Source organism: Lepus europaeus, chromosome 22 (genome assembly GCF_033115175.1).
Source record: "Lepus europaeus isolate LE1 chromosome 22, mLepTim1.pri, whole genome shotgun sequence".
In the NCBI taxonomy this organism is placed as follows: Eukaryota; Metazoa; Chordata; class Mammalia; order Lagomorpha; family Leporidae; genus Lepus; species Lepus europaeus.
Genome location: NC_084848.1, coordinates 55,812 through 127,105, shown reverse-complemented (window position 1 = coordinate 127,105; position 71,294 = coordinate 55,812). Strand labels below are relative to the sequence as shown.

General features: G+C 47.6%; 4 pseudogenes and 7 gene segments (V, D, J or C); all 11 read right to left on the bottom strand.

Moving 5' to 3' along the window:
* Positions 1-10,978: 10,978 nt before the first annotated feature.
* Positions 10,979-11,516, bottom strand: LOC133751700 (Ig heavy chain V-A2 region P-MU-3-like). The segment is given in 2 exon segments: positions 10,979-11,367; positions 11,471-11,516. Coding segments are annotated over 2 exon segments (435 nt in total).
* A 3,578-nt stretch (positions 11,517-15,094) lies between these two features.
* LOC133751699 (immunoglobulin heavy variable 3-21-like) lies at positions 15,095-16,145 on the bottom strand (annotated as a pseudogene).
* Positions 16,146-21,035: 4,890 nt separating this feature from the next.
* On the bottom strand, positions 21,036-21,575 carry LOC133751698 (Ig heavy chain V-A2 region P-MU-3-like; annotated as a pseudogene).
* A 4,481-nt stretch (positions 21,576-26,056) lies between these two features.
* LOC133751696 (immunoglobulin heavy variable 3-23-like) lies at positions 26,057-26,595 on the bottom strand (annotated as a pseudogene).
* Positions 26,596-33,265: 6,670 nt separating this feature from the next.
* Positions 33,266-34,504, bottom strand: LOC133751695 (immunoglobulin heavy variable 3-23-like). The segment is given in 4 exon segments: positions 33,266-33,342; positions 33,897-33,926; positions 34,053-34,355; positions 34,459-34,504. Coding segments are annotated over 4 exon segments (456 nt in total).
* Positions 34,505-39,799: 5,295 nt separating this feature from the next.
* On the bottom strand, positions 39,800-40,329 carry LOC133751694 (immunoglobulin heavy variable 3-11-like; annotated as a pseudogene).
* A 13,823-nt stretch (positions 40,330-54,152) lies between these two features.
* Positions 54,153-54,782, bottom strand: LOC133751693 (immunoglobulin heavy variable 3-23-like). The segment is given in 2 exon segments: positions 54,153-54,583; positions 54,686-54,782. Coding segments are annotated over 2 exon segments (477 nt in total).
* Positions 54,783-59,061: 4,279 nt separating this feature from the next.
* On the bottom strand, positions 59,062-59,636 carry LOC133751692 (immunoglobulin heavy variable 3-23-like). The segment is given in 2 exon segments: positions 59,062-59,453; positions 59,557-59,636. Coding segments are annotated over 2 exon segments (438 nt in total).
* A 3,777-nt stretch (positions 59,637-63,413) lies between these two features.
* LOC133751691 (immunoglobulin heavy variable 3-66-like) lies at positions 63,414-63,955 on the bottom strand. The segment is given in 2 exon segments: positions 63,414-63,805; positions 63,910-63,955. Coding segments are annotated over 2 exon segments (438 nt in total).
* A 4,309-nt stretch (positions 63,956-68,264) lies between these two features.
* On the bottom strand, positions 68,265-68,805 carry LOC133751690 (Ig heavy chain V-A2 region P-MU-3-like). The segment is given in 2 exon segments: positions 68,265-68,656; positions 68,760-68,805. Coding segments are annotated over 2 exon segments (438 nt in total).
* Positions 68,806-69,338: 533 nt separating this feature from the next.
* LOC133751689 (Ig heavy chain V-A2 region P-MU-3-like) lies at positions 69,339-70,561 on the bottom strand. The segment is given in 3 exon segments: positions 69,339-69,342; positions 70,154-70,412; positions 70,516-70,561. Coding segments are annotated over 3 exon segments (309 nt in total).
* Between the last annotated feature and the right edge of the window lie 733 nt (positions 70,562-71,294).

The window sequence follows — 71,294 nt, the reverse complement described above, 5'->3', positions numbered from 1 at the left end:
TGCTGTGTCCTAGCTTGGTTCCAGTTTCAGTTTCCTGTCTAAGCCCCTCTGGGAGGCTGTAGGTGAAGTTCCTAGTACTCCCACGTGGAGACCTGGACGGAATTCCAAGCACCTGGCTGTTGCTTCACCAGCTGAAGCTTTTGTAGCCATCGGGGAAGTGACCAGGAGTTAGAAGATCACTGTCAGTCTCTCTGTGATTTTGGGCAAATACATAAAGACAATATTTTAAATAAAATGATAAATTTTAAAATTTATGTTACATCTATAAATTTTAAAAGAAGATAAAGGCAAGCATATAAAATGCTACAAATCGGGGGCCATCATGTTTGTCCATGTTAGAAGCACAATGAGACATCCCCTCCCTCCCGTTAGAATGAGTATTATCAGACATACCAGAGCTGACAGGTTTTATGGAGGTAGAGAGAGATGATAACCCTGGTACAAGGCTGTGTCAGGTTAATTAGTAAAACTGAATGGAAAAGCATCAAAAACTGAGAAATAGAATTATTACATGATCTTCAAACACCGTTGCATGGTACAATGAATATGAATTTCCAGGGAGGTGTGCACAGGATCCGCAGTCACTGTGGCAAACACCTCTGCAGTTCCTTGATCATTTAAAGCACCGTCATTCAAAAGAGTTCACACGTATGATCCAGTGACATCTTCATGGAAGCAAGAATGGAAAATGAAGAAATGGACAAAGTTACATTTTAAATGGAAGTTTATAAGCAGTATAGAGTAAGAACTTCTGTAATTTTGGACAACTTGGATGATCCTGGAGAATAATGTCCAAGGATAATGTGTCAGTAAAAGTACACTCTGCTAACCATCCAGGCCAGGAAGACACATAATGTGTGATGCTACCTACGTGGGCTAAAAGGATGAAGGCACAGAGGCAGGAAGTACGATGGTGAAGACCAACGTCTGAGCGAGGGAGGAACAGAGGAGACGCTGGAGCAAGGTCAGAGTTCCAGTCCCACAGGATCCACACACTGAGGGGTCTACTAGTGCACAGCATGGGGACAGCAGTTAAGAGAATATTGTGCGTGGAAACTCCTAAGAGCAGGAGACAGCTGAACTCCACCAAAAACATGTGTTGTGGTATGAACGTGTCAGCAAGTCTGACTTCATAATTCCACTCAATATGCATTCATTCTGTCCACACATATCATTGTACTTCATAGAGCTATACTCAATTCTTACTTATCAAACATTTATGAATATGAAAAGGCACAAATGACCAATCATGAAGATGCAGATCTCTGAATACTGGTGTTGTGTTTGCAATGTTTTATGGCGATGATAAATAAAGGCAGTGTACTCAGGCTTGGCAGCTGGAACCCAGGAGCGTGGAACTGCATCAGTGTTCCCACCTTGGTGACGGGGCCTCATAACGCATCCATCATCTACTGTCTTCCAGGGTGCATTGTCAGTTACAAGTATGCGAAATTGTTGTAAATATACTCAGTCTAGCACTCTGATATGCAGCTTGGGTGTCTCTCCTCTATAATACTGATGAAAGACTCCAAATGCATTCATGATGCCGGTCAGCATAGCCACCAGGTGAAGAGCAAAGGACTTGGACAAATGGTCTCTGGGACTGGCTCTTCCTGCAGCTGTGATTCAGCCTCAGGACACTGGTCATCATGCTGGAGCCACAGACACAGCTCCCCGTGATGTGGACTCCAGCCCCAGAGTGCACAGCCACTGTGTGTCCCACTGTCTGCTCTCCCTGATCCACAGCAGGTGCAGGGGTCCCACGACACTGGAGCAGAACCAGATCAGCTGGAAGTGCACACCCAACACTTTCCACTCAGTTATGACCTTGACTGCTCCTGTCCAGAGCATTTCCCTCCTGAGTTCAGGCAGGAGCCCCACAGGAGGGTCCCAGGACCTAGAGGATGAGGAAGTCCCTGTAGGCTTCCCAGGGGCCTGCAGAAGCTCAGCCTGAGACACAGCTGAGCTGCAGTACATTCCTGAGAGCTGTGACGCTCACACAGGGACCACAGACTGTTCCAGGATTAAAGGAAAAAGGAGATTGGGTATAAAGTATATAGAAAGTGAGTGTGGTCAAACACATTTAAAATAAAATGTTGGTTTAGTTCCACACACTCTCTCATTTTGACAGGAGAGAGAAAGATGACTTAAGTAGTAGAGGTTCAAAGGATCAATGATCCTATCTCAACTTTCCCTGGTTTTAAAGGCAAAACTAAATTTAATCTAAAGTCAGAAGTGCCCTAGGCCAGCGCCGTGGCTCAACAGGTTAATCCTCCGCCTTGCGGTGCCGCACACTGGGTTCTAGTCCTGGTCGAGGTGCCAGATTCTGTCCCGGTTGCCCCTCTTCCCGTCCAGCTCCCTGCTGTGGCCCGGGAGTGCAGTGGAGGATGGCCCAAGTGCTTGGGCCCTGCACCCCATGGGAGACCAGGAGAAGCACCTGGCTCCTGCCTTTGGATCAGCTCGGTGCGCCGGCTGCGGCAGCCATTGGAGGGTGAACCAACGGCAAAGGAAGACCTTTCTCCCTATCTCTCTCTCTCACTGTCCGCTCTGCCTGTCAAAAAAAATAAAAATAAAAAATAAAAAAAAATAAAAGAGGTGCCCTGAGGATGGTTTCCTGAGTCAGGTTGGAAAAGACTCAACAGGGTTCTCAGAGATGCCCACTTCTCTGATCCTGGCGACCACAGTCGTTGTTCATGTACCGAATTTGCTCATTTAGGACTCCTTCTTTCACATCACTTTATCCTGGTCAGTGAAGTTGGCAGGGACAGAAAATTATAATTCTTCCTTCAAAACTGTTAGAGGAGAGGAAACCTCAATTCCCAGCAGGAAACCAGGGCTTAATCTCCCTCTGCACTTGTGCATGACCAGAATCTGCGCTCGGTGAATCTGGTGCGCCCCCTGGTGGAGCTGCATTGCCCTGCAGCTGTCAGATGGTTCATTTCCAGATAGACCGTGTTCTAGATGTTGTGTCTGGAGATGGTGAATCGGCCATGGACATGGAATATTATTCAGTATTAAGAAGGAGGTCGTTTTGTCACTAGGAAATCATGGTTCAGGCTGCACCATAATATACTAAAGTAATATGCTAAAATAATCCCGGTCCATGTGGACACATAGTATGTGACACTAGTTATATATGCAGTACATAAGCTTGAACTCACAGAGGTAGGCAGTGCAATGGTGATCACTGTCTACCATGACCCAAGTGTTTGTCCCCTTCCAGCCCTGTGGGAAACTGGAGGAAGTTCCAGGCTCCTGGTTTCTGGCTGAGCCATCCCCAGCCTTTGCAGCCATTCAGGAAGTTAACCAGTGGGTGGAAGATTCTCTCTCCATCTGTTGGTCTCTTCCTCTCTTGCTATAACACTGACTTTAAAATAAAACAAATAGATACTTAAAATAATTTGAAGATTAATTATACATATGCTTAGGAGCCTATTTCCTAATGTTGAATGAACACAGACAACTGAACCCCGAGGGAAGAAATCCATTGTTTAAATGCAGTGACTGACAAGGTGGTGACAGGAGCAGCACTGGAGTTCGCCTGTGGGATTCCTGCTCCCGCATCAGGATGCTTAGTGCTGTGTCCTAGTTTGGTTCCAGTTTCAGTTCCTGCCTAAGCCCCTCTGGGAGGCTGTAGGGGAAGTTCCAAGTACTCCCGTGTGGAGCCCTGGACAGAATTCCAAGCACCTGGCTAATGCCTGACCTAGCCGAAGCGTTTTTACCCATCTGGGAAGTGACCCAGGAATTAGAAGATCACTGTGAGGGTCAGTCTCTTTGTATTTATGGGAAAATATGTAAATACAAATTTTAAAATAAATGAAATAATATCTTTAAATTTTCAAAGTACATATATAAGGCAAACATCATGCATGTCCATGTTAAAAGCACAATGAGATATGCCATTCCTCCTGTTAGGTGAGTATTATCAGAGATATCAGACCTACAAGCCTTGTGAAGGAAGAGTGAGAGATGACAACCCTGGTCCAAGGCTGGAGCCAGGTAAATAGGAAAAAACATTATGGAAAATCATCAAAAACTGGGAAATAGAATTATCACAAGATCTTCATACAGCATTGCCTATTAGAAGGAATATGAAATCCCAGGGAGGGGTCCACTGATCCGCAGTCACTGTGGCAAACACCTCTGCAGTTCCATGTTGAGTTAATGCAGGGTCATTCACAAGAGTTCACACAATAATCCAGTGAAATTTTCGTTGAATAAGGAATCAATAATTGAGGAAATGGACAAAGTTACATTTTAACAAGAAGTTTATGTGGTAGTAAAGTGGAGGGAATTCTGTATTTTGGACAACTTGGATGATCCTGGAGAATAATGTGCAAGGATAATAGGTCAGGATAAGTATACTCTGCTGACCATCCTTACAAGAAGACATATAATACGTGATGCTAGTTACGTGGGATAAAAAGGATGAACTCACACAGGCAGAAGTACAATGGTGAAGACCAAAGTCTGAGCGTGGGAGGAACAGAGGAGACGCTGGAGCAAGGTCAGAGTTTCAGTCCGACAGATCCACACTTTGAGTGATCTGTATAGCATGGAGGCAGCAGTTAAGAGAATATTGTGTCCACAGAATTCCAAGCAGGAGACAAGCGATACTCTGCCATGGAAACAAGTGGGACTTGTGATGAGCATGTCAATAAGTCTGACTTCATAATTCCATTAATACACATTCATTTTTTCAACACATGTCATTGTACCTCTTATGTCCATATTCAAATATTATTTATCAAACATTTAAAAAATCAAAAGAGAAAAATGTCCAAATGTGAAGTTTAAGATCTCTGAGGATTGGTATTGTTCTTGCAATTGTTTTAGTGGAGATGATAAATGAAGGCAGTGTACTCAGGCTTGGCAGCTGGAATCCAGGAGCATGGAACTGCATCAGTGTTCCCACCTTGGTGATGGGGCCTCATAACAGATCCATTATCTACTGTCTTCCAGGGTGCATTATCAGTTAAAAGTATGGGAAATATTGTAAATAGATTCAGTGCAGAAATTTAATATGAAGCCTGGGTGTCTCCACACTCTAAAATTTATGAAAAACTGCAATGGGTTATTGATGACATCAGCATAGCCACCTGGAGAAGAGCAGGGACTCTGGACACATGGTCTCTGGGACTGGCTCTTCCTGCAGCTGTGATCCAGCCACAGGACACTGGTCATCATGCTGGAGCCACAGACACAGCTCCCTGTGATGTGGACTCCAGCCCCAGAGTGCACAGCCACTGTGTGTCCCACTGTCTGCTCTCCCTGAACCACAGCAGGTGCAGGGGGTCCCACGACACTGGAGCAGAACCAGATCAGCAGGAAGTGCACACCCAACACTTTCCACTCAGTTATGACCTTGACTGCTACTGTCCAGCGCATTTCCCTCCTGAGTTCAGGCAGGAGCCCCACAGGAGGGTCCCAGGACCTAGCGGATGAGGAAGTCCCTGTAGGCTTCCCAGGGGCCTGCAGAAGCTCAGCCTGAGACACAGCTGAGCTGCAGTACATTCCTGAGAGCTGTGACGCTCACACAGGGACCACAGACTGTTCCAGGATCAAAGGGGAAATGGAGATGTGGGCACATTCTGTGGAAAGTGGATCTGTATCACCCACAGTTTAATATAAAAGGTGATTTAGTTTCACACACTCTCTCGTTTTGACAGGTGAGATACTTAAATAGTTGATTTTTAAAGACCAAGGACATGGCTCAGCTGTCCCTGGTTGAAAGGGAAAAGTAAAATTGTCCTAAAGTTGGCACTGCCCTGAGAGCATTGTCCTGAGTCAGACTGGACAACACTCACGAGATCCTCAGACAGTCCCACATCACTGATCCTGGAGACCACTGAACCTGAATTCATTCATACAGGACTTCTCCTGTCACATCAAATTCTCTACGTCAGAGAGTCAGTAGCAGTGTCAGAATCATAAAAGTAGAATTCTTCCCTCAAAACTGTTACAGGAGAGGAAACCCCAAATCCCTGACCGGAAACCAGGGCTTCATCTCCCTCTGCGCCTCTGCATGACCAGAATCTGGGCTCAGTGTGTCCTGTGCGCCCCCTGGTGGAGCCGCGCGCCCCTGCAGGGAGGTTTGTGTCTGGGCTCAGCCTGAGGGCCCCTCACTGTGCCTCTCGCACAGAAATAGGTGGCCGTGTCCGCGGCTGTCAGACCGGTCATTTTCAGAGACACCGTGTTCTGGTTGGTGTCTCTGGAGATGGTGCATCGGCTTTTCGCCCAGCTCGCGTACCATGTGCTACCACCAGTATTAATGTATCCGATCCACTCCAGCCCCTTCCCTGGAGCCTGGTGGATCCAGCTCATGTAGTAGCTACTGGTGGTGAATCCAGAGGCTTTGCAGGAGAGTGTCAGGGATCTCTAAGGCTTGACCAGGCCTCCCCTGGACTCCTCCACCGACTGACACTGGACACCTGCAAACATAGACGACCTGGTCAGGACACTGTCACTCACACTCTCTGTGTCGCTCACTCACATCCTCTCCCAGACTCAGTGCCCGCGTTCTCCATCATTACCTTTGAGCACAGCGACCAGGAGAACCCAGCACAGCCAAATCTCCATGGTGAGCGTCTGTGTTCAGTGCGATCACTGAGTGGACACTTGGGAGTCCTGGGGCTGGAGCTCCTGTGCCAGAGCTGCAGGGTGAGGGCTGGGCTGGTTTTCATGGGCAGAGGGAGGCCCTATTTGCATGTGCTGCTCCTTATATCCAGCCCTGGGGTCAGACTCCTCAGACAGGACAGTGTCCAGCGCAGATGTGGGTGTCCTGTGGCTGTACCATGATGACTATGATAGGATTCTGATCAAGTCAAATTTTACGTTATCATTATTTTTAAACAGTTGAAGGTGAATACCTCATTTCACTTTAATATATGCGTACTCTTAATATCCAGTGTTAGCAGTATCATGTCCTTCGTTTTTAAAGTAACCATTGGTTCATTATTAACTATTCTATTGACATTGAAACAGTGACGGAGAGAGAAAGTGTAAGAGAAACATAAATGTTGAGACATCTAGGAGTTAGGCTTTCTAAAACCTGGAGCAGAAAACTGTCTGTGTGTCCCACGTTGGTGGTAGGGTCTCATTCACTTGAGCATCATCTACAGTTTCCCATGATCTTTATCAGGAAAAAGTATCGGAATCTGTTAGGCTGGGCTCAAGCAGCACTCTGATGAGAACACGGGTGTCCCTATGGGGCTTAGCCAATTTTCTACTAGTGCCTGCCGCGCACTTTTAAAGAGATGAAAGACTGCAAGTGGATCCGTTTAAGGATAACTATGATTTGTTTCTTTATTCATCCATTGCCTTAGTTTACAACTGTTCATGAACACAGAACACTGTACCTGTCAGTGGGGTGTAGTGTAGTATTGGAATCTGTGTATGGTAGAAATGGGCACAGATCAACTCAATATCATTCACCTTTTCACCTCCTTTCCATCACTCTGAGTTGGGAGGCCTGGAGACCTCAGTTCTAGTTATTTGTGGAACATGATCTGGGTTCTAGTGGACTGAGTCGGCCCACTGAGGCAAGAGCATAACTATTCCTCCCTTTGAGTGGTGCTTTGAGCCCTGGTAGCAGCTGTCCCCTGTTCCCCCCTCTTCCTCGTGTCTAGTAATCCTGACTCTGATTGAGGTCAAGCACTGGGTATGAAGTCACTGTGTCACAATTCACCTCAGTCCTGGGTTCAGTTAATGTAGCATTTTTTTTTTTTTACAGGCAGAGTTAGACAGCGAGCAAGAGAGAGACAGAGAGAAAAGTCCTCCTTTTTCCGTTGGTTCACCCCGCAATGGGCACTGCGGCCGGCGCGCTGTCGCCAGCGCACCACTTTGATCTGAAGCCAGGAGCCAGGTGCTTCTCCTGGACTCCCATGTGGGTAGAGGGCCCAAGGACTTGAACCATCCTCCACTGCACTTCCGGGGCAGAGCAGAGAGCTGGACTTGAAGAGGAGCAACCGGGATAGAATCCAGTGCCCCATCCGGGACTAGAACCTAGTGTGCCAGTGCCGCGGGTGGAGGATTAGCCTATTGAGCTGCGGCACCGGCCTCAGGTAATGCAGCTTTGATTACAATAGTACAGTCTGCAAAAATCAAGTGTGCATAAAACAGTGAGTGGATTCTTTCACATTTGGACATGGAACATTATACAGTACTAAGAAGGAAGTCTTTCTGTCAGTAGGAAATATGGGTCAGGCTGGAGCATAATGTGCTAAAAGAAATAATCCAGGTACATGTGGACACACAGTATGTGACATTAGTTGTATATGCAGTCCACAAGCTTGATCTCACAGAGGTAGGCAATGCATTGGTGATTACTGTGTACCATGACCCAAGTGTTTGTTCCCTTCCAGCCCTGTGGGAAACTGGAGGAAGTTCCAGGCTCCTGGCTTCAGGCTCAGCCATCCCAGCCTTTGCAGCCATTCAGGAAGGAAACCTGTGGAAGGAAGCTTCTTTCTCCATCTGTTGGTCTCTTCCTCTCTTGCTATAACACTGCCTTTCAAACAAAATACATAGTTATTAAAATAAATGAAAGATTAATTATCCATATCATTAGGCGCCTATATGCTAATGTTGAATAAACACAGACAAGTGAATCCGAAGGGGAGAAATCCATTGTTTAAATGCAGTGACTGGCCGGCGCCGTGGCTTAACGGGCTAATCCTCCACCTTGCGGCGCCGGCACACCGGGTTCTAGTCCTCGGTTCGGGGCGCCGGATTCTATCCCGGTTGCCCCTCTTCCAGGCCAGCTCTCTTCTATGGCCCGGGAAGGCAGTGGAGGATGGCCCAAGTCCTTGGGCCCAGCGCCCGCATGGGAGACCAGGAGAAGCACCTGGCTCCTGGTTTCGGATCAGCAAGATGCGCCGGCCGCAGTGGCCATTGGAGGGTGAACCAACGGCAAAAAGGAAGACCTTTCTCTCTGTCTCTCTCTCTCACTATCCACTCCCCTGTCAAAAAAAAAATATAAATAAATGCAGTGACTGATAAGGTGGTGACAGGAGCAGCACTGGAGTTAGCCTGAGGGATTCCCGCCTCCCGTTCAGGTTCTTTAGTGTTGTGTCCTACTTTGGATCTAGGTGGCCATAGGTGAAGTTCCAAGTACTCCCATGTGGAGACCTGACAGAATTCCAAGCCCCTGGCTATTACCTGATCCAGCTGAAGCGTTTGTAGCCATCCGGGAAGTGACCAGGAGTTAGAAGATCACTGTCAGTCTCAGTCTTTGTGGTTTTAGACAAATACATGAAGACAAATTTTAAAATAAAATCTATGAATTTTTAAATTTATATTACATCTAAAAAATTTAAGAAATGATATAAAAGCAAACATATAAAATGCCATAAATCTCAGATCATCATGTGTGTACTTTATGGAAGCACAAGGAGACATCCCCTCCTTCATGTTAGAATGGGTATTAACAGACAAGCCAGAGCTGACAATTCTTGTGAAGGAAGAGAGATGACCACTCTGGAACAAGGCTGGAGTCAGGTAAATTAGTAAATCCATTTGGAAAAGCATCAAAAACTGAGACATACAGTTATCACAGGATCTTCCAACAGCATTTTGGGTATACGGAATGTGAAATCCCAGGGAGATGTTACTGGACTCACAGTCACTATGGCAAACACATCTGCAGTTCCTTGTGCAATTAAAGCAGCGTCGTTCACGAGTGTTCACTCATATAATCCAGTGACATTTTCATGGAAGAAGGAATCAATAATGGAAGAAAAGGGCATGGAACAGAGGAGACGTTGGAGCAAGGTCAGAGTTTCATTCCCATAGGCTCCAAACATTGAAGGATCTACTGTACAGCATGGGGACAGCAGTTAAGCGAATATTGTGTCTACAGAATTCCAAAACGGGAGACACCTGACATTCTATCATGGAAACATGTATTTTGTGATGTGCATGTCAAAAAGAATGACTTCATAATGCCATCAATTTGATACATTCATTTTTAAACACATATCCTTGTACCTCATATATCTATATCCAATTATTATTTATCAAACATTTATAAAAATGAAATGGCAAAAACGTCAGATACTGGTGTTGTGTTTGTAATGTTTTATGGAGATGAATAATAAAGACAGTGTACTCAGGCTTGGCAGATGGAAGCCAGGAGCATGGAACTGCATCAGTGTTCCCACTTGATGACAGGGCCTCATAACAGATCTATCATCTCCTGTCTTCCAGGGTGCATTGTCAGTCACAAGTATGGGAAAGCGGGTAAATGGGCTCCGTTAGGCACTCTGATATACAGCCTGGGTGTCTCCCTCTGTAATATTAATGACAGACTCCAAATGGTTTGATGCCGCAGGTCAGCATAGACTTGGAGTGAAGAGCAGGGACTCTGGACAAATGGTCTCTGGGTCTGGCTCTTCCAGCCGCTGTGATTCAGTCTTAGGACACTGGTCATCATGCTGGAGCCACAGACACAGCTCCCCGTGATGTGGACTCCAGCCCCAGAGTGCACAGCCACTGTGTGTCCCACTGTCTGCTCTCCCTGAACCACAGCAGGTGCAGGGGGTCCCATAACACCTGACAGAACCAGATCAGCTGGAAGTGCACACCCAACACTTTCCACTCAGTTATGACCTTGACTGCTCCTGTCCAGCGCATTTCCCTCCTGAGTTCAGGCAGGAGCCCCACAGGAGGGTCCCAGGACCTGGAGGATGAGGAAGTCCCTGTAGGCTTCCCAGGGGCCTGCAGAAACTCAGCCTGAGACACAGCTGAGCTGCAAGTACATTCCTGAGTGTGGTGACCAGAGACGCTCTCCATGAACCAAATTGTTCATTTAGGACTTCTTCATTTTACATCAAACTTTCTCTCCGTCAGTGAAGTAGGGAGGGACAGAATCAAAAAGTAGAATTCTTTCCTCAGAACTGTTACAGGAGAGGAAACCCCAAATCCCTGACCGGAAACCAGGGCTTCATCTCCCTCTGCGCCTCTGCATGACCAGAATCTGGGCTCAGTGCGTCTTGTGCGCCCCCCGGTGGAGCCGCGCGCCCCTGCAGGGAGGTTTGTGTCTGGGCTCAGCCTGAGGGCCCCTCACTGTGTCTCTGGCACAGAAGTAGGTGGCCCTGTCCGCGGCTGTCAGACCGGTCATTTTCAGAGACACCGTGTTCTGGTTGGTGTCTCTGGAGATGGTGCATCGGCTTTTCGCCCAGGGCGCGTAGTATGCGCTACCACCACTGCTAATGTATCCGATATATTCCAGCCCCTTCCCTGGAGCCTGGCGGACCCAGCTCATGCTGTTGCTACTGAGGGAGAATCCAGAGACTGTGCAGGTGAGTGTCAGGGTTTCCCCAGGCTTGATCAGGCCTCCCCCGGACTCCTCCACCGACTGACACTGGACACCTGCAAACACAGACAACATGGTCAGGACACTGTCACTCACACTCTCTGGGTCTCTCACTCACCTCCTCTCCCAGACTCAGTGCCCCACGTTCTCCATCATTACCTTTGAGCACAGCGACCAGGAGAACCCAACGCAGCCCAGTCTCCATGGTGAGAGTGTGTGTTCAGTGTGATCACTGAGTGGACACGTGGGAGTCTGGGGCTGGAGCTCCTGTGCCAGAGCTGCAGGGTGAGGGCTGGGCTGGTTTTCATGGGCAGAGAGAGGCCCTATTTGCATGTACTGCCCCTATATATCCAGCCCTGGGGTCAGACTCCTCAGACAGGACAGTGCCCAGGACAGATGTGGTGACCTGAGTGTGTAGAGTGATGGCTGTGATACTATTCAGTTCGTATGGATTTTTATGTTATTATTTTAAAAAGTTGAAGGCAAATAACTTGTTTCATTTTAATATGTGTACACCCTTAATATCCAGTGTTAGCAATGTCATGTCCCTCATTTATTTAAATAACCATTGTTTCCTTATCATCTGTATGAAAGACATTGGAAGAGTGATAGAGAGAGAAGGGGTGAGAGATACAGAAATGTAGAGATGGACAGAACAGGTGACGATGGGAGATTTCTGCCTTTGGGTTGACAGCCCCAGACATCCCACATGCCTATGACATCGAGGAGTTAGTCTTTCTGAACCCTGGAGCAAGAAACTGTGTCTGTACTTCCAACGTCAGGGGTAGGGGCTCATTCGCTTGCAGCGTCATCTACAGTTTCCCATGATGCATTATGAGGAAAAAGTGTGGGAAGCCATGAGGCTGGACTCAGTCCGTTCTCTGATGGAACACGGGTCTCCCTAGTGTGGACTTAGACAATTTTGTCTTAATGCCTGACACCCACTTTTAAACAGATGAGGAATGCAAGTGGATTTTTAAAGGTTAACTATGTTTTGTTTCCTTATTCATCCTTTTCCTTAGTTTAAAACTGTTCCTGAACACAGAACACTGTACATGGTAGTGGGGTTTGTGTGCTATTGGAATTGGGCATGGTAGAAATGGGCACAGATGAACACGGTGTCATGCACATTTCCACCTCCTTTCCATCACTCTGATGGGAGTCCTGGAGGCCTCAATTCTCATTATTCGTGGAACCTGGTGTGGGTTGTGGTGAACTGAGTCAGCCCACTGTGCTGTGGGCAGAATTATTCCCGCCTTTGGTGGTGCTTTGTGCCCTGGTGTCAGCCACCCTGTGTTCCCCCTCTTCCCTGTTCTGTAGCCATGACTCTGAGTTCAGGTCAAGCGCTGGGTAGACGTCACTGTGTCACAATTCACCCGCAGTCCTGGGTTCATGTAGTGCAGCTTTGTTCACAATAGTTCAGTCTAAAAAGAGCAAGTGTGCATAAAACAGTGAATGGATTCTTTCACATTTGGACACGGAATATTCTTCAGTATTAAGAAGGAGATTGTTCTGTCATTAGGAATCGTGGGTCAGGTGGAGCATAATGTGCTAACAAATAATCCCGCTACATGTGGACACACAGTATGTGACATTAGTTGTATATGTAGTCCACAAGCTTGAACTCACAGAGGTAGGCAGTGCAATGGTGATCACTGTCCACCATGACCCAAGGGTTTGTCCCCTTCCAGCCCTGTGGGAAACTGGAGCAAGTTCCAGGCTCCTGGCTTTAGGCTCAGCCATCCCCAGCCTTTGCAGCCATTCAGGAAGGAAACCTGTGGATGGAAGATTCCCTCTCCATCTGTTGGTCTCTTCCTCTCTTGCTATAACACTGTCTCTAAAATAAAATAGATACTTACAATAAATTGAAGATTAATTATACATATGATTAGGAGCCTATTTCCCAATGTTGAATGAACTCAAGCAACTGAATCAGAAGGGAAAAATCCTTTGTTTAAATGCAGTGACTGACAAGGTGGTGACGGGAGCAGCACTGGAGTTAGCCTGTCGGATTCCCACCTCCCACATCAGGATGCTTAGTGCTGTGTCCTAGCTTGGTTCCAGTTTCAGTTTCCTGTCTAAGCCCCTCTGGGAGGCCGTAGGTGAAGTTCCTAGTACTCCCACGTGGAGCCCTGGACGGAATTCCAAGCACCTGGCTGTTGCTTCACCAGCTGAAGCTTTTGTAGCCATCAGGGAAGTGACCAGGAGTTAGAAGATCACTGCCAGTCTCTCTGTGGTTTTGGGCAAATACATAAAGACAAATTCTTATGTAAAATGCTAAATTTTAAAATTTATATCCTTTCTATTAATTTTAAAAGAAGATAAAGGCAAACATATAAAATGTACAAATCTGGGACCATTATGTTGTCCATGTTAGAAGCACAATGAGACATCCCCTCCCTCCCGTTAGAATGACTATTATCAGACAAACCAGAGCTGACAGGTTTTATGGAGGTAGAGAGAGATGATAACCCTGGTACAAGTCTGTGTCAGGTTAATTAGTAAAACCGTGTGGAAAAGCATCAAGAAGTGAGAAACACAATTATTATGGGATCTACAAACAAAATTTGGGGTAGAAGGAATATGAAATCCGAGGGAGGTGTCCTTGGGACCTGAAGTCACTGTGGCAAATACCTCTGCAGTTCCAAATTCAATTAAAGCAGCGTTGTTCACAAGTGTTCACACATATAATCCAGTGAAGTTTTCATGGAAGAAGGAATCAATAATGGAAGAAAAGGGCAAGGAACTGAGGAGACGTTGGAGCAAGGTCAGAGTTTCAGTCCCACAAGCTCCACACATTGAGGGATCTGCTGTACAGCGTGGTGACAGCAGTTAAGAGATTATTGTGTCTACAGAATTCCAAAACAGGAGACAACTGATGTTCTACCGTGGAAACATGTACATTTTGTGATGAGCATGACAATAAGTCTGACTTCATAATTTATCTCAATATACATTTTTGTCAACACATATCAATGTACCTCATATGTCTATATTCAATTATTATCAAACTGAAATGAAAAGGAAATGGCCACAATGGCCAATTTCAGATTCATTTCTCTGAATACTGGTGTTGTGTTTGCCAATGTTTATGGAGATGATAAATGAAGGCAGTGTACTCAAGGCTTGGCAGCTGGAAGCCAGGAGCATGGAACTGCATCAGTGTTCCCACCTTGGTGACGGGGCCTCATAACAGATCTATCATCTCCTGCCTTCCAGGGTGTCTTATAGTTACAAGTATGGGAAAGTGTGTAAATGGGCTCCATCCAGCCCACTGATATGCAGTCTGGGAGTCTCCCTATCTAATACTGATGAAAGACTACAAGTGGATTGATGCCAGTCAGCATAGATAGGTACGGAACAGTAGGGACTCTGGACACATGGTCTCTGGGACTGGCTCTTCCTGCAGCTGTGATTCAGCCTCAGACACTGGTCATCATGCTGGAGCCACAGACACAGCTCCCCGTGATGTGGACTCCAGCCCCAGAGTGCACAGCCACTGTGTGTCCCACTTTCTGCTCTGCTAAACCACAGCAGGTGCAGGGGTCCCACGACACTGGAGCAGAACCAGATCAGCAGGAAGTGCACACCCAACACTTTCCATTCAGTTATGACCTTGACTGCTGATGTCCAGCGCATTTCCCTCCTGAGTTCAGGCAGGAGCCCCACAGGAGGGTCCCAGGACCTGGAGGATGAGGAAGTCCCTGTAGGCTTCCCAGGGGCCTGCAGAAGCTCAGCCTGAGACACAGCTGAGCTGCAGTACATTCCTGAGAGCTGTGACGCTCACACAGGGACCACAGACTGTTCCAGGATCAAGGGGGAAATGGAGATTGGATATAAAGTCTGTGGAAAGTGAATGCGGAACACTCACAGTTTAAAGTAAAATGTCAGTTCAGTTCAGCACAGATGCTAATATTGACATGAGAAGAGGGATGGCTTAAATAGTTCAGGATTAACAGATCAAAGAGCTGGCTAAGCTGACTCTAATTGAAAGGGAAAAGTCAAATTGTCCTAAAGTTGGCAGTGCCCTGAGTTTGGAAAAGACTCAAAAGGCTCCTTAGATTGTCCCATGATCTCTAATTTTGGTGAGCACTGTCATTGTTTATGCACCGAGTTTGTTATTAATGACTTCTTCCTGTCACACTAAACTTCTCTATGTCAGCGAAGTTGGCAGGGACAGAATCAAAAAGTAGAATTCTTTGCTCAAAAATGTTAAGGGGAGAAAATCCCAATTCTTTCACAGGAAACCAGGCCTTAATCTCCCTCTAAGCCTTTGCATGACCAGCATCTGCACTCAGTGCATCTTGCGCGCCCCCTGGCGGAGCCGCGCGCCCCTGCAGGGAGGTTTGTGTCTGGGCCCAGCCTGAGGGCCCCTCACTGTGTCTCTCGCACAGAAATAGGTGGTTGTGCCACGGCTGTCAGACTGGTCATTTGCAGATCCACCGTGTTCTGGGCGTTGTCGCTGGAGATGGTGAATCGGCCATTCACCCAGCTCGCGTACCATGTGATTCCACTAGTAGCATAAATGATTCTGATCCACTCCAGCCCCTTCCCTGGAGCCTGGCGGACCCAGATCATTTGGTAGCTACTAATGGTGAACCCAGAGGTTTTGCAGGAGAGTTGCAGGGATCCCCTAGGTGTGACCAGGCCTTCCCCGGACTCCTCCACCGACTGACACTGGACACCTGCAAACACAGACGTCCTGGTCAGGACACTGTCACTCACACTCTCTGGGTCTCTCACTCACCTCCTCTCCCAGACTCAGTGCCCCACGTTCTCCATCATTACCTTTGATCACAGCCACAAGGAGAACCCAGCGCAGCCCAATCTCCATGGTGAGCGTCTGTGTTCAGTGCGATCACTGAGTGGACACGTGGGAGTCCTGTGGCTGGAGCTCCTGTGCCAGAGCTGCAGGGTGAGGGCTGGGCTGGTTTTCATGGGCAGAGGGAGGCCCTATTTGCATGTGCTGCCCCTATATAGCCAGCCCTGGGATCAGACGCCTCAGACAGGACAGTGCCCAGAGCAGAGGAGATTGTCCTGCAGCAGTCTGTCACTGCATATATCTGCCCAGTGATAACTTGTGTGCTATGATTGCACTTTGAAGCTGTCTTAGTCCTTTCATGTGAATTTACCTACAACATGTATTCATGGGTTCCCTTAGCTCTTGGTCCATATCAACGTTACAGGAGAAATCATCAGTAGAGTTTGATGTGTCCCCAGGTGCAGTGTGGTAAGAGGAGACCCCAGAGCTAGATCTGTGCCCCTCACCACAGGACACAGCTGCTCCCCCCGTGCACCCTCAGCACTCACGGGGGCTTCCTGGGGAGGTCTGCAGAACTCCCTGCCAGCAGCAGAACATGGAGCACTTTTGCTGGGTTCTGTTTTGACAGAGAGATGCACAGGGGACCAGGTTTCACGCAGGTGCATCTTAGTGTGGTGTTCCACGTGCCGGTGTCTGTCTGTCTGCTCTTCACAGTTTCTCTGCTGGTCAGTTTTGCTTCCATGGGCAATGCTGTCGAGCTGTGATAGATACAGAGGGAGCCGCACATGTTTAAAGTGTGCCCGTGGTGAGTGCGACTCACCTGTGCCTCTCACTCCTCATCACACCTATGCCAAGAGCAAATATCACATCCACTGCTGCTGCCCACTGCCCCTGTGTCACCCAGCCCCTACCCACCTCCACCAGTCACATTAAAGCCTCTGCCCCTTTGGGCTCCTTCACAACAGATTCATCCAGTTCAGCCCTGAGCAACATGCAGGTATGCAGGGGGAAGAAGTTGATGGTCCTGAGTTTGCAGATTCTGTGGGGCCCAGGAGAAAGATTGGTTTTTAGTTTTTAACCAAAATATCTGATAATCTGATAAGAATAAAATGGAAAGTAAAACAGAGTAAGTATATGATAGTTTCCACAACTGTGAATCATTAGTCTTAATTATAATATTAAATTTCATGGAAATGAAGGAAATATTAATTAAAATTTGCACTGTTTAAGATGCGCACATCACCCAAGGAAGTTTTCTGAGTCTCGTATTATGGCTCTGGACCCAGTACCAGATTCCTGCTCATGTAGCCCCAGGAGCAGAAGTTTATGGGAGGATATTTGGGCCCTATCACTCTTGAGGATGAACCTGATTTTTGTCCTGACTGGAGTAGGCTGGGATGCAGACCTGGCACAGTGACATTTGGAAAAATGTAGTGAGTGGGAGCATCTCTCTCTCTTTGTCCTCTCTGACTCACGTGTGATTACTGATAGTTAAAACTTGAGTTACTGAAGAGTGTTTCTAAGGGTCGTATTCCCTCAATGCAGGCAGCAACCCTCATGGCCTTTTCCCCTTCCTAGAGCCCTCTCTCAATGGGATGGATCACTTGGTGGTGAAGTCCCTACGTGCATGATGGAAGGCTCTGTGTGGTCGAGTATGGAGGGTAAGTTCCACCTAACATGCAGCCTGCAGCTGCTCAGCTGGGAGAGACCACACACGCGTACCAAGCAGTGCTGGCTCTGTTCACGGCTCTGCAAGAAGAGCATCCTCAGCCTCAATACCCCAGATCCTGCTCCTCTGTGTCCACTGTGTGAGAAAGTGATTCACCTGCAGGAGGAAGCCATCCTGACCAATGTCCTGGTGGGATCCTGTAGAAAATGTTAGCGAGCAGAGGCCACCCCAGACACTGTGCCAGCACTGATCCCCCAAGACACAGAAGTCTGCACCTTCAGGGGATGGCTGCACCCCCAAGCTGAGGACTGGGGAGAAGAACCAGGGCATGTGGGGAAGTGACAGTCGGGGACAGGGTCCAGCAGCAGGAGGGAGAGGGCCTGGTGGACAGGGTGGGCTCTTCCTCTGCAGGAGGACAAGGACAGGTGGAAGGGCCACACAGCTGGAGCCCCAGTGCCTGTAGCAGAACACTGAGTCAGGTCTGATCAGGTCTCCTTGCACCTGGGACACTGACCACCGCTGAGTAAAGAAAGCACAGGTGCCTGGGGGACGTGGAATGGCATCGTCTCTGGGGAGTGCATCCAGTGATGACTCCACGCCATGAGTTATTCAACGTCAGGGCCTCATGGTGGAAGCTGAGGTCTCCAGTGCCCTAAACAGGAGCACATGGAATGCTGGGAGCAGCCTGTTGGGGGTGGATGTGGTTTGTCCTCACACCATCAGTGCTGAGCATGGCCCCAATGTAAGAGCACTGGCAGGGGGTGTACGGTTTGGATGTTTACATAAATAGATTGTTCACTTCTGGGGAATCTGCTATGGAGGAGATCACAGTAGATCTCCTGGGTTCCCAGCTTCAGCACAGAGCACAGTGCTACTAGAGTCAGCCCTGGTCTCGTCTGACGTCCTGTGTGGGGATGGGGTCCCTCCCATCCGTGTTCACAATATTAGGATGCCTGATGACTGCCGTGATGTTCACAATATTAGGATGCCTGAAGGCACAACATTCTCACTGTCTGATCCTGGACTTCCAGCATCTACAGCTGTGAGCTCAATAAACCTTTGTGCTCCGCACACCTCCCTATGGAGAACTGCATGATGGATTGGCATTGCCCTGATGGCTAGTGATCCGGAACTTTTTTCATGTGTCTGTTGGCCATTTGGACTTCCTCTTTTGAAAAATGTCTGAGTTCTTGGCCCATCTCTTAACTCAGTTGTTTTTGTTGTTTGGAATTTCTTAATCTCTTTGTAGATTCTGGTTATTAATCCATATCAGTTGCATAGCTTGCAAATATTTTGCACATTCTGTCAGATGCCTCTTCAATTTCCTGTGTGTTTCTTTTGCCACACAGAGACTTCTCAATTTGATATAATCCCATTTATTCATTTTGTCTTTGACTGCCTATGTCTCTGAGGTCTTTTCCAAGAATTCTTTTCCTGTGCCAGTGTCTTGCAGGGTTTCCTAAATGTTCTCTAATAACTGGATGGTGTAGGGTCATAGATTTAGATCTTTAATCCATCTTGTGTGGATTTTCGTGTGAGGTGGAAGATAGGAGTCTTGCTTCCTACTTCTGCAATACATAATAATTTGAAAAGTGAAAAGGAATTTGAAGATTACCTGTAAATTGGAATGACATAGTCATGAATTTGAAGAAATGATCTTGCTAAAATAGCCAAGCTACAATGTGATTTGCAGATTCAATGTATTTCCTGTGAAACAGCCTGATATTCCTCACAGGACCAGGAAGAAACTTCAAGAATTCTCATGAAAAAACACCGGGGTTCGTGATGGCTGAATGGTCTTGAGGAAAGCTAGCTAAGCAGGAGGCTTCATCACATCTGAGCTGAAATGAAGCCTGGTGCTGGGATAACATAGACACCCAGAGCCCTGGAAGAAAACAGAAACCTAGAAATAAAGGACCAGGTTCTGAGAATACGAGTTCTGAGAGTGCATGGTGACAAAAGCACAGGATGGGGATGGGTATGCTGTCCTTACCTGGGGTGGGGGACACTTGAATGCACCTAAAATAATTCAATTATGTGGTCATCTCACACCAGATGCAGAAACAGAGTGAACTTGGAGAATGCCTTAAAGACAAGAGCAGAGACAGTAAAGTTCTAGAAGAAAACACTGGAAGAAAGCAAGCTGACATTGGTTTGGGCTATGATAATCTCCAAAGTACAGGCAACCAAGCAAAAATAGGCAAAAGGTAATGGATCCAACCACAGAGCTTCTGCAGAATAAAGAGAGTGATTGAAGAACGAAAGACAACCACAGATGGGAGAAAGTATTTTCAGATCACACCCATGGGGGCCCACATTTTGGCCCCGCAGGTTAAGCTGTCATCCCTATGCATGCATCACTCAGCAGCATGGGTTCAGATCCTGCTTCCTGCACTTCAAATCCAGCTCCCTGCTAATGGACCAGGGAACTCTGTCAACGACGACTCAAGTGTGTGTCCCCTTCAAGCCTCGTGGGAAACTGGAGGAAGTTCCCGGCTCCTGGCTACAGTCTTGCCCTTCGCCAGCCTTTGCAGCCATTCAGGAAGGAAACCAGTGGATGGAAGATTCTCTCTCCCTCTGTTGGTCTCTTCCTCTCTTGCCATAACACTGCCTTCCAAATAAAATAAATAGATATTTAAAAGAAATGAACGATAATTGCACATATGATTAGAGACTAGATCCAAATGTGGAATGAACTCAAGGAACTGAATCACAGGAGAAGCAGTCAATGGTTTAAATGCAGTGACTGACAAGGTGGTGACAGGAGCAGCACTGGAGTTCGCCTGTGGGATCCCTGCTCCTGCATCAGGATGCTTAGGTTTATGTCCCAGTTTATGTCCTAATTTCAGATTCCTGCCAATGCGCACTCTGGGAGGCAGTACGAGGCAGTTGCTCCTTATGGCAGCAGTGGGATGACAGTAATAGTTGCTGTTTAACAGATCAACGACCCTGTCTCAGCTGTCCCTGGTTATACAGGGAAAACTGAAACTGTCCAAGGCTTCCAGTGCCCTGAGGGTGCTGTCCTGAGTCAGGTTGGAAGAGACTCAGTAGTGTCCTCAGTACTCCCACATCTCTGATCCTGGTGAGCACCGTTGCTGTCCATGAACCAAATTGTTCATTTGGGACCTCTTCATTTTGCATCAAACTTTCTCTCCGTCATTGAAGTTGGCAGGGACAGAATCAAAAAGTAGAAATCTTCCCTCAAAACTGTTGCAGGAGAGGAAACCCCAAATCCCTGACAGGAAACCAGGGCTTCATCTCCCTCTGCGCCTGTGCAGGACCAGAATCTGCGCTCAGTGCGTCTTGCGCGCCTCCTGGTGGAGCCGCGCGCCCCTGCAGGGAGGTTTATGTCTGGGCTCAGCTTGAGGGCCCCTCGCTGTGCCTCTTGCACAGATATAGGTTGCCATGTCCGCAGCTGTCAGACTGGTCATTTTCAGAGACACCGTGTTTAGGCTGGTGCTTCTGGAGATGGTGAATCGGCCATTCACCCAGCTCGCGTAGTATGTGTTACCACTACCAGCATAAATGACTCCGATCCATTCCAGCCCCTTCCCTGGAGCCTGGCGGACCCAGCTCATTGCATAGCTACTGAGGGAGAATCCAGAGACTGTGCAGGTGAGTGTCAGGGTTTCCCCAGGCTTGACCAGTCCTCCCCCGGACTCCTCCACCGACTGACACTGGACACCTGCAAACACAGACGACATGGTCAGAACACTGTCACTCACACTCTCTGTGTCTCTCACTCACGTCCTCTCCCAGACTCAGTGCCCCGCGTTCTCCATCATTACCTTTGAGCACAGCGACCAGGAGAACCAGCGCAGCCCAGTCTCCATGGTGAGCGTCTGTGTTCAGTGCGATCACTGAGTGGACACGTGGGAGTCCTGGGGCTGGAGCTCCTGTGCCAGAGCTGCAGGGTGAGGGCTGGGCTGGTTTTCATGGGCAGAGAGAGGCCCTATTTGCATGTGCTGCCCCTATGTAGCCAGCCCTGGGATCAGACGCCTCAGAAAGGACAGTGCCCAAGGCAGACGTGGGTGTCCTGGGTGTGTAGGGTGATGGCTATGATACAATTCAGATCATATGAATTTTCATGTTATCATTATTTTAAAAAGTTGAAGGCCAATACCTTGTTTCATCTTAATTCAGATCGTACCCTTAATATCCAGTGTTAGCAATGTCATGTCCCTCATTTATTTAAATAACCATTGATTCCTTATCATCTGTATGAAAGACATTGGAAGAGTGATAGAGAGAGAAGGGGTGAGAGATACAGAAATGTAGAGATGGACAGAACAGGTGACGATGGGAGATTTCTGCCTTTGGGTTGACAGCCCCAGACATCCCACATGCCTATGACATCGAGGAGTTAGTCTTTCTGAACCCTGGAGCAAGAAACTGTGTCTGTAATTCCAATGTCATCGTAGGGGCTCATTTGCTTGTAGCGTCATCTACAGTTTCCCATGATGCATTATGAGGAAAAAGTGTGGGAAGCCGTGAGGCTGGACTCAGTCAGTTCTCTGATGAGAATATGGGTGTTCCTAGTGGGACTTAGCCAATTATGTCCTAATGACTGTCCACCACTTTTAAACAGATGAAGAACTGTAAGTGGATTTTTAAGGGTTAACTATGTTTTGTTTCCTTATTCATCCATTGCCTTAGTTTAAAACTGTTCCTGAACACTGTACATGGTAGTGGGGTTTGTGTGCTATTGGAATCTCTGTGTCTAGAAATGGGCACAGATGAACACGGTGTCATTCACATTTCCACCTCCTTTCCATCACTCTGTTGGGAGTCCTGGAGGCCTCAATTCTCATTATTCGTGGAACCTGGTGTGGGTTGTGGTGAACTGAGTCAGCCCACTGTGCTGTGGGCAGAATTATTCCCGCCTCTGAGTGGTGCTTTGTGCCCTGGTGTCAGCCACCCTGTGTTCCCCCTCTTCCCTGTTCTGTAGCCATGACTCTGAGTTCAGGTCAAGCGCTGGGTAGACGTCACTGTGTCACAATTCACCCGCAGTCCTGGGTTCATGTAATGCAGCTTTGTTCACAATAGTTCAGTCTAAAAAGAGCAAGTGTGCATAAAACAGTGAATGGATTCTTTCACATTTGGACACGGAATATTCTTCAGTATTAAGAAGGAGGTTGTTCTGTCATTAGGAATCGTGGGTCAGGTGGAGCATAATGTGCTAACAAATAATCCCGCTACATGTGGACACACAGTATGTGACATTAGTTGTATATGTAGTCCACAAGCTTGAACTCACAGAGGTAGGCAGTGCAATGGTGATCACTGTCCACCATGACCCAAGGGTTTGTCCCCTTCCAGCCCTGTGGGAAACTGGAGCAAGTTCCAGGCTCCTGGCTTTAGGCTCAGCCATCCCCAGCCTTTGCAGCCATTCAGGAAGGAAACCTGTGGATGGAAGATTCTCTCTCCATCTGTTGGTCTCTTCCTCTCTTGCTATAACACTGACTCTAAAATAAAATAGATATTAAAATAAATTGAAGATTAATTATACATATGATTAGGAGCCTATTTCCCAATGTTGAATGAACTCAAGCAACTGAACCCCAAGGGAAGAAATCTAATGTTTAAATGCAGTGACTGACAAGGTGGTGACAGGAGCAGCACTGGAGTTCGCCTGTGGGATTCCTGCTCCCGCATCAGGATGCTTAGTGCTGTGTCCTAGTTTGGTTCCAGTTTCAATTCCTGCCTAAGCCCCTCTGGGAGGACGTAGGTGAAGTTCCAAGTACTCCCACATGGAGCCCTGGACGGAATTCCATGCACCAGGCTACTTTCTGACAATATGAAGCTTTTGTAGCCATCAGGAAGTGACCCAGGAGTTAGAAGATCACTGTCATCTCAGTTTCTCTGTGGTTTTGGAAAATACATAAAGACAAATTTTTAAATAAAATGATAAATTTTTATGACAGGCAGAGTGCACAGTGACAGAGAGAGAGACAGAGAGAATGGTTTTCCTTTTCCGTTGGTTCACCCCCCAATGGCTGCCGCAGCCAGCGCACTGTGCCGATCCGAAGCCAGGAGCCAGGTGCTTCTCCTGGTCTCCCAAGCGGGTGCAGGGCCCAAGCACTTGGGCCATCCTCCACTGCACTCCCGGGCCATAGCAGAGAGCTGGACTGGAAGAGAGGCAACCTGGACAGAATCCAGCGCCCCAACCGGGACTAGAACCTGGGGTGTAAATGCTGCAGGTGAAGGATTAGCCTAGTGAGCCATGGCGCCGGCAATAAAATGATCAATTTAACAATTTATGTTACATCTATAAATTTTAAAAGAAGATAAAGGCAAGCATATAAAATGCTACAAATCTGGGCCATCATGTTTGTCCATGTTAGAAGCACAATGAGACATCCCATCCCTCCTGTTAGAATGACTATTATCAGACAAACCAGAGCTGACAGGTTTTATGGAGGTAGAGAGAGATGATAACCCTGGTACAAGTCTGTGTCAGGTTAATTAGTAAAACCGTGTGGAAAAGCATCAAAATCTAGAAATAAAATTATTACATGAACTTCAAACACCGTTGCATGGTACAATGAATTTGAAGTCCCAGGGAGGTGACCACGGGATCCGCAGTCACTGTGGCAAACACCTCTGCAGTTCCTTGATCATTTAAAGCACCGTCATTCAAAAGAGTTCACACGTATGATCCAGTGACATCTTCATGGAAGCAAGAATGGAAAATGAAGAAATGGACAAAGTTACATTTTAAAAGGAAGTTTATAAGCAGTATAGAGTAAGAACTTCTGTAATTTTGGACAACTTGGATGATCCTGGAGAATAATGTGCCTAGGATAATGTGTCAGTAAAAGTACTCTCTGCTAACCATCCAGGCCAGGAAGACACATAATGTGTGATGCTACCTGCGTGGGCTAAAAGGATGAAGGCACAGAGGCAGGAAGTACGATGGTGAAGACCAACGTCTGAGCGAGGGAGGAACAGAGGAGACGCTGGAGCAAGGTCAGAGTTCCAGTCCCACAGGATCCACACACTGAGGGGTCTACTAGTGCACAGCATGGGGACAGCAGTTAAGAGAATATTGTGCGTGGAAACTCCTAAGAGCAGGAGACAGCTGAACTCCACCAAAAACATGTGTTGTGGTATGAACGTGTCAGCTAGTCTGACTTCATAATTCCACTCAATATGCATTCATTCTGTCCACACATATCATTGTACCTCATAGAGCTATACTCAATTCTTACTTATCAAACACTTATGAATAAGAAATGGCAACAATGGCCAATCATGAAGATTCAGATCTCTGAATCCTGGTGTTGTGCTTGCCAGTGTTTTATGGAGATGATTAATAAAGGCTGTGTACTCAAGCCTTGGCAGCTGAAACCCAGGAGCATGGAACTGCCTCACTGTTCCCACCTTGGTGACGGGGCCTCATAACACATCCACCATCTACTGTCTTCCAGGGTGCATTGTCAGTTACAAGTATGGGAAAGAGTGTAAATTTGCTCTGTCCAGCACTCTGTATGCAGCCTGCATGTCTCCCTCTCTAATACTGATGAAAGACTCCAAATGGATTGATGACCCCAGTCAGCATAGACATGGGGTGAAGAGCAGGGACTCTGGACACATGGTCTCTGGGACAGGCTCTTCCTGCAGCTGTGATTCGGCCTCAGGACACTGGTCATCATGCTGGAGCCACAGACACAGCTCCCTGTGATGTGGACTCCAGCCCCAGAGTGCACAGCCACTGTGTGTCCCACTCTGCTCTGGTTCATTTTGTCCCATGAAACTGGAGCAGAACCAGATCAGCTGGAAGTGAACACAGGGATCACAGATTTTTTTCAGGATTAAAGGGAAAATGTAGATTGGGTATAAAGTCTGTAGAAAGTTAATGCAGAACACCCACAGTTTAAAATAAGACGTTTGGTTCAGTTTATCACACAGGCTAGTCTGACAGGAGAATGGGACGACTTAAACAATTGAGGTAGCAAATCAAGACTCTGGCTCGGGTCTGTCTGGGTTTGAGGGAAAACTAAAATTGTCCTAAAGTCGGCAGCGTCCTGAGAATGCTGTCCTGAGTCGGACGGGAAAACACTCACGAGGTCCCCAGATCGTCCCACATCTCTGATCCTGGTGGCCACTGTCAACGTTCACGAACCTGAATGTGTTCATATAGGACTTCTTCCTGTCACATCAAACTTCTCTACGTCAGTGAAGTCAGTGGAGGGACAGAGTCATAAAAGGAGAAGTCTTCCCTCAAAACTGTAAGAGGAGAGGAAACCGCAATTCTCTACAGGAAACCAGGGCTTCATCTCCCTCTGCTCCTGAGCAGGACCAGAATCTGGGCTCAGTGCGTCTTGTGCGCCACCTGGTGGAGCCGCGCGCCCCTGCAGGGAGGTTTGTGTCTGGGCTCAGCCTGAGGGGCCTTCACTCTGCCTCCTGTGCAGAAATACGTGGCCCTGTCCCTGGCTGTCAGACTGGTCATTTGCAGAGACACCGTGTTCTGGGCGTTGTCGCTGGAGATGATGATTCACCAATTCACCCAGCTCGCGTAGTCTGTGCTACCACCACTACTAATCCATCCGATCCACTCCAGCCCCTTCCCTGGAGCCTGGCGGACCCAGCTCATGTCGTAGCTACTGATGGTGAATCCAGAGGCTTTGAAGAAGAGTGTCAGATATACCTCAAGAGTGACCAGGCCTCCCCCGGACTCCTCCACCTGCTCCTGACACTGGACACCTGCAAACAGAGACGTCCTGGTCAGGAAACTGTCACTCACACTCTGTGTCTCTCACTCACGTCCTCTCCCAGACTCAGTGCCCCATGTTCTCCATCATTACCTTTGAGCACAGCGACCAAGAGAACCCAGCGCAGCCCAATCTCCATGGTGAGCGTCTGTGTTCAGTGCGATCACTGAGTGGACACGTGGGAGTCCTGGGGCTGGAGCTCCTGTGCCAGAGCTGCAGGGTGAGGGCTGGGCTGGTTTTCATGGGCAGAGGGAGGCCCTATTTGCATGTGCTGCTCTTACATAGCCAGCCATGGGGTCAGACGCCTCAGACAGGACAGTGCCCAGACTGATGAGAGTGTCCCGGGGCAGTCTGTCAGTATTCATATATGGGACGAGTGATAAATTGTGTGCTCTCATTGCACACTGAACCCTGTCTTGGTCCTTTTATCTGAATGGACATATAACGTGTATTCATGGGTTCCCTTAGCTCTTGGTCCATATCAATAGCACAGGAGAAATCATCAGCACAGTGTGGATGTGTCCCCAGCTCCAGTGTGGACAGAGGAGTCCCCAGCACCTTGATCTGCGCCCCTCACCGCAGGACTCAGCTGCTCCCCCAGTCCACCCTCAGCACTCACGGGGGCTTCCTGGGGAGGTCTGCAGAACTCCCTGCCAGCAGCAAACAAGGAGCTCTTTTGCTGGGTTCTGTTTTTGACAGAGAGATGCACAGGGGACCAGGTTTCACGTAGGTGCATCTTAGTGTGGTGTTCCACGTGCCGGTGTCTGTCTGTCTGTCTGCTCTTCACAGTTTCTCTGCTGGTCAGTTTTGCTTCTATGGGCAATGCTGTCGAGCTGTGATAGATACAGAGGCAGCCGCACATGTTTAAAGTGTGCCCGTGGTGAGTGCGACTCACCTGTGCCTCTCACTCCTCATCACACCTACGCCAAGAGCAAATATCATATCCACTGCTGCTGCCCACTGCCCCTGTGTCACCCAGCCCCCGGCCCACCTCCTCCAGTCACATTAAGGCCTGAGCCCCTTTGTGCTCATTCACAATGGATTCATCCAGTTCAGCCCTGCACAACGTGCAGGTTTTGTGGCAGAAGTTGACGGCCAAGTTTGCAGGTTCTGTGGGGCCCAGGTGAATGAGTTTTTCTTAGTTTTTAACCAAAATATCTGAAATCTTATAAGAATGAAACTGAAAGTAAAGCAGAGTAAGAATATGATATTTTGCACAAATAAGCAGTACATTAGTCTTAGCGGTGCCATCAAATTTCATGGAAATAAAGGAAATAATAAACTGAAAGTTGCACTGTTTAAGATGCACACATCCCCTAGGGGACTGCCAGGGTCTCCTATGTGGCTCTGGGTCCCAGTACCAGATTCCTGCTCCTGCAGCCCCAGGACCCAGAAGTTTATGAGAGGGTATTTGGGGCCTGTCAGGCTTGTGGATGCGCCTGATTGTTGTCCTGAAACTGGGCGAGGCTGGGAAGCAGACCTGGCCACAGCGACATTTGGGAAAGTGCAGTGTGGGACCATCTCTCTTTCACTTGTTCTCCTCTCTGACTCATGTGTGATAACTCAAATTTAAAACTTAATTACTGTAGGGTCTTTCTTTCTTTCTTTTCTTTTTTTTTGGACAGGCAGAGTTAGAGAGACAGAGAGAAAGAGAGACAGAGAGAAAGGTCATCCTTCCGTTGGTTTATCCCCCAAATTTCCACCTCCACTGGCGGGCCATGGCCGGCGCACTGTGCCGATTCGAAGCCGGGAGCTAGGTGCTTCTTCCTGGGCAGGGTGCAGGCTCCAAGAAGTTGGGCCATCCTCCACTGCACTTCCGGGTCACAGCAGAGAGCTGGACTGGAAGAGGAGCAACCAGGACAGAATCCAGCGCCATAACTGGGACTAGAACCCGGAGTGCTGGCGCTGCAGGCGGAGGATTAGCCTAGTGAGCTGCGGCGCCAGCCTGAAGGATCTTTCTAACGGTCGTATTCTCTTCAATGCAGGCAGCAACCCTCATGGCTTTGTCCCCTCCCTAGAGCCCCCTCTCAATGGGATCACTGGGTGCTGAGGTCCCTACATGCAGGATGGAAGGCTCCGTGCATCAAGTATGGAGGGTAAGTTCCACCTAACATGCAGCCTTCAGCTGCTCAGTTGGGAGAGACTACACACGCGTACCAAGCAGTGCTGGCTCTGCTCACGGCTCTGCAAGAAGAGCATCCTCAGCCTCAATACCCCAGACCCTGCTCCTCTGTGTCCACTGTGTGAGAAAGTGATTCACCTGCAGGAGGAAACCATCCTGACCAATGTCCTGGTGGGATCCTGTAGAAAATGTTAGCGAGCAGAGGCCACCCCAGACACTGTGCCAGCACTGCTCCCCCGAGACACAGAAGTCTGCACCTTCAGGGGATGGCTGCACCCCCAAGCTGAGGACTGGGGAGGAGAACCATGGCAGGTGGGGAAGTGACAATCAGGGACAGGGTCCAGCAGCAGGAGGGGGAGGACTTGGTGGAGGGGTGGGCTCTTCCTCTGCAGGAGGGTAAGGACAGGTGGAAGGGCCACACAGCTGGAGCCCCAGTGCCTGCAGCAGAACACTGAGTCAAGAGGTCTGATCAGGTGTCCTTGCCCCTCAACCCCCACACTGACCACCACAGAGTAAAACTAGCACAGGTGCCTGGGAGATGTGGAATGACATCCTCTCTGGGGAGTGCATCCAGTGATGACTCCACGCCATGAGTTATTCAACGTCAGGGCATCATGGAGGAATCTGAGGTCTCCAGTGCCCTGAACAGGACCACACGGAATGCTGGGAGCAGCCTGTGGGGGTGGATGTGGTTTGTCCTCATGCCATCAGTGCTGAGCATGGCCCCAATGTGATAGCACTGACAGGGGGTGCACGGTCTGGATGTTTACATAAATAGATTGTTCACTTCTGGGGAATCTGCTATGGAGGAGATCACAGTAGATCTCCTGGGTCCACAATTTCAGCACAGAGCACAGTGCTACTAGAGTCAGCCCTGGTCTCGTCTGACGTCCTGTGTGGGGATGGGGTCCCTCCCATCCGTGTTCACAATATTAGGATGCCTGATGACTGCCGTGATGTTCACAATATTAGGATGCCTGAAGGCACAACATTCTCCTTTGTGCTCAGCACACCTCCCTATGGGGAACTGCATAATGGATTGGCATTGCCCTGATGGCTAGTGATCCGGAACTTTTTTCATGTGTCTGTTGGCCATTTGGACTTCCTCTTTTGAAAAATGTCTGAGTTCTTGGCCCATCTCTTAACTCAGTTGTTTTTGTTGCTTGGAATTTCTTAATCTCTTTGTAGATTCTGGTTATTAATCCTTATCAGTTGCATAGCTTGCAAATATTTTGCACATTCTGTCAGATGCCTCTTCAATTTCCTGTGTGTTTCTTTTGCCACACAGAGACTTCTCAATTTGATATAATCCCATTAATTAATTTTGACTTTGACTTCCTGTGTCTCTGAGGTCTTTCCCAAGAACTCTTTGCCTGTGCCAGTATCTTGCAGGGTTTCACAAATGTTCTCTAATAACTGGATGGTGTAAGGTCATAGATTTATATCTTTAATCCATGTTGAGTGGACTTTTGTCCATGTTGAGTGGAGTTTTGTGTAAGGTGTAAGATAGGGGTCTTCACTCATACTTCTGCAATACATAATAATTTAAAAAGTGAAAAGGAATTTGAAGGTTACCTATAAATTGGAATGACGTAGTCATGAATTTGAAGACATGAGCTTGTTAAAATAGCCAAGCTACAATGTGATTCAAAGATTCAATGCATTTCCTGTGAAATAACCTGACATTTTTTTCCAGGAAAAGGAAGAAAATTCTAGAATTCACATGAAGAAAATCAGGGTTTGTGATGGCAAAGCAGGAGGCTTCATCATATCTGAGCTGAAATCAAGTCTGGTGCTGGGATAACAATAGACACCCAGAGCCCTGGGAAAGAACAGAAACCTAGAAATAAAGGACACATTCTCAGAAAACTGAATGAAATCGTGGTGAAGAAAGCACAGGATGGGAGATGGGTATCCTGTCATTACCTGGGGTGGGGGACACTTGAATGCACCTAAAATAATTCAATTATGTGGTCATCTCACACCAGATGCAGAAACAGAGTGAACTTGGAGAATGCCTTAAAGACAAGAGCAGAGACAGTAAAGTTCTAGAAGAAAACACTGGAAGAAAGCAAGCTCACATTGGTTTGGGCTATGATAATCTCCAAAGTACAGGCAACCAAGCAAAAATAGGCAAAAGGTAATGGATCCAACCACAGAGCTTCTGCAGAATAAAGAGAGTGATTGAAGAACCAAAGACAACCACAGATGGGAGAAAGTATTTTCAGATCACACCCATGGGGGCCCACATTTTGGCCCCGCAGGTTAAGCTGTCATCCCTATGCATGCATCACTCAGCAGCATGGGTTCAGATCCTGCTTCCTGCACTTCAAATCCAGCTCCCTGCTAATGGACCAGGGAACTCTGTCAACGACGACTCAAGTGTGTGTCCCCTTCAAGCCTCGTGGGAAACTGGAGGAAGTTCCCGGCTCCTGGCTACAGTCTTGCCCTTCGCCAGCCTTTGCAGCCATTCAGGAAGGAAACCAGTGGATGGAAGATTCTCTCTCCCTCTGTTGGTCTCTTCCTCTCTTGCTATAATACTGCCTTCCAAATAAAATAAATAGATATTTAAAAGAAATGAACGATAATTGTACATATGATTAGGAGCCTAGGTCCAAATGTGGATTGAACTCAAGCAACTGAATCACAGGGGAAGCAGTCAATGGTTTAAATGCAGTGACTGACAAGGTGGTGACAGGAGCGGCACTGGAGTTAGCCTGTGGGATCCCTGCTCCCGCATCAGGATGCTAGGGTTAGGTCCCAGTTTGGTTCCAATTTCAGATTCCTGCCAATGTGCACTCTGGGAGGCAGTATGACAAGTCTGAGTTAATCCCATGTGTGAGACCCGGACTGAATTCACGCACCTGGCTATGGTCTGACCAAATGCCAGCGTTTATGGGCATCTGGGAAGTTACCCAGGATTCAGTAGATCACTGTCTGTCAGTCTCTGTCTCTTTTTCCTTTTGGACAAATACACAAATACAAGTTTTAAAAGAAGTAAAAGTATATCTGTAATTTTTAAAGTAAAATATATAAAGGCAAACGTATAAAAATGCTTTGAATCTGGGATCATCATGCAGGTACATGTTGGAGAAACAATGAGATATCCCATCCCTTTGTTAGACTTTGTATCATCACACATACCAGAGCTGACAGATGTTGTGTAGGAAGAGAAAGATGATAACCGTGGTAAAGGCTGGAGTCAGGTAAATTAGGAAAGCTTTCATGGAAAACATCAAAAGCTGAGAAAGAGAATTATCACAGGGTCCTCAAACACCATTCCTGGGTAGAAGGATATGAAATCCCAGGGAGGAGACCACGGGATCCGCAGTCACTGTGGCAAACACCTCTGCAGTCCCATGTTCAATTAAAGCAGCGTCATTCTCAAGAGTTCACACATATAATCCAGTGAAATTAGCCTTGAAGAAGGATGGATAATGGGACAAATGGACAGAGTTATATTTTAAAATGAAATTTATATGGAGATTTATGGAGGTGATAAATGAAGGCAGTGTACTCAAGGCTTGGCAGCTGGAACCCAGGAGCATGGAACTGCATCACTGTTCCCATTTTGGTGACGGAACCTTATAACAGATCTATCATCTGCTGTCTTCCAGGGTGCATTGTCAGTTACAAGTATGGGAAAGTGTGTAAATGGGCTCCATCCAGGACTCTGATATGCAGTCTGGGTGTCTCCCTCTCTAAATAGTGGAAAGACTACAAATGGATAGGTGAGGCCAGTCAGCATAGATATGGAGTGAAGAGCAGAGACTTGTCAAATGGTCTCTGGGACTGGCTCTTCCTGTTAGGTAGGAAGTCAGTTATGAGCTTATGTGTGTGTGACAGGCCTAAAGAGAAGACATCTATATGCATCTGCATCTCAAAGTCATCCTAACAATGTTTCAGGGGAAGCCCAGATTTTGCATCCTGCCTGCCCTGCCCCCTTCTACCTGATAACCTGCCAGGTGGAGGCCCTCACCCCTCCTGCTTCCTGCCTGATAAATCTTCCACAATCTCCCAGGTGCAGCCCAGTATCTGCATCTCAAACACCCTGCTCCCTTCCTCAGGTCTGATAACATTTGCATCCATAAAGTCCTTTGTTTCAGACCTTCAAGAGAAGTTTTTCTATTTACATCCAAAAAGCCCTTTGTTCCAAGAGGAGCAGAGGTGGGGAAGCAAGACCCATCTCCTTAAAAACCCCCAGCCTCAACTGGACTGTGCTCACAGCTCTCTGCATCTTTGCTGAGCCGCCCTCCTGGCCTGGCCGGGTGTACTCTCCACTCACCCATGTAGCCCCGCTCTCCCCCAGTCTGAGGGACTGGGCACTCTCTCTCAGGTCCTGTCTGGAGAGGTGCCCATCCGACCTTACAGATGTTCCTTCCTAATAAACCTTGCTGTTTTACCTCCCACTACTCTCTGTCTCACACCTGAATTCTTTCTTGCGCGAAGACAAGAACCCTGCAATTTCTCCGGTAACATTCCTGCAGCTGTGGTTCAGCCTCAGGACACTGGTCATCATGCTGGAGCCACAGACACAGCTCCCCGTGATGTGGACTCCAGCCCCAGAGTGCACAGCCACTGTGTGTCCTACTTTCTGCTCTGCTAAACCACAGCAGGTGCAGGGGTCCCACGACACTGGAGCAGAACCAGATCAGCTGGAAGTGCACACCCAACACTTTCCACTCAGTTATGACCTTGACTGCTCCTGTCCAGCGCATTTCCCTCCTGAGTTCAGGCAGGAGCCCCACAGGAGGGTCCCAGGACCTAGAGGATGAGGAAGTCCCTGTAGGCTTCCCAGGGGCCTGCAGAAGCTCAGCCTGAGACACAGCTGAGCTGCAGTACATTCCTGAGTGCTGTGACGTTCACACAGGGACCACAGACTGTTCCAGGATTAAAGGGGAAATGCAGGTCGGGTTAAAGTCTGCAGAAAGTGAGTGTGGATCACCCACATGTAAGGTCAAAGGTTGGTTCAGTTGCACACTTGCTCGTTTTGGCAGCAGTAGGATGACGGAAATAGTTGCTGTTTAACCAATCAGCGACCCTGTCTCAGCTGTCCCTGGTTATACAGGGAAAACTAAAACTGTCCAAAGCTTCCAGTGCCCTGAGGGTGCTGTCCGGAGTCAGGTTGGAAGAGATTCAGTAGTGTCCTCAGTACTCCCACATCTCTGATCCTGGTGACCACAGTCGCTATCCATGAACCAAACTGTTCATTTAGGACCTCTTCATTTTGCATCAAACTTTCTCTCCGTCAGTGAAGTTGGGAGGGACAGAATCAAAAAGTATAAATCTTCCCTCAAAACTGTTACAGGAGAGGAAACCCCAAATCCCTGACGGGAAACCAGGGCTTCATCTCCCTCTGCGCCTGTGCAGGACCAGAATCTGGGCTCAGTGCGTCTAGTGCGCCCCCTGGTGGAGCCGCGCGCCCCTGCAGGGAGGTTTGTGTCTGGGCTCAGCCTGAGGGCCCCTCACTGTGTCCCTGGCACAGAAATAGGTGGCGGTGTCCGCGGCTGTCAGACCGGTCATTTTCAGAGACACCGTGTTCTGGTTGGTGCTTCTGGAGATGGTGCATCGGCTTTTCGCCCAGCTCGCGTAGTATGTGCTACCACCAGTATTAATGACTCCGATCCATTCCAGCCCCTTCCCTGGAGCCTGGCGGACCCAGTACATTGCATAGCTACTGACGGTGAATCCAGAGGCTTTGCAGGAGAGTGTCAGGGATCCCCCAGGCTTGACCAGGCCTCCCCCGGACTCCTCCAGCTGCTCCTGACACTGGACACCTGCAAACACAGACGAACTGGTCAGGACACTGTCATTCACACTCTCTGTGTCTCTCACTCACGTCCTCTCCCAGACTCAGAGCCCCGCGTTCTCCATCATTACCTTTGAGCACAGCAACAAGGAGAACCCAGCGCAGCCCAGTCTCCATGGTGAGAGTGTGTGTTCAGTGCGATCACTGAGTGGACACGTGGGAGTCCTGGGGCTGGAGCTCCTGTGCCAGAGCTGCAGGGTGAGAGCTGGGCTGGTTTTCATGGGCAGAGGGAGGCCCTATTTGCATGTGCTGCCCCTATGTAGCCAGCCCTGGGGTCAGATGCCTCAGACAGGACAGGGCCCTGGGCAGATGTTGGTGTCCTGGGGGTGTAGGGTGATGGCTATGATAGGATTCTGAGAAGTTAAATTTTACGTTATCATTATTTTTAAACAGTTGAAGAAGAATACCTCATTTCATTTTAATGTGAGTATACTCTTAATATCCAGTGTTAGCAGTATCATGTCCTTCGTTTTTAAAGTAACCATTGGTTTTTTTTTTTTTTCATTAACTATTCTATTGACATTGAAACAGTGACAGAGAGAGAAGGAGTGAGAGAAACATAAATGTTGAGACATCTAGGAGTTAGGCTTTCTAAAACCTGGAGCAGAAAACTGTCTGTGTGTCCCACGTTGGTGGTAGGGTCTCATTCACTTGTAGCATCATCTACAGTTTCCCGTGATCATTATCAGGAAAAAGTATTGGAATCTGTTAGGCTGGGCTCAAGCGGCACTCTGATGAGAACACGGGTGTCCCTATGGGGCTTAGCCAATTTTCTACTAGTGCCTGCCGCGCACTTTTAAAGAGATGAAAGACTGCAAGTGGATTCCTTTAAGGATAACTATGATTTGTTTCTTTATTCATCCATTGCCTTAGTTTACAACTGTTCATGAACACAGAACACTGTACCTGTCAGTGGGGTGTAGTGTAGTATTGGAATCTGTGTATGGTAGAAATGGGCACAGATCAACTCAATATCATTCACCTTTTCACCTCCTTTCCATCACTCTGAGTTGGGAGGCCTGGAGACCTCAGTTCTAGTTATTTGTGGAACATGATCTGGGTTCTAGTGGACTGAGTCGGCCCACTGAGGCAAGAGCATAACTATTCCTCCCTTTGAGTGGTGCTTTGAGCCCTGGTAGCAGCTGTCCCCTGTTCCCCCCTCTTCCTCGTGTCTAGTAATCCTGACTCTGATTGAGGTCAAGCACTGGGTATGAAGTCACTGTGTCACAATTCACCCGCAGTCCTAGGTTCATGTAATGCAGTTTTTTTTTGACAGGCAGAGTTAGACAGCGAGCAAGAGAGAGACAGAGAGAAAAGTCCTCCTTTTTCTGTTGGTTCACTCCGCAATGGGCGCTGTGGCTGGCGTTCTGTGGCCAGTGTACCATGCTGATCTGAAGCCAGGAGCCAGGTGCTACTCCTGGTCTCCCATGTGGGTGCAGGGCCCAAGGACTTGGGCCATCCTCCACTGCACTCCCGGGCCATAGCAGAGAGCTGGCCTGGAAGAGGAGCAACCAGGACAGAATCCGGCGCCTCAACCGGGACTAGAACCCAGGGTGTTGGTGCTGCAGGCAGAGGATTAGCCTATTGAGCCACGGCGCTGGCCTCAGGTAATGCAGCTTTAATTACAATAGTTCAATCTGCAAAAATCAAGTGTGCATAAAACAGTGAATGGATTCTTTCACATTTGGACATGGAACATTATTCAGTATTAAGAAGGAGGTCGTTCTGTCATTACGAAATCGTGGGTCAGCCTGGAGCATAATGTGCTAAAAGAAATAATCCCGGTACATGTGGACCCTTTTTTTTTTTTTTTGAGAGGCAGAGTGGACAGTGAGAGAGAGAGACAGAGAGAAAGGTCTTCCTTTTTGCCATTGGTTCACCCTCCAATGGCCACTGTGGCCGGTGCGCTGCTGCCGGCGCACCGTGTTGATCCAAAGCCAGGAGCCAGGTGCTTCTCCTGGTCTCCCATGGGGTGCAGGACCCAAGCACTTGGGCCATCCTCCACTGCACTCCCAGGCCATAGCTGAGAGCTGGCCTGGAAGAGGGCAACCGGGACAGAATCAGGCACCCTGACCAGATTAGCCTATTGAGCCGTGGCGGTGGCCTGGGATGAAACTTTTAAAGGCAAGACCCGAGACTGTAAAGTTTTTGAAGAGGACACAGGACAAAAGCAAGTTCCCATTGGTTTGGGCAATGACATTTTGATAATCTCCAAAATACAGGCAACCAAGATACATAGACAAAGAATAATGGATCCAACTACAGATTCTGAATAACAAAGAGAAAGATTCGAGAAGCAGGAGACGACCACAGATGGAGAGAAAGTATTTTCAGATCATAGCCATGGGGGCCGACCTGTGGCACGCATCACTCAGGAGCATGGGTTCAGATTCTGCTTGCTCTACTTCAAATGTAGCTCACTGCTGAGATCCAGAACTGAGAACTCTGTCAACGATGACACCAGTGTTTGTCCCCTTCAAGCCCTGTGGGAAACTGGAGGAAGTTCTAGGCTCTTGGCATTAGGCTTGCCCAGCACCACCTTTGCTGCCATATAGGAAGTGAACCAGTGGATGGAAGCTTCTCCCTCCATCTGTTTGTCTCTTCCTCTCTTGCTATAACACTGTCTTTAAAATAAAGTAAATAGATACTTAAAATAAATTGAAGATTAATTACACATATGATTAGGAGCCTATTTCCCAATGTTGAATGATCTCAAGCAACTGAATCCGTGGGGAAAAAAATCCATTGTTTAAACGCAGTGATGATAAGGTGGTGACAGGAGCAGCACTGGAGTTCGCCTGTGGGATCCCTGCCTCCCGTGTCAGATGCTTAGTGCTGTGTCCTAGTTTGGTTCCAGTTTCAGTTTCCTGTCTAAGCACACTCTGGGAGGCCGTAGGTAAAGTTCCAAGTACTCCCACATGGAGACCTGGACAGAACTCCAAGCACCTGGCTGTCGCCTGACCCAGCTGAAGCTTTTGTAGCCATCTGGGAAGTGACCCAGGAATTAGAAGATCATTGTCACTCTCAGTCTCTTTGCCTTTTTGGAAAAATATGTAAATACAAATATCAAAATAAGTGAAATAGTATCTATAACATTTTTAAAAAGATATAAAGGCAACACATAAAATGTTATATTGGGCCCATCATGCATGTCCATATTAGATACACAATGAGACATCCCATCCTTCCTGCTAGACTGAGTATTATCATACAATCCAAAGCTGACAACCCATGTGGAGGAAGCTAGAGACGATAGCTCTGGTAGAAGATTGGAGTCAGGTAAACAAGTAAAACTATTATGGAAAATCATCAAAAACTGAGAAATAGAATTATCACAAGATCGTCAAACACCATTTCTGGGTAGAAGGAATATGAAATCCCAGGGAGGTGTCCAGGGGAACCGCAGTCAATGTGACAACCACCTCTGCTGTTCCATGTTCAATTAATGCAGCGTCATTCACGAGAGTTCACACATATAATCCAGTGAAATATTCATGAAGAAAGAATCAATAATGGAACAAGTGGACAAAATTATATTTAACAGGAAGTTTGTATGGCAGTAAAGGTGAGGAAATTCTGTATTTTGGACAACTTGGATGATCCTGGAGAATAATGTCCAAGGATAATGTGTCAGAAAAAGTACACTCTGCTAACCATCCAGGACAAGATGACAAATAACAGGTGATGCTGGATACATGGGATAAAAGGATGAAGGCACAGAGGCAGGAAGTACAATGGTGAAGACCAACGTCTGAGCGAGGGAGGAACAGAGGAGACGTTGGAGCAAGGTCAGAGTTCCAGTCCCACAGGATCCACACACTGAGGGGTCTACTAGTGCACAGCATGGGGACAGCAGTTAAGAGAATATTGTGTCTACTGAATTCCAAAACAGGAGACAACTGACATTCTACCGTGGAAACAGGTGGGTTTTCTGATGAGCATGTCAGTAAGTCTGACTTCATAACTCCACTCAATTTGACACATTTATTTATCAACACATATCATTGTACCTCATATGTCTATGTTCAGGTGTTATTTATCAAACATTTATGATAAAAAATGATCAAAAATGAAGATTCAACACTCTGAATACTGGTGTTGTGTTTGCCAATGTTTATGGAGATGATAAATGAAGGCAGTGTACTCAAGGCTTGGCAGCTGGAACCCAGGGGCATGGAACTGCATCAGTGTTCCCACCTTGGTGACGGGGCCTCATAACAGATCCATCATCTCCTGTCTTCCAGGGTGCATTGTCAGTACAAGTATGGGAAAGTGTGTAAATGGGCTCCATCCAGCACTCTGATATGCAGCCTGGGCGTCTCCCTCTCTAATACTGATGAAAGACTACAAGTGCATTGATGACGCCAGTCAGCACAGATGTGGAGTGAAGAGCAGGGACTCTGGACAAATGGTCTCTGGGACAGGCTCTTCCTGCAGCTGTGGTTCAGCCTCAGGACACTGGTCATCATGCTGGAGCCACAGACACAGCTCCCCGTGATGTGGACTCCAGCCCCAGAGTGCACAGCCACTGTGTGTCCCACTGTCTGCTCTCCCTGAACCACAGCAGGTGCAGGGGGTCCCACGACCCTGGAGCAGAACCAGATCAGCAGGAAGTGCACACCCAACACTTTCCACTCAGTTATGACCTTGACTGCTCCTGTCCAGCGCATTTCCCTCCTGAGTTCAGGCAGGAGCCCCACAGGAGGGTCCCAGGACCTGGAGGATGAGGAAGTCCCTGTAGGCTTCCCAGGGGCCTGCAGAAGCTCAGCCTGAGACACAGCTGAGCTGCAGTACATTCCTGAGTGCTGTGACGTTCACACAGGACTCACATGTGCACCGGTTCAAGTCCCAGCAGCTCTACTTATTTTTAGGAATAAAGGTAAAAAGGAGTTTTGGCGTAAGTCTTTAGAAAGTGAATTTGGAACAACAATAGCTTAAAATAAGACTGCTGGTTCTATTTGCTTACATGCTCATTTTGATAGGAAGAGGGATGACTGAAATAATTGAAGTTAAAAAACAAAACTCTGGCTTGACTCTCTCTGGGTTTGAAGGGAAAACTAAAATTGCCCTATAGCCGGCTGGGCCTTGAAAACGCATCCTGTGTCAGACTGGAAACACACACGAGATCCTCAGATCGTCCCACAACTCTGATCCTGGTGACCACTGTCATCGTTCACGAAGCTGAATTTGTTCATATCGGACTTCTTCCTGTCACATAAGACATCTCCTGGTCAGTGAAGTCAGTGGCAGGGACAGAGTCATAAAAGTAGAATTCTTCTCTCAAAACTGTTAACAAGAGCGGAAACCCCAACTCCCTGACAGGAAACCAGGGCTTGGTTTCTCTGCACCTGCTCATGACCAGAATCTGCACTCAGTATGTCTTGTGCGCCCCCTGCTGGAGCTGCGCGCCCCTCAGGGAGGTTTGTGTCTGGGCTCAGCCTGAGGGCCCCTCACTGTGTCTCCCACACAGTAATAGAGGACCGTGTCATCCTCTGTAAGATGGTTCATTTTCAGAGACACCGTGCTCTGGGCGTTGTCGCTGGAGTTGGTGAATCGGCCCTTCACTGAGTTCGCGTAGTCTGTGCTACCACTACCAGGATAAATGTATGCGATCCACTCCGGACCCTTCACTGGAGCCTAACGGACCCAGCTCATGCTGTAGCTACTGAGGGTGAATCCAGAGGCTTTGCAGGAGAGTTTCAGGGCTCCCCCAGGCTTGACCAGGACTCCCCCGGACTCCTCCAGCTGCTCCTGACACTGGACACCTGCAAACACAAAAGACATGGTCAGGACACTGTCACTCACACTCTCTGTGTCTCTCACTCACGTCCTCTCCCAGACTCAGTGCCCGCGTTCTCCATCATTACCTTTGAGCACAGCGACCAGGAGAACCCAGCGCAGCCCAGTCTCCATGGTGAGCGTCTGTGTTCAGTGCGATCACTGAGTGGGACACCTGGGAGTCCTGGGGCTGGAGCTCCTGTGCCAGAGCTGCAGGGTGAGGGCTGGGCTGGTTTTCATGGGCAGAGGGAGGCCCTATTTGCATGTGCTGCTCCTATATAGCTAGGCATGGGGTAGACGCCTAAGACAGCACAGTGCCCAGGGCAGACGTGGGTGTCTGGCCTCTTAAGTAGCCGATTAATGCCATGAGACCTGGAATTTGTTGTGACATTATGGACAGAAAAGCATTTTGTCCACCTTTTTAAAAATTTTTATAAATATATATATTTATTTATATGGCAGGTAGAGTTATAGACAGTGAGAGAGAGACACGGAGAGAAAGGTCTTCCTTCCGTTGCTTCTCTCCCCAAATGGCAGCTACAGCCAGTGTTGTTCCCATCTGAAGTGAGGAGCCAGGAGCTTTTTCCTGGTCTGCCATGCGGGTGCAGGGGCCGAAGCACTTGGGCCATCCTCCACTGCCCTCCTGGGCCACAGCAGAGAGCTGGACTGGAAGAGGAGCAACTGGGACTAGAACCTGGCACCCGTATGGGATTCCAGCACCGCAGGCAGAGGATTAGCCAAGTGAGCCCTGGCTTGGGCCCTTAATTTATATTTTGAACATTTATTTATTTATTTGAAAGTCAAAGTCACCTAGAGAGAGAAGGAGAGATAGAGATAGAGATAGAGATAGAGATAGAGATAGAGATAGAGAGAGAGAGAGAGAGAGGTGGAGAGAAATGGAGAGAGAGAGAGAGCAATCTTCTATACTCTGGTTCACCTTCCAATTAGTCACAACAGCTAGAGCTTAGCGACTAGGAAGCCAGGAGCCAGGAGCTTCTTCCAGATCCCCCATGCGGGTAAAAGGAACTAAGGACTTGGGCCATCTTCTACCGCTTTCCCAGGCTGTAGCTGAGAGCTGGATTGGAAGTAGAGCAGCTGGGACTTGAACCGGTGCACATGTGGGATGCCAGTACTGCAGATTTGGTCTTTAACCTACTATGGCACAGTACCGGCCGCACCTTTACTTTTTTACGATCAGGACACAGGGCCTGAGGTGGAGGAGCTGGTTCTTGAGCCATCACTCCAACACAGGATGTGGGCTCCCAACAAGGGCTTAGCTCACTGCACCACAGTGCCTGCCCCTTGTGTTGTCTGCACAAGCACAGAAATGTGGTATTGGCATGAATGATACCTCCCTTGAACAGGTGCACAGTTACTGAAGGAATCACAGACAGGCTGTGCTGAGTGTCCAGGGCTCTAGTCTGGTAGGAGGCACCTCCACACTCTACACCTCTGTTCCCCACACAGGACTTTCTACTCCACCTATCAGCCATCATTGGTTGTGGTTGTCCAGTTTTCCTAATGACTTTGTTAATGTGCTATGAAAGGGTGAAATAGTGAGTTTCCTGTGTATATGATGTTAAATTGTGACTGGGTGGGATTTATGTAAGAGCAATCTTTGAAGATACTGGCACATGAAAGCCTCTTAAGGATGTATTTCTTCCAAATTTGAAGTCGAAAGTCACTGAAATAACTTTTATTTTTAAAAAAAGCAATTCATGGCTTTTTAGGTTTTAGTGTGTGTGTTAAGAAATGAGTACACATCAAAACACCTGTGTGCTGGATATTAACACCAATGAAACATCAGTTATGAACAAAAAATTGCCAATCAGTAAATTCCCACCCCAAAAGTTCACCAACCTCATACTTTAGCTGGTGTGTGGCACATTGGGTTAAAGCCCTGTCCTGAAGCGCCGGCATCTCAAATGAGCGCCGGTCTAGTCCTGGCTGCTCCTCTTCCCATCCAGCTCTCTGCTATGGCCTGGGACGCAGTAGAAGATGGCCCAAGTCTTTGGGTCCCTGCAAACACATGGGAGACCCCAAGAAGCTCCTGGCCCTTGCCTTCGGATTGGAACAATTTTGGCCATTGTGGCCAACTGGGGAGTGAACCAGCGGATGGAAGACCTCTCTCTGTGTTTCTGCCTCTCTCTGTAACTCTGTCTTTTAAATAAATAAAGTAAATAAAATAAATAAAATATTTTTTTAAAAAAATTGCCAAATCCCACTGCTGCTTTCAGGGAATATGAAGTCTGGGGGACGTGTCCAAGCGATCTGAGGGCGCCGTGTCCAGACATTTACAGTCCCATCTCCAACTATAGTGACCTCATTCACAACAGTTAGTTCATGAACAGGAAGCACTTTTGCTGGGTTCTGTTTTTCACAAACAGATGTACAAAGGACCAGGTTTCATGCAGGTGCATCTTAGTGTGGTGTTCCACGTGCCGGTGTCTGTCTGTCTGTTCTTCACAATTTCTGTTCTGGGCAATTTTGCTTCCATGGGCAATGCTGTCGAGCTGTGATAGATACAGAGGGAGCCGCACATGTTTAAAGTGTGCCCGTGGTGAGTGCGACTCACCTGTGCCTCTCACTCCTCATCACAACTACACCAAGAGCAAATATCACATCCCACGGTGCTGTCCACTGCCCCTGTGTCACCCAGCCCCTACCCACCTCCTCCAGTCACATTAAGGCCTGAGCCCCTTTGGGCTCCTTCACAACAGATTTCATCCAGTTCAGCGCTGAGCATCATGTAGGTTTGCCGGGGCAGAAGTTGAAGTCCCTGAGTTTGGAGGTCCTGTAGGGCCCAGGTGAATGAGGGTTTGTTAGTTTTTAACCAAAATATCTGAAAATGTGATAAGAGTAAAATTGAAATAAATTAGAGTACGTATATGATATTTTGCACAACTGTGCAAAACATTAATCTTAACTGTGTTATAAAATTTCATGGATATAAGGTAAATAATAAAATGAAAGTTGCATTGTTTAAGATGTGCACATCCCCCAAGGGAGTGCAAGGGTCTCACATGTGACTCTGGCTCCCAATACCAGATTCCTGTTCCTGCAGCCCCAGGAACCACAAATTTATGGGAGGGGCTCTCTAAGGTTCGTAGTCCATTCAATGCAGGCAGAACCCTCATGGACTTATCCCTCCTTAGAGCCCCTCTCAATGGGATCACTGGGTGCTGAGGTCCCTACATGCATAATGGAAGGCTCTGTGAGGTAGAGTATGGAGGGTAAGTTCCACCTAACATGCAGCCTGCAGCTGCTCAGTTGGGAGAGACCACACTCGCATACCAAGCAGTGCTGGCTCTGCTCACGGCTCTGCAGGAACAGCATCCTCAGCCTCAATACCCCAGACCCTGCTCCTCTGTGTCCACTGTGTGAGAAAGTGATTCACCTGCAGGAGGAAACCATCCTGACCAATGTCCTGGTGGGATCCTGTAGAAAATGTTAGCGAGCAGAGGCCACCCCAGACACTGTGCCAGCACTGCTCCCCCGAGACACAGAAGTCTGCACCTTCAGGGGATGGCTGCACCCCCAAGCTGAGGACTGGGGAGGAGAACCATGGCACGTGGGGAAGTGACAGTCGGGGACAGGGTCCAGCAGCAGGAGGGGGAGGACTTGGTGGAGGGGTGGGCTCTCCCTCTGCAGGAGGGTAAGGACATGTGGAAGGGCCACACAGCTGGAGCCCCAAAGCCTGCAGACGAACACTGAGTCATGAGGTCTGATCAGGTGTCCTTGCCCCTCAACCCCCACACTGACCACCACAGAGTAAAACTAGCACAGGTGCCTGGGAGACGTGGAATAGCATTGTCTCTGGGGAGTGCATCCAGTGGCGACTCCACACCACGAGTGGATTCAACATCAGGGCATCATGGAGGAAGCTGAGGTCTCCAGTGCCCTGAACAGGAGCACATGGAATGCTGGGAGCAACCTGTGGGGGTGGATGTGGTTGTCCTCATGCCATCAGTGCTGAGCATGGCCCCAACGTAATAGCACTGACAAGGGGTGCGCAGTTTGGATGTTTACATAGAAAGCATGGAATTAACCAGGATCTGACATCAGTTGCAAAGTCCATTGTGCAATTACTAGAAGGAAACATAGGGCAGAATCTCCCTGATATTAGTCTGGCCATGATTTCCCTTTTAGATCTCCAGAGTTCAGGCTACTTAAGAAAACATTTTCAGATGATGCTGCATAAACTACAGAGCTTCTCTACTGCAAGTGGACTGATGAGAAGTGAGCAGCCTACACACGATTGAAAGTAATTATTTTCATATAGAAATTATGATCAGTAGCCTGTATCCCAAAGGAACAAAAGGACTGTCTGTCTGAGCCATGTTTAAAACTGGCCCTGAGTCTTCTAAAGTCTCACAATACCTGTTTTACACAACTGGCTTCATCCTGAACAACAGGTTCCCGCTTATGCACGCCCTGGGAGGCAATACAAGAAGTCTGTATTAATCCCATTTGTGAGACCTGGACTGAATTCCATGCACCTGGCTATGATCTGACCCTACTCAGCTTTTCTGGGCATCTGGGAAGTTACCAGAATTCAGTAGATCACTGTGTGTCAGTCTCTGTCTTTTTGGACAAATACCCAAATACAAATTTTACAAGATGTAAAAGTATATCTGTAATTTTTTAAAGAAAATATATAAAGGCAAACGTGTAAAAATGCTTTAAATCTGGAATCATCATTCATGTTTATGTTGGAGAAACAATGAGACATCCCATCACTTTGTTAGACTGAGTGTTATCAGACATACCAGAGCTGACACATGTTGTGCAGGAAGAGAGAGATGACAACCTGGCACGAGGCTGGAGTCAAGTAAATTAGTAAAGCTTTCATGGAAAACATCAGAAGCTGAGAAACAGAATTATCACAGGATCCTCCAGCACCATTCCTGGGTAGAAGGATATGAAATCCCAGAGGGGTGTCCCCAGGATGCGCAGTCACCATGGGAATGACATCCGCAGTCCCATGCTCAGTGAAGGCAGCATCATTCGCAGGAGTTCACACACATAAACCAGTGGAAAAGAAGGAATGGATAAAGGGACAAGTGGACAAAGTTATATTTTAACAGGACATTTATCTGGCAGTCAACAGGAGGAAAATCTGATATCTTGGAAACTTGTAAGGTCCTGGAGAATAATGTCCAAGGATAATGTGTCAGGATAAGTACACTCTGCCAACCATCCAGGCCAAGAAGACAAATAATAGGTGATGCTAGCTACGCGGGATAAAAAGGATGAACTCACAGAGGCAGGAAGCACAATGGTAAAGATCAAGTCTGAACATGGTAGAAACAGAGATGATGCTGAGCGTGGACAGATGTTTAGTCCAACAGGATCACACATGTTGTGTGATCTACTGTACAGCATGGTGACAGCAGTTAAGAGAATATTGTGTCTACAGAATTCCAAAACAGGAGACAACTGACACGCTATCAAGAAAATAATGTCCATTTAGTGATGAACATGTCACTAAATCTGAGAACATTATTTCTCAAATATACATTCATTTTGTCAGCACATATCATGATACCTCATATCTCTGTGTTCAGGTAGTATTTACCAAACATTTATGAAAATGAAAATAAATGGGCAATTGCAGATTCAGTTTTCTGAATACTGGTGTTGTGTTTGCCAATGTTTATGGAGATGATAAATGAAGGCAGTGTACTCAGGCTTGGCAACTGGAACCCAGGAGCATGGAACTGCATCAGTGTTCCCTCCTTGGTGATGGGGCCTCATAACATCATCTCCTGTCTTCCAGGGTGCATTGTCAGTTACTAGTCTGGGAAAGCATGTAAATGGGCTGTGTCTGGAATTTTGATATGCAGTCTGGGTATCTCCCTCTCTAATACTGATGAAAGACTCCAAATTCATTCATGATGCCGGTCAGCATGACATGGAGTGAAGAGCAAGGACTCTGGACACATGGTCTCTGGGACTGGCTCTTCCTGCAGCTGTGATCCAGCCTCAGGACACTGGTCATCATGCTGGAGCCACACACAGCTCCCTGTGATGTGGACTCCAGCCCCAGAGTGCACAGCCACTGTGTGTCCCACTGTCTGCTCTCCCTGAACCACAGCAGGTGCAGGGGGTCCCACGACCCTGGAGCAGAACCAGATCAGCAGGAAGTGCACACCCAACACTTTCCATTCAGTTATGACCTTGACTGCTACTGTTAGTGCATTTCCCTCCTGAGTTCAGGCAGGAGCCCCACAGGAGGGTCCCAGGACCTGGAGGATGAGGAAGTCCCTGTAGGCTTCCCAGGGGCCTGCAGAAGCTCAGCCTGAGACACAGCTGAGCTGCAGTACGTTCCTGAGTGCTGTGACGCTCACACAGGGACCACACTGTTTCAGGCTAAAGGAAAATGGAGATTTGGTATAAAATCTGTACAAGTGAGTCTGGATCATCCACAGTTTAAAATAAAAGATTGGTTCAGTTCAGCACGCTCACTCGTTTTTTTATTTTATTTTTTATTTTTTGACAAGCAGAGTAAGACAGTGAGAGAGAGAGAGACAGAGAGAAAGGTCTTCCTTTTTCCGTTGGTTCACTCGCCAAGTGGCCGCTATGGCTGGCTTGTTGCGGTCGGCGTGCTGCTCTATCCGAGGCCAGGAACCAGGTGCTTCCTCCCGGCCTCCCATGCGGGTGCAGGGCCCAAGCACTTGGGCCATCCTCCACTGCACTCACGGGCCACGGTAGAGAGCTGGCCTGGAGAGGAGCAACCGGGACAGAATCTGGTGCCCAACCGGGACTAGAACCCGGAGTGCTGGCACCGCAGGTGGAGGATTAGCCTAGTGAGTGGCGGTGCCAGCAACACTCACTCGTTTTGACAAGAGAGAGATGACTTAAGCAGTTGAGTTTTAACAGATCAACGACCCTGCCTCAGCTGCCCCTGGTTCTAAAGGGAAAACTAAAACTGTCCTAAAGTCAGCAGTGCCCTGAGGGCGCTGTCCTGACTCAGGTTGGAAAAGACTCAAAGGGATCTCAGAGTCCCACATCTCTGATCCTGGTGACCACAGTCGCTGTCCATGAACCGAATTGTTCATTTAGGACGCCTTCTTTCACAGCGAACGTTCTCTCCGTCAGTGAAGTTGGCAGGGACAGAATCATAAAAGTAGAAGTCTTCCCTCAAAACTCTTACAGGAGAGGAAACCCCAGATCCCTGACAGGAAACCAGGGCTTCATCTCCCTCTGCACCTGTGCATGACCAGAATCTGCGCTCAGTGCGTCTTGTACGCCCCCTGGTGGAGCCGCGCGCCCCTGCAGGGAGGTTTGTGTCTGGGCTCAGCCTGAGGGCCCCTCACTGTGTCTCTCGCACAGAAATAGGTGGCCGTGTCCGCGGCTGTCAGACTGGTCATTTGCAGATCCACTGCGCTCTGGGCGTTGTTTCTGGAGACGATGAATCGGCCACTCACGGAGTTCGCATAGTATGTGCTACCACCATTATCACTATTAGCTGTGATCCACTCCAGCCCCTTCCCTGGAGCCTGGCGGACCCAGTCCATTGCATGGTTAGAGTGTGAATCCAGAGGCTTTGCAGGAGCGTACTAACAGAAACAAACTGCCAACTACAGGGCTCACAGCACGTGCAACAAATAATGGAGAAAAATATACTCCACTACTACATGCCATTTATGGAAAATCACTGGTGCATTTATACACTGAGAACAAATTTGCAGAAAATGGAGAAAACATCACAGTGGTGTAGCATGTGAATCCTCTGCCTGTGACGCCTACTCCCATACTGCTGTCTGTTCTTATTCCAGCTGCACTTCCAATCATCTCTTGTTGATGCACCTGGGAAAGCAGACAAGCATGGTCCAAGTGATTGGGCCTCTGCACCCATGTGGGGACTGCGAAGAAACTCCTGGCTCTTGGTGTCAATGTCATTTGCGGGAGTGAACCAGCAGATGGGAGAACTTGTCTCTGGGTCTTTCCCTCTCTATCTGTAACACTGACTTTCAATGAATGAATAAATCTTTTTCTAAAGATTGCATATGTAGTATCAGCAAATCTTTTAAAGTCTTGGAGGAAATTTATCAACAGGCTGAATGATGTCCACATAACAATATTATTATTTTTCAATTTTTAATTTATTTAAAAAATTTTTTTAAGGAATAAAAATTTCATAGTACAACTTTAGGAATGTAGATATTCTTCCCAGCATTTCTGCCCTCCCACTTACATTCCCACCACCTTTCTCATCCCTTTCCACTTGTCAGTTCAATTTCCCAATAAGATTCACTTTAAGTTGGTACACAGATTCAAGATCAAGATTCGTCATCAAGATTCACTTGAGTTGCTACACAGAAAACCAATGCTATACTATGTAAAGATTTAAACACACACACAAACACACACAAATAACAAGAACTGTTTGAGAACTGGTTTTACAGTTAACTCTCATAATAGAACTCATTGAGGATGGAGGTCCTGCATGGGGAGTTTGTGCAGAGTGAGACCTGTTATTAATTTAACAATTAACACTCTTAAGTACGATGTCAGTGACCACCTGAGACTCTCGACATGAGCTGCTTAGGCTATGGAAGCCTTTTGAGTCCACAAACTCTGTTAGTATTTGGACAAGGCCATAAGTAAAGTGGAAGTTCTCTCCTCCCTTTAGAGAAAAGTACCTCCTTCTTTGAGGCCACTTCCTTCCCCTGGGGTATCACTCACAGAGATCCTTTAGGTATAACATTTTTGCCACAGTGTCTTGGATTTCATGCCTGAAATGTTCTCATGGGCTTTGCAGCCAGGCCAGGAAGACTTAAGGGCTGATTATCAGGTCAGAGTGTCACTTAAAGCGATTATGATTCTCTGAGTCTGCTGTGTAGACTTCTGCTCATGTTGGAACATTCTCTCCTTTTAAATTCTATCTCTTCTTATTACCAGGCACTTGATACTATTCATATGATCACTCTACACTTAATCCTATCTATATGTTCACCTTACACTTAATGTGATCACTGTAATTAAGCTTAATGGGACTTGGAGTCCCACAACAAATTTTTAAATTGTGTGTTTAGAAGTAAGTCCATAGGAATGTATGCACTTTACAGTTACAAAATTCCTCCTCCTGTTCTTATTTCCATTCCTATTTTTTACTGATATCAATTTTCAATTGTCTTTATGCGCATACGATGAACTGAATGTTAAGTAAAGACTTCAACAAATAGTAGGAAGAAAAATAAACACACACACACAAAAAAAAAAAAAAACAAACAAAAAACTGTCCCTCGACAGTCAAGACAAGGGCAGCTCAAGTCATCCCTTCTCGAAGTGTCGATTTCACTTCCCTAGATTTCCTTTTGGATGCTCTATTAGTTCTCACCTATCAGGAAGAACATGTGGTATTTGTCCCCGGGGTACTGGCTTGTTTCACAAAGTTTGATTTTTTCCAGATTCATCCATTGTGTTGCAAATAACCGGATTTTACTGTTTTTACCACTGTGTAGTATTCCACAGTGTACACGTCCCATAATTTCTTTATCCAGTTTTTGCCTGATGAGCATTTCTGTGGAATCCATTGAGCTGCAATAAACATGGAGGTACAGGTATCCCTTGTGTGTAGTGAATTCTTTTCCCTTGGTGAAGTTCCCAGGAGTGGGATTCCTGGGTCATATAAGGTAGGACTATATTCAGATTTTTGAGATATCTCCATAGTGTCTTCCATAGTGGCTTTACCAGTTTGCATTCCCACCAACAGTGGATTAAGGCACCTACCCCACATCCTCGCCAGCATTTGATGTTTGTTGATTTCTGTATGAAGCCATTCTAGCTGGGGTGATGTGAAACCTCCCTGTGGTTTGATTTGCATTTCCCTGACAGCTAGTGATGCTGAACATTTTCTCATGTGTCTGTTGGCCATTTGGACTTCCTCTTTTGAAAAATGTATAAGTCCTTGGCCCATCTCTTAACTGGGTTGTTTGTTTTGTTTTTGGAATTTCTTAATCTCTTTGTAAATTCTGGTTATTAATCCATATCAGTTGCATTGCTTGAAAATAATTTCGCACATTCTGTCAGATGCCTCTTCACTTGCCTGAGTGTTTCTTTTGCCGTACAGAGACTTCCCAATTTGATATAATCCCATTTATTAATTTTGGCTTTGACTTCCTATATCTCTGAGGTCTTTTCCAAGAACTCTTTACCTGTGCCAGTGTCTTGAGGGTTTCCCTAATGTTCTCTAATAATGGGATGGTGTGGGATCATAGGTTTTTATCTTTAATCCTTGTTGAGTGGATTTTTGTGTAAGGTATAAGATAGGGGTCTTGCTTCCTACTCTGTAATACATAATAATTTAAAAAGTGAAAAGGAATCTGTAGATTACCTGTGCATTTTAATGACATAGTTCTGGGTATGAAGAAATGATCTTGTTAAAATAGCCAAGCTATCATGTGATTCACAGATTCAATGCATTTCCTTTCAAACACCCTGCATTCTTCACAGGAAGAGGAAGAAAATTCTGGAATTCACATGAAAAATTCAGGGTAATGATGACTGAACAGTGTTGAGAAAAATAGCAAAGCAGGAGGCTTCATCATAGCTGAGCTGAAATCAAGCCTGGTGCTGGGATAACATAGACACCCAGAGCGGAGGAACACAACAGAAACCTAGAAATAAAAAAAAAAACACATTCTCAGAAAACTGATTGCATGCTTGGTGCCACACACAGAATGGGGGATGGGTATTCTGTCATAACATGGGGTTGGGGAAACTTGAATGCACTTGAAAATAATTCAATTATGTGGTCATCTCACACCAGATACAGAAACAGAGTGAACTTGAAAAATACCTAAAAGGCAAGACCTCAGACTGTAAAGTTCTAGAAGAAAACACTGGACAAAAGCAAGCTGACATTGGTTTGGGCAATGATATTTTGATAATCTCCAACACACAGGCAACCAAGCAAAAATAGGCAAAAGATAATGGATCCAACTACAGAGCTCCTGTGTAACAAAGAGAGTGATTGAAGAACCAGGAGTCGCCCGCAGATGGGGAGAAAATATTTTCAGATCACACCCATGGGGGCCAATGTTGTGGCCCCGCAGGTTAAGCTGCCATCCCTATGCATGCATCACACAGGAGCATGGGTTCAGATTATGCGTGCTCCACTTCAAATCCAGCTCCCTGCTAATGGACCTGGGTCAATGATGGCCCAAGTGTTTGTCCCCTTCAAGCCATATGGGAAACCTAGAGAATGTTCCTGGGTCCTGGCTTCAGCCTTAGCCATTTCCAGCCTTTGCAGCCATTCTGGAAGGAAACCAGTGGATGGAAGATTCTCTCTTCATCTCTTTGGGTGTTCCTCTCTTGCTATAAACTGCCTTTCAAATAAAAGATATTTCAAATAAATGACAGATAATTATACCCATGATTAGGAGCCTAGATCCAAATGTTGAATGACGTCTTACAACTGAATCCCAAGGGAAGAAATCAATTGTTTAAATGTAGTGACTGATTGGCGGGCGCCGCGGCTCACTAGGCTAATCCTCCACCTGCGGTGCCGGCACTCCGGGTTCTAGTCCCAGTCGGAGCGTCAGATTCTGTCCCAGTTGCTCCTCTTCCAGTTCAGCTCTCTGCTGTGGCCCAGGAAGGAAGTGTAGGATGGCCCAAATGCTTGGGCCCTGCACCCGCATGAGAGACTGGGAGGAGGCGCCTGGCTCCTGGCTTCAGATCGGCACAGCACACCGGCCAAAGCGGCTATTTGGGGGGTGAACCAATGGAGGGAAGACCTTTCTCTCTGTCTCTCTCTCACTGTCTAACTCTGCTTGTCTAAAAAAAAATGTAGTTACTGATAAGGTGGAGGCACTAGAGTTAGCCTGTGGGATACCTGCTCCCGCATCAGGATGCTAGGGTTAGGTACCAGTTTGGTTCAATTTCAGATTCCTGCCAATGCACACTCTGGGAGGCAGTACGAGAAGTCTGAGTTAATCCCATGTTTGAGACCCGGACTGAATTCATGCACCTGGCTATGGTCGGACCAAACTGCAGCTTTTATGGGCATCTGGGAAGTTACCCAGGATTCAATAGACCACTGTCTGTCAGTTCTGTATCTTTGTCTTTTTGGACAAATAAACAAATAAAGTATATATGTAATTTTTTGAAGAAAATATACAAAGGCAAACGTATAAAAATGCTTTAAATCTGAGATCATCATGCATGTCCATGTTAGAAACACGAGACAGCCCATCCCTCCTGTTAGACTGAGTATCATCAGACATACCAGAGCTGACAAGTCTTGTGCAGGAAGAGAGAGAAGATAACCCTAGTACAAGGCTGGAGTCAGGTAAATTAGGAAAGCTTTCATGGAAAACATCAAAAGCTGAGAAATACAATTATCACAGGGTCCTCAAACACTGTTGCCTGGTAGAAGAAATATGAAATCCCAGGGATGTGCCCAGGGGATCCACAGCCACTGTGGCAAACACCTCTGCAGTTCCATGTACAATTAATGCAGCATAATTCACGAGAGTTCACACATACAATCCAGTGAAATTTGCATTGAAGAAGGAATGGATAATGGGACAGGTGGACAAAGTTATATTTTAACAGGAAGTTTATATGGCAGTAAAGAGAAGCAAGGTCAGAGCTTCAGCCCGGCAGGATCCACAGGTTGAGAGATCTACTGTACAGCGTGGTGACAGCAGTTAAGAGAATATTGTAACTGCAGAATTCCAAAACAGGAGACAAATGCCATTTTACATGGAGACATGTGCATTTTGTGATGAGCGTGTCACTAACTCTGACTTCATAATTCCACTCAATTTGATACATTCATTTTCAACACATATCATTGTATCTCATATGTCTATATTCACTTATTATTTATCAAAAAATTATGAAAAGGAAATGGAAAAACGGCAAATAGTGAAAATTCAGTTCTCTAAAACTGAATCATCATCGACTGTCTTCCAGGGTGCATTATCAATTACAAGTATGGGAAAGTGTGTAAATGGGCTCCGTCCAGCACTCTGATATGCTGCATGGAAGTCTCCCTCTCTAAATAGATGAAAGACAACAAATGGATTGATGACGCTAGTCAGCATGACATGGAGTGAAGAGCAGAGACTTGGACAAATGGTCTCTGGGACTGGCTCTTCCTGCAGCTGTGGTTCAGCCTCAGGACACTGGTCATCATGCTGGAGCCACAGACACAGCTCCCTGTGATGTGGACTCCAGCCCCAGAGTGCACAGCCACTGTGTGTCCTACTTTCTGCTCTGCTAAACCACAGCAGGTGCAGGGGTCCCACGACACTGGAGCAGAACCAGATCAGCAGGAAGTGCACACCCAACACTTTCCACTCAGTTATGACCTTGACTGCTACTGTTAGTGCATTTCCCTCCTGAGTTCAGGCAGGAGCCCCACAGGAGGGTCCCAGGACCTAGAGGATGAGGAAGTCCCTGTAGGCTTCCCAGGGGCCTGCAGAAGCTCAGCCTGAGACACAGCTGAGCTGGAGTACATTCCTGAGAGCTGTGACGTTCACACAGGGACCACAGACTGTTCCAGGATCAAAGGGGAAATGGAGTTGTGGGAACAATCTGCAAAAGTGAGTCTGGATCACCCACAGATTTAAAAAAATGTAGGTTCAGTTCGGTACACATGCTTGTTTTGACAGGAGGAGAGGGATGACTTATGTAGGTGAGGTTTACCAGAACAAAGACACTGGATCAGATGTCCCTGGTTCTAAAGGGAAAACTAAAATTGTCCTAAAGTTGGCAGTGCCCTGAGGGCGCTGTCCAGAGTCAGGTTGGAAAAGAATCAACAGGGGCCTCAGAGATTCCCAGGATCTCGGCTCCTGGTGACTGCTGTCCTTGTTTATGAACCGAATTTGTTCATTAAGGACTTCTTCCCTCACATCAAACTTCCTCACCGTCACTGAAGTCATCGGTAGGGTCAGAATCACAAGAGTAGAACTAATTCCTCAAAACGGCTACAGGAGAGGAAACCCCAAATCCCTGACCGGAAACCAGGGCTTCATCTCTTCCTGCGCCTGCTCAAGGCCAGAATGTGCTCTCGGTACGTCGTGTGCGCCCCCTGGTGGAGCCGCGCGCCCCTGCAGGGAGGTTTGTGTCTGGGCTCAGCCCTGGGGCCCCTCACTGTGTCTCTCGCACAGTAATACATGGCCGTGTCCGCGACTGTCTGACTGTTCAGTTGTAGGCAAACTGTGTTCTGGGCGTTGTCTCTGGAGATGGTGAATCGGCCATTCACCCAGCTCGCGTAGTATGTGCTACCACTACCAGGATAAATGCATCCGATCCACTCCAGCCCCTTCCCTGGAGCCTGGCGAATCCAGCACATCCAGTAGCTACTGAAGGTGAATCCAGAGGCTTTGCAGCAGAGTTTCAGGGATCCCCCAGGCTTGACCAGGCCTCCCCCGGACTCCTCCAGCTGCTGACACTGGACACCTGCAAACACAGACATCCTGGTCAGGAAACTGTCACTCACACTCTCTGTGTCTCTCACTCACGTCCTCTCCCAGACTCAGTGCCCGCGTTCTCCATCATTACCTTTGAGCACAGCGACCAGGAGAACCCAGCGCAGCCCAATCTCCATGGTGAGCGTCTGTGTTCAGTGCAATCACTGAGTGGACACCTGGGAGTCCTGGGGCTGGAGCTCCTGTGCCAGAGCTGCAGGGTGAGGGCTGGGCTGGTTTTCATGGGCAGAGAGAGGCCCTATTTGCATGTGCTGCCCCTATATAGCCAGCCCTGGGGTCAGACGCCTCAGACAGGACAGTCCCAGGGCAGATGTACATGTCCTGGGGGTGTAGGCTGATAGGATTCGGATCATATGAATTTTATATTTTATTGTTTTTTTTATAACAGTTGAAGGCAATGACCTTGTTTCATTTTAATATGTGTGTACTCTTAATATCCAGTGTTAGCATTATCATGTCCTCCATTTTTTAAATAACAATTGTTTTATATCATCTATTGACATCTATATCATCTATATGAAAGATATTGGAATAGTAATAGAGAGAGAAGGGGTGAGAGAAACAGAAGTGTAGTGATGGACAGAAAAGATGAAAATGGGAGATTTCTGCCTCTGGATTAACAGCCCCAAACTCCCCAAATGCCTACAACTTCTAGGATTTAGCCTTTCTAAAACCTGAGCCCAAAACTGCATCTGTGTTTCCTGGGTCGGTTGTAGGGGCTCTATCACTGTGGCATCATCTGTAGTTTACCATGATGTGTTATCAGGAAAAAGTGTGGGAAGCCTTCAGGCTGGGCTCCAGAAGCACTCTGATGGGAACACGGGTGTCTCTAGCGGGGACTTTGCCAATTTTGTCCTAATACCTGCCACTCACTTTTAAACAGGTGAAAGACTGCAAGTGGATTTTTTTAAGGATACTATGTCTTGTTTCCTTATTCAGCCATTGCCTTAGTTTAAAACTCGTCATGAACACAGAACACTGTACATGGTAGTGGGGTTTGTGTATTATTGGAATCTGTGTATGGTAGAAATGGGCACAGATCTACTCAGTGTCATGCACATTTCCACCCTCTTTCCTTCACTCTGTGTTGGGAGGTCTGGAGACATCAGTTCTAGTCATTCATGCAACTTGTCGTGGGTTGTAGTGAACTGAGTCAGCCCGCTGTGGGATGCGGGAATTATTCCTCCCTTTGAGTGGTGCTTTGTGCCCTGGTAGCAGCCGTCCCCTGATGCCCCGTCTTCCCTGTGTCTAGTAATCATGACTCAGTTCAGGTCAAGCACTGGGTAGAAGTCACTGTGTCACAAATCACCTGCAGTCCTGGGTTCAGGTAATGCAGCTTTGTTCACAATAGTTCAGTCTACAATAAAGCAGGTGTGCACAAAACAGTGAACGGATTCTGTTACATTTGACATGGAAAACTATTCAGTATTAAGAAGGAGGTCGTACCAATAGGAAATCATGGGTCAGCCTGGAGCATAATATGCTAACAGAAATAATCCAGGTACATGTGGACACATAGTATGTGACATTAGTTATATATGCAGTCCACAAGCTTGAGCTCACAGAGGTAGGAAGTGCAATGGAGATCACTGTCTACCATGACCCAAGTGTTTGTCCCTTCCAGCCCTGTGGGAAACGGGAGGAAGTTCCATTCTCCTGGCTTCATGCTTGCGCAGCCCCAACATTGTAGCCACTCAGGAAGTGAAACAACGGATTGAAGATTCTCTCTCTATCTGTTGGTCTCTTCCTCTCTTGCTATAACACTGCCTTTCAAATAAAATAGATACTTAAAATAAATTGAAGATTAATTATACATATGATTAGGAGCCTATTTCCTAATGTTGAATGAACTCAAGCAACTGAATCCCAAGGGAAGAAATCTAATGTTTAAATGCAGTGATGATAAGGTGGTGACAGGAGCAGCACTGGAGTTAGCCTGTGGGATTCCTGCCTCCTGTATCAGGATGCTTAGTGCTGTGTCCTAGTTTGGTTCCAGTTCCAGATTCCTGCCTAAGCACACTCTGGGAAGCCATAGGTGAAGTTCCAAGTACTGCATTGTGGAGCCCTGGACAGAATTCCAAGCACCTGGCTGTCGGCTGACCCAGCTGAAACTTTTGTAGCCATCTGGGAAGTGACCAGGAATTAGAAGACCAATGTCAGTCTCAGTCTCTTTTTGGACACATACATACATACAAATTTTAAAATAAGTGAAATAATATCTATAAACTTTTAAAGAAGTTATATAAAGGGAAACATACAAAATGCTGTAAACCTGGAACAGCTTGCATATCCCTGTTAGAAGCACAATGAGACATCCCATCCCTCCTGTTAGAATGAGAATTATCAGACAATCCAAGGCTGACAATTCTTGGGGAGGAAGAGTGAGACGACAACCCTGGGACAAGGCTGGGGTCAGGAAAATTAGTAAAAACGTCATGGAAAATCATCAAAAACTGACAAGTACAATTAACACAGGATCCGCAAACACCATTTCTGGGTAGAAGGAATGTGATATCCCATGGAGGTGTCCACTGGATCCACAGTCACTGTGGCAAAGCCATCTGCAGTTCCATGTTCAATCAAAGCAGCGTCATTCTCAATAGTTCACACATATAATCCATGAAGTTTTCATGGAAGAAAGAATCAATAATGGAACAAATGTACAAAGTTACATTTTAACAGGAGTTTATTTGGCAGTAAAGTGGAAGAAATTCTATATTTTGGACAACCTGGATGATCCTAGAGGATAATGTCCAAGGATAATGTGTCAGGATAAGTACACTCTGAAAACCATCCAGACCAAGAAGACAAATAATACGAGATGCCAGTGACATGAGATACAAAGGATGAACTCACAGAGGCAGGATACAATGGTGAAGGAAAAGCCTGAGCCAGGGAGGAACAGAGGAGAGGACGGATCAAGGTCAGAGTTTCAGCCCGACAGGATCCACAGGTTAAGTGATCTGTTGCACAGGATGGTGACAGCAGTTAAGGGAATATCTTGTCTATGGAATTCCAAAGCAGGAGACAAATGCCATTCTACCATGGAAACATATGGGTTTTTATGATGAGCTTGTCAATAAGTCTGACTTCCTAATTCCACTCAATTTGAAACATTCATTTCAACACATATCATTGTATATCATATGTTTATGTTCAGTTATTATTTATCAAACATTAATGAATATGAAATGACAAAAAAGGCCAATTGCAGATTCATTTCTCCGAATACTGGGGCTGTGCTTGCCAATGTTTTATGGAGATGATAAATAAAGGCAGTGTACTCAGGCTTGGCAGCTGGAACCCAGGAGCATGGAACTGCATCAGTGTTCCCATCTTGGTGATGGGGCCTCATAACACATCCATCATCTACTGTCTTCCAGGGTGCATTGTCAGTACAAGTATGGGAAAGCGTGTAAATGGGTTCCGTCCAGGACTCTCTATTCAGCTGGGTGTCTGTCTCTCTAAAACTGTTGGAAGACCACAAATGGATTGATGACACCAGGCAGCATAGCCACCAGGTGAAGAGCAAAGGACTTGGACACATGGTCTCTGGGACTGGCTCTTCCTGCAGCTGTGGTTCAGCCTCAGGACACTGGTCATCATGCTGGAGCCACAGACACAGCTCCCTGTGATGTGGACTCCAGCCCCAGAGTGCACAGCCACTGTGTGTCCCACTGTCTGCTCTCCCTGAACCGCAGCATGTGCAGGGGTCCCACGACCCTGGAGCAGAACAGATCAGCTGGAAGTGCACACCCAACACTTTCCACTCAGTTATGACCTTGACTGCTACTGTCCAGCGCATTTCCCTCCTGAGTTCAGGCAGGAGCCCCACAGGAGGGTCCCAGGACCTAGAGGATGAGGAAGTCCCTGTAGGCTTCCCAGGGGCCTGCAGAAGCTCAGCCTGAGACACAGCTGAGCTGCAGTACATTCCTGAGAGCTGTGACGTTCACACAGGGGCCACAGTTTTAGTATTAAATGAAAATGCAGATTGGGTATGAAGTCTGTGAAAGTGAAGACGGAACACCCACGTTTAAAATAAGTTAGTTCATTTAGCTGGGAGGGAATAATTAAATAATTCAGGTTAACAAATCAAGACTCTGGCTTGGCTGTCCCTGGTTCTAAAGGGAAAACTAAAATTATCCTAAAGTCGGCAGTGTCCTGAGGGCGCTGTCCTGAGTCAGACTGTATAACACTCACGAGGTCCTCAGATAGTCCCGCATCGCTGACCCTGGTGACCACCGTCATCGTTCATGAACCTGAATTTGTTCATAAAGGACTTCTCCCTATCACATCAAACTTTCACTAAGTCTGTAAAGTCAGTGGAAGGGACAGATACATATAAGTAGAACTCCTCCCTCAAAACTCTTACAGGACAGGAAACCCCAATTCCCTGACAGGAAACCAGGGCTTCTTCTCCACTGGATCTGGGCGTGGATCTGCATCTGCTCAGTGTGTCTTGTGCGCCCCCTGGTGGAGCCGCGCGCCCCTGCAGGGAGGTTTGTGTCTGGGCTCAGCCTGAGGGCCCCTCACTGTGCCTCTGGCACAGAAATAGGTGGCCGTGTCCGCGGCTGTCAGACTGGTCATTTGCAGATCCACCGTGTTCTGGGCGTTGTCGCTGGAGATGGTGAATCGGCCATTCACCCAGCTCGCGTAGTCTGTGCTACCATAACTATTTATACACGCGATCCACTCCAGCCCCTTCCCTGGAGCCTGGCGGACCCAGCACATTACATAGCTACTGAAGTCTAACCCAGAGCCTTTGCAGGAGAGTTTCAGGGATCCCCCAGGCTTGACCAGGCCTCCTCCGGACTCCACCAGCTGCTCCTGACACTGGACACCTGCAAACACAGAAGACATGGTCAGGAAACTGTCACTCACACTCTCTGTGTCTCTCACTCATGCACTCTCCTAGACTCAGTGCCCCGCATTCACAATCATTACCTTTGAGCACAGCGACCAGGAGAACCCAGCGCAGCCCAATATCCATGGTGAGAGTGTGTGTTCAGTGCGATCACTGAGTGGACACGTGGGAGTCCTGGGGCTGGAGCTCCTGTGCCAGAGCTGCAGGGTGAGGGCTGGGCTGGTTTTCATGGGCAGAGGGAGGCCCTATTTGCATGTGCTGCCCCTATATAGCAGGCATGGGGTCAGACGCCTCAGACAGGACAGTGCCCAGGTCAGATGTGGGTGTCTGGCGTCTTATGTAGCTGATTAAAGCCATGAGACCTGGAATCTGTTGTGAGATTATGGACAAAAAAGCATTTGTCCACCTTTTTAAAAAATTTATATATATATATATTTATTTATTTGACAGGTAGAGTTATAGACAGTGAGAGAGAATCACAGAGTGAAATGTCTTCCTTTCATTGGTTCTCTCCCCAAATGGCAGCTATGGCCAGCGCTGTTCCGATCCGAAACGAGGAGCAAGGTGCTTCTTCCTGTTCTCCCATGCGGGTACAGGGGCCCAAGCACTTGGGCCATCCTCCACTGCCCTCCTGGGCCACAGCAGAGAGCTGGACTGGAAGAGGAGCAACTGGGACTAGAACCCGGTGCTAATATGGGATGCCGGAGCTGCAGGCAGATTAGCCAAGTGAGCCACGGAGCTGGCCCTTAATTTATATTTTGAACATTTATTTATTTATTTATTTGAAAGTCAAAGTTACCCAGAGAGAGAAGGATTGGCAGAGAGACAGAGTGAGAGAGAGAGAGAAAGAGAGATATATAGAAGGAGGTAGAGAGAGAGAGAGAGAGAGCAGTTTTCTATTCTCTGCTTCACTTTCCAATATACACAACTGCTAGAGCTTAGCCAATTGGAAGCCAGGAGCCAGGAGCTTCTTCCAGATCCCCCATGCAGGTACAAGGGACCAAGAACTTGGGCCGTCCTCTACTGCTTTCCCAGGCCATAGCAGTGAGCTGGATTGGAAGTAGAGCAGCTGGGACTTGAACCGGTGCACATGTGGGATGCCAGTACTGCAGATTTGGTCTTTAACCTACTATGGCACAGTACCGGCCGCACCTTTACTTTTTTACGATCAGGACACAGGGCCTGAGGTGGAGGAGCTGGTTCTTGAGCCATCACTCCGCACAGGATGTGGGCTCCCAACAAGGGCTTAGCTCTCTGCACCACAGTGCCTGCCCCTTGTGTTGTCTGCACAAGCACAGAAATGTGGTATTGGCATGAATGATACCTCCCTTGAACAGGTGCACAGTTACTGAAGGAATCACAGACGGGCTGTGCTGAGTGTTCAGGGCTCTAGTCTGGTAGGAGGCACCTCCACACTCTACACCTCTGTTCCCCACACAGGACTTTCCACTCCACCTATCAGCCATCATTGGTTGTGGTTGTCCAGTTTTCCTAATGATTTTGTTAATGTGCTGAGAAAGGTTGAAATAGTGAGTTTCCTGTGTATATGATGTTAAATTGTGACTGGGTGGGATTTATGTAAGAGCAATCTTTGAAGATACTGGCACATGAAAGCCACTTAAGGATGTATTTCTTCCAAATTTGAAGTCGAAAGTCACTGAAATAACTTTTTTTTTAAAAAAAGCAATTCATGGCTTTTTAGGTTTTAGTGTGTGTGTTAAGAAATGAGTACACATCAAAACATCTGTGTGCTGTACATTAACACCAATGAAATATCAGTTATGGACAAATATGCCAACATTTTCAGATGATGCTGCATAAACTACAGAGCTTCTGCATTGCAAGTGGACCGATGAGAAGTGAGCAGCCTACACACAGATGGAAGTAACTATTTACATACAGAACGTATGATCGGTAGCCTGTATCCCAAAGGAATAAGAAGGAACTGGCTGTCTGGGCCGTGTTTAGAACTGGTCCTGTGTCTTCTGCAGTCTCAAAATAACTGTGATCCACAGTTGGCTTCTTCATCCTGATCGACAGGTTCTGTGTCATCAGGACCAGAATGGCTACAGAAGGAAACCTCTCTGTTCTGCTGAGACAGGGAGAGGGAGAAAGAAAGGGAGAGGAGGGGGAGAGGGAGAGGGAGAGGGAGAGGGAGAGGGAGAGGGAGAGGGAGAGGGAGAGGGAGAGGGAGAGGGAGGGGTGGAGGAGAGGGAAATGAGGGGGAGAGGGAGAGGGAGAGGGAGCCGATTCAGGCTGAGTGTGTCCCCAAAGTTGTGTGTTTTACGTGTGCTCCCACGGTTACCTTGGGAAAAGGGGTGGGAGCTCTGGGAGTTGAGGCCTAGTGGGATTTCTTCATTTCTGGGGAATCTGCTATGGAGGAGATCACAGTAGATCTCCTGGGTCTCCAGCTTCAGCACAGAGCACAGTGCTACCAGAGTCAGCCCTGGTCTCGTCTGACGTCCTGTGTGGGGATGGGGTCCCTCCCATCCGTGTTCACAGTATTAGGATGCCTGATGACTGCCGTGATGTTCACAATATTAGGATGCCTGAAGGCACAACATTCTCACTGTCTGATCCTGGACTTCCAGCATCTACAGCTGTGAGCTCAATAAACCTTTGTGCTCCATACACCTTCCTATGGGGAACTGCATGATGGTACTAACAGGCATAATAAAACAGTAAAGAGCAACACTCAGCCACTGCATTATTCCCACCTGTAACAAAGACTCACGTGTGTCTCTGGATTTAGATGAAGCCTCTCAGAAATAGTCATTTCTAATCAGCTGAGTGAAGTGCTTCAGTTTCTGTAAGAATCCTACATGGGAGAAAAACCGCATCTTTGCAGGAGACATTTTGTAAACACATGGGGTTGATGCAGCTATCATGGTGAATGGCAGAAAATTCGTTCATTCCTGATGACGACAGAGTTGAGAGAAAGCAAGGACAATTTTGCTTCCACAGAAGGAGGAGCATGGCTGAGAACAGGTGCGGGCAGTCGTTGGAGGAAGGAGTCAGGGTCTCTGGACACACAGTCTCTGGGGCAGGCCCTTCAGGCAGCAGCGATGCAGCTCCAGGGTTGGATCATCCTGCTGGACTCACAGGGACACAGTCCAGAACCACATGGACTCTAGTGCAGACGTCACTGGGCTGTCCCCCCTGCTGGTCTCCCTGAGATGGAGACAAGGCCAGCAGAGTGGGGGGAACAAGACCACTCCACACCCAGTGTTTTCCATCAGTCTGACCCCTTGCACTACCAACGTCCACCTCTGCTTGCAAATGAGTGCGGGTCTGGGGATCCCAGGAGACGTGAGTGAGGAAGTGCAAGCAGGATTTCTCGGAGCCACAGCCTGAGCCAGCCCTGAGCTGCAGGTTAATCCCTGACCTGGGATTTGGACCACGTGGACCTCAACCTGTGAGTTCAGGGTGAGGAAGTGAAAAGGGAGACAGGGCAGAGCTGCAGAGTACGGACACGGGAACCAAGGGAACAGGACCACGGGGTCAGCTCTGCCCCTCAGGGGCCCAGCTGTGCAGGAGGGGAGGGGATGGATGTGAAACACTGCAGCATTCATAGCCCCTGACCGGCGCTACACTGCCCCTGGGCTCTCAGCGGGCTCCCAGATGACGTCATCACAGAATCCCACGGGGCACTATCTGGAGACTCAGACCGGGAAAGACTCCCCGGGTGCCAGAGCTCCCTCAGGTCTCAGACGCTGGGGACCCAGAGATGTCATTCATTCCTCCAGAAACGAATCCATTTTCTTCGTGTGACGTTTTACGTGATACCAAAACTTCTGCTCAGTGATCGGTGTTAGGGACAGAATCATCCATCCAGATCGGAATGTAGGAAATTCGGTTTAGAGGACCACAAACCCCAATTTCCTGACAGAACCAGCAATTCACCTCCCACTGCATCTGGGCCTGGGTCTGAGTCTGCTCAGTGTGTCTTGTGCGCCCCCTGGTGGAGCCGCGCGCCCCTGCAGGGAGGTTTGTGTCTGGGCTCAGCCTGAGGGCCCCTCACTGTGTCTCTCGCACAGAAATAGGTGGCCGTGTCCGCGGCTGTCAGACCGGTCATTTTCAGAGACACCGTGTTCTGGGTATTGTCTCTTGAGATGGTGAATCGGCCATTCACCCAGCTCGCGTAGTATGTGCTACCACTACTACTAATGCATCCGATCCACTCCAGCCCCTTCCCTGGAGCCTGGCGGACCCAGTACATCCCATAGCTACTGACGGTGAATCCAGAGGCTTTGCAGGTGAGTGTCAGGGATCCCCCAGGCTTGACCAGGGCTCCTCCGGACTCCTCCAGCTTCTCCTGACACTGGACACCTGCAAACACAGACGACATGGTCAGGACACTGTCACTCACACTCTCTGTGTCTCTCACACACGTCCTCTCCCAGACTCAGTGCCCCGCGTTCTCCATCAATTACCTTTGAGCACAGCGACCAGGAGAACCCAGCGCAGCCCAGTCTCCATGGTGAGAGTGTGTGTTCAGTGCGATCACTGAGTGGACACGTGGGAGTCCTGGGGCTGGAGCTCCTGTGCCAGAGCTGCAGGGTGAGGGCTGGGCTGGTTTTCATGGGCAGAGAGAGGCCCTATTTGCATGTGCTGCCCCTATATAGCCAGCCCTGGGATCAGACTCCTCAGACAGGACAGTGCCCAGAGCAGACGTGGGTGCCCTGGGTGTGTATAGTGATGGCTGTGATATGATTCTGATATACGAATTTTTATGTTACCATTATTTTAAAAAGTTGAAGCCAATGACCTTGTTTCATTTTAATATGTGTGTACCCCTAATATCAGGTGTTAGCAATGTCATGCCCCTAATTTATTTAAATAACCATTGTTTCCTTATCATCTGTATGAAAGACATGGGAAGAGTGATAGAGAGAGAGAAGGGGTGAGAGATACAGAAATGTAGAGATGGACAGAATAGGTGACAATGGGAGCTTTCTGCCTTTGGGTTGACAGCCCCAGACATCCCACATGCCTATGACATCTAGGAGTTAGTCTTTCTGAACCCTGGAGCAAGAAACTGTGTCTGTACTTCCAACGTCAGTCGTAGGGGCTCATTCGCTTGTAGCGTCATCTACAGTTTCCCATGATGCATTATGAGGAAAAAGTGTGGGAAGCCGTGAGGCTGGACTCAGTCCGTTCTCTGATGGAACACGGGTCTCCCTAGTGAGGACTTAGACAATTTTGTCTTAATGCCTGACACCCACTTTTAAACAGATGAAGGACTGCAAGTGGATTTTTAAAGGTTAACTATGTTTTGTTTCCTATTCATCCTTTTCCTTAGTTTAAAACTGTTCCTGAACACAGAACACTGTACATGGTAGTGGGGTTTGTGTGCTATTGGAATCTGTGTGTTGTAGAAATGGGCACAGATGAACACGGTGTCATGCACATTTCCACCTCCTTTCCATCACTCTGATGGGAGTCCTGGAGGCCTCAATTCTCATTATTCGTGGAACCTGGTGTGGGTTGTGGTGAACTGAGTCAGCCCACTGTGCTGTGGGCAGAATTATTCCCGCCTTTGGTGGTGCTTTGTGCCCTGGTGTCAGCCACCCTGTGTTCCCCCTCTTCCCTGTTCTGTAGCCATGACTCTGAGTTCAGGTCAAGCGCTGGGTAGACGTCACTGTGTCACAATTCACCCGCAGTCCTGGGTTCATGTAGTGCAGCTTTGTTCACAGTAGTTCAGTCTAAAAAGAGCAAGTGTGCATAAAACAGTGAATGGATTCTTTCACATTTGGACACGGAATATTCTTCAGTATTAAGAAGGAGATTGTTCTGTCATTAGGAATCGTGGGTCAGGTGGAGCATAATGTGCTAATAATCCCGCTACATGTGGACACACAGTATGTGACATTAGTTATATACACAGTCCACAAGCTTGAACTCACAGAGGTAGGCAGTGCAATGGTGATCACTGTCTACCATGACCCAAGTGTTTGTCCCCTTCCAGCCCTGTGGGAAACTGGAGGAAGTTCCAGGCTCCTGGTTTCTGGCTGAGCCATCCGCAGCCTTTGCAGCCATTCAGGAAGTTAACCAGTGGATGGAAGATTCTCTCTCTATCTGTTGGTCTCTTCCTCTCTTGCTATAACACTGACTTTAAAATAAAACAAATAGATACTTAAAATAATTTGAAGATTAATTATACATATGCTTAGGAGCCTATTTCCTAATGTTGAATGAACACAGACAACTGAACCCCGAGGGAAGAAATCCATTGTTTAAATGCAGTGATGATAAGGTGGTGACGGGAGCAGCACTGGAGTTCGCCTGTGGGATTCCTGCTCCCGCATCAGGATGCTTAGTGCTGTGTCCTAGTTTGGTTCCAGTTTCAGATTCCTGCCTGAGCCCCTCTGGGAGGACGTAGGTGAAGTTCCAAGTACTCCCGTGTGGAGACCTGGACAGAATTCCAAGCACCTGGCTAATGCCTGACCTAGCTGAAGTGTTTTTACCCATCTGGGAAGTGACCCAGGAATTAGAAGATCACTGTCAGGGTCAGTCTCTTTGTATTTATGGGAAAATATGTAAATACAAATTTTAAAATAAATGAAATAATATCTTTAAATTTTCAAAGTACATATATAAGGCAAACATCATGCATGTCCATGTTAAAAGCACAATGAGATATGCCATTCCTCCTGTTAGGTGAGTATTATCAGAGATATCAGACCTACAAGCCTTGTGAAGGAAGAGTGAGAGATGACAACCCTGGTCCAAGGCTGGAGCCAGGTAAATAGGAAAAAACATTATGGAAAATCATCAAAAACTGGGAAATAGAATTATCACAAGATCTTCAAACAGCATTGCCTATTAGAAGGAATATGAAATCCCAGGGAGGGGTCCACTGATCCGCAGTCACTGTGGCAAACACCTCTGCAGTTCCATGTTGAGTTAATGCAGGGTCATTCACAAGAGTTCACACAATAATCCAGTGAAATTTTCGTTGAATAAGGAATCAATAATTGAGGAAATGGACAAAGTTACATTTTAACAAGAAGTTTATGTGGTAGTAAAGTGGAGGGAATTCTGTATTTTGGACAACTTGGATGATCCTGGAGAATAATGTGCAAGGATAATAGGTCAGGATAAGTATACTCTGCTGACCATCCTTACAAGAAGACATATAATACGTGATGCTAGTTACGTGGGATAAAAAGGATGAACTCACACAGGCAGAAGTACAATGGTGAAGACCAAAGTCTGAGCGTGGGAGGAACAGAGGAGACGCTGGAGCAAGGTCAGAGTTTCAGTCCGACAGATCCACACTTTGAGTGATCTGTATAGCATGCAGGCAGCAGTTAAGAGAATATTGTGTCCACAGAATTCCAACCAGGAGACAAATGCCATTCTACCATGGAAACATATGGGTTTTTATGATGAGCTTGTCAATGAGTCTGACTTCCTAATTCCACTCAATTTGAAACATTCATTTTATCAGCACATATCATTGTGTATCATATGTTTATGTTCAGTTATTATTTATCAAACATTAATGAGTATGAAATAACAAAAATGGCCAATTGCAGATTCATTTCTCTGAATACTGGAGTTGTGTTTGCCCATGTTTTATGGAGATGATAAATAAAGGCAGTGTACTCAAGGCTTGGCAACTGGAACCCAGGAGCATGGAACTGCATCAGTGTTCCCACCTTGGTGACGGGGCCTCATAACAGATCCATCATCTACTGTCTTCCAGGATGCATTATCAGTACAAGTATGGGAAAGCGTGCAAATGGGTTCCATCCAGGACTCTCTATTCAGCTGGGTGTCTGTCTCTCTAAAACTGTTGGAAGACCACAAATGGATTGATGACACCAGGCAGCATAGCCACCAGGTGAAGAGCAAAGGACTTGGATACATGGTCTCTGGGACTGGCTCTTCCTGCAGCTGTGGTTCAGCCTCAGGACACTGGTCATCATGCTGGAGCCACAGACACAGCTCCCCGTGATGTGGACTCCAGCCCCAGAGTGCACAGCCACTGTGTGTCCTACTTTCTGCTCTGCTAAACCACAGCAGGTGCAGGGGTCCCACGACACTGGAGCAGAACAGATCAGCTGGAAGTGCACACCCAACACTTTCCATTCAGTTATGACCTTGACTGCTACTGTCCAGCGCATTTCCCTCCTGAGTTCAGGCAGGAGCCCCACAGGAGGGTCCCAGGACCTAGCGGATGAGGAAGTCCCTGTAGGCTCCCCAGGGGCCTGCAGAAGCTCAGCCTGAGACACAGCTGAGCTGCAGTACATTCCTGAGTGCTGTGACGTTCACACAGGGACCACAGACTGTTCCAGGATTAAAGGGGAAATGCAGGTCGGGTTAAAGTCTGCAGAAAGTGAGTGTGGATCACCCACAGTTTAAAATAATAGGTTGATTTAGTTTCACACACTCACTCCTTTTGAGAGGAGAGAGATACTTAAATAGTTGATTTTTAAAGACCAAGGACCTGGCTCAGCTGTCTCTGGTCGAAAGGGAAATGTAAAATTGTCCTAAAGTTGGCACTGCCCTGAGAGCATTGTCCTGTTAGTTTCGACAACACTCACGAGATCCTCAGACAGTCCCACATCACTGATCTTGGAGACCAGTGAACCTGAATTCATTCATACAGGACTTCTCCTGTCACATCAAACTTCTCTATGTCAGAGAGTCAGTAGCAGGGTCAGAATCAGAAAAGAAGAATTATTCCCTCAGAACTGTTACAGGAGAGGAAACCCCAATTCCCTGACCGGAAACCAGGGCTTCATCTCCCTCTGCGCCTGTGCAGGACCAGAATCTGGGTTCAGTGCGTCTTGTGCGCCCCCTGGTGGAGCCGCGCGCCCCTGCAGGGAGGTTTGTGTCTGGGCTCAGCCTGAGGGCCCCTCACTGTGTCTCTCGCACAGAAATAGGTGGCCGTGTCCGCGGCTGTCAGACCGGTCATTTTCAGAGACACCGTGTTCTGGTTGGTGTCTCTGGAGATGGTGCATCGGCTTTTCGCCCAGCTCGCGTAGTATGTGCTACCACCACTACTAATGATTCCGATATATTCCAGCCCCTTCCCTGGAGCCTGGCGGACCCAACACATCCCGTAGTTGCTACTGAAAGAGAATCCAGAGGCTTTGCAGGTGAGTGTCAGCGTTTCCCCAGGCTTGACCAGGCTTCCTCCGGACTCCTCCACCGACTGACACTGGACACCTGCAAACACAGACGACATAGTCCGGACACTGTCACTCACACTCTCCGTGTCTCTCACTCACCTCCTCTCCCAGACTCAGTGCTCCACGTTCTCCATCATTACCTTTGAGCACAGCGACCAGGAGAACCCAGCGCAGCCCAGTCTCCATGGTGAGCGTCTGTGTTCAGTGGGATCACTGAGTGGACACGTGGGAGTCCTGTGGCTGGAGCTCCTGTGCCAGAGCTGCAGGGTGAGGGCTGGGCTGGTTTTCATGGGCAGAGGGAGGCCCTGTTTGCATGTGCTGCTCCTTATATCCAGCCCTGAGGTCAGACTCCTCAGACAGGACAGTGTCCAGCGCAGATGTGGGTGTCCTGTGGCTGTACCATGATGACTATGATAGGATTCTGATCAAGTCAAATTTTACGTTATCATTATTTTTAAACAGTTGAAGGTGAATACCTCATTTCACTTTAATATATGCGTACTCTTAATATCCAGTGTTAGCAGTATCATGTCCTTCGTTTTTAAAGTAACCATTGGTTCATTATTAACTATTCTATTGACATTGAAACAGTGACGGAGAGAGAAAGTGTAAGAGAAACATAAATGTTGAGACATCTAGGAGTTAGGCTTTCTAAAACCTGGAGCAGAAAACTGTCTGTGTGTCCCACGTTGGTGGTAGGGTCTCATTCACTTGTAGCATCATCTACAGTTTCCCGTGATCATTATCAGGAAAAAGTATCGGAATCTGTTAGGCTGGGCTCAAGCAGCACTCTGATGAGAACACGGGTGTCCCTATGGGGACTTAGTCAATTTTGTCCTAGTGCCTGCCGCGCACTTTTAAAGAGATGAAAGACTGCAAGTGGATCCGTTTAAGGATAACTATGATTTGTTTCTTTACTCATCCATTGCCTTAGTTTACAACTGTTCATGAACACAGAACACTGTACCTGTCAGTGGGGTGTAGTGTAGTATTGGAATCTGTGTATGGTAGAAATGGGCACAGATCAACTCAATATCATTCACCTTTTCACCTCCTTTCCATCACTCTGAGTTGGGAGGCCTGGAGACCTCAGTTCTAGTTATTTGTGGAACATGATCTGGGTTCTAGTGGACTGAGTCGGCCCACTGAGGCAAGAGCATAACTATTCCTCCCTTTGAGTGGTGCTTTGAGCCCTGGTAGCAGCTGTCCCCTGTTCCCCCCTCTTCCTCGTGTCTAGTAATCCTGACTCTGATTGAGGTCAAGCACTGGGTATGAAGTCACTGTGTCACAATTCACCTCAGTCCTGGGTTCAGTTAATGTAGCATTTTTTTTTTTACAGGCAGAGTTAGACAGCGAGCAAGAGAGAGACAGAGAGAAAAGTCCTCCTTTTTCTGTTGGTTCACCCCGCAATGGGCACTGCGGCCGGCGCGCTGTCACCAGCGCACTACGTTGATCTGAAGCCAGGAGCCAGGTGCTACTCCTGGTCTCCCATGTGGGTGCAGGGCCCAAGGACTTGGGCCATCCTCCACTGTACTTCTGGACTTGAAGATCCACTGCGCTTTGGGCGTTGTTGCTGGAGATGGTGAATCGGCCATTCACCCAGCTCGCGTAGTATGCACTACCACTACTACTAATGTATCCGATATATTCCAGCCCCTTCCCTGGTGCCTGGTGGACCCAGCCCATGCTGTTGCTACTGAGCGAGAATCCAGAGACTGTGCAGGTGAGTGTCAGGGTTTCCTCAGGCTTTACGAGGCCTCCTCCGGACTCCTCCACCGACTGACACTGGACACCTGCAAACACAGACAACATGGTCAGGACACTGTCACTCACACTCTCTGTGTCTCTCACTCACATCCTCTCCCAGACTCAGTGCCCCACGTTCTCCATCATTACCTTTGAGCACAGCGACCAGGAGAACCCAACGCAGCCCAGTCTCCATGGTGAGAGTGTGTGTTCAGTGTGATCACTGAGTGGACACGTGGGAGTCTGGGGCTGGAGCTCCTGTGCCAGAGCTGCAGGGTGAGGGCTGGGCTGGTTTTCATGGGCAGAGAGAGGCCCTATTTGCATGTGCTGCCCCTATATAGTCAGCCCCGGGGTCAGACGCCTCAGACAGGACAGTGCCCAGGACAGATGTGGTGACCTGAGTGTGTAGAGTGATGGCTGTGATACTATTCAGATCATATGGATTTTCATGTTATTATTTTAAAAAGTTGAAGGCAAATAGCTTGTTTATCTTGAGAGTATACCCTTAATATCCAGTGTTAGCAATGTCATGTCCCTCATTTATTTAAATAACCATTGGTTCCTTATCATCTGTATGAAAGACATGGGAAGAGTGATAGAGAGAGAAGGGGTGAGAGATACAGAAATGTAGAGATGGACAGAATAGGTGACAATGGGAGATTTCTGCCTTTGGGTTGACAGCCCCAGACATCCCACATGCCTATGACATCGAGGAGTTAGTCTTTCTGAACCCTGGAGCAAGAAACTGTGTCTGTACTTCCAACGTCAGGGGTAGGGGCTCATTCGCTTGCAGCGTCATCTACAGTTTCCCATGATGCATTATGAGGAAAAAGTGTGGGAAGCCGTGAGGCTGGACTCAGTCCGTTCTCTGATGGAACACGGGTCTCCCTAGTGAGGACTTAGACAATTTTGTCTTAATGCCTGACACC